At 45.6% G+C, this 71,287-nt stretch overlaps 2 protein-coding genes across 21 annotated transcripts; one reads left to right on the forward strand and one right to left on the reverse strand.

Annotated features, from left to right (window-relative positions):
- Window positions 1-1,657: 1,657 nt before the first annotated feature.
- ETV4 (ETS variant transcription factor 4) lies at window positions 1,658-16,298 on the forward strand. Of its 20 annotated transcripts, XM_031685491.2 has the most exons (14): window positions 1,658-1,885; window positions 2,404-2,515; window positions 2,693-2,786; window positions 3,005-3,052; window positions 9,669-9,722; window positions 10,952-11,078; window positions 11,559-11,720; window positions 11,949-12,217; window positions 13,784-13,930; window positions 14,059-14,133; window positions 14,289-14,357; window positions 14,551-14,723; window positions 14,995-15,096; window positions 15,409-16,298. In XM_031685491.2, the coding sequence occupies exons 2-14, from the start codon at window positions 2,456-2,458 to the stop codon at window positions 15,631-15,633; spliced, it is 1,605 nt and encodes a 534-aa protein (XP_031541351.2). In that variant the 5' UTR covers window positions 1,658-1,885; window positions 2,404-2,455; the 3' UTR covers window positions 15,634-16,298. The 20 variants fall into 20 exon arrangements, with proteins under 20 accessions (XP_031541351.2, XP_031541348.2, XP_031541354.2 ...); XM_031685488.2 differs by lacking the exon at window positions 13,784-13,930 and having other exon boundaries at window positions 2,372-2,515; XM_031685494.2 differs by lacking the exon at window positions 13,784-13,930.
- Window positions 16,299-19,491: 3,193 nt separating this feature from the next.
- Window positions 19,492-44,964, reverse strand: DHX8 (DEAH-box helicase 8). The gene is made up of 23 exons (XM_006217419.4): window positions 44,723-44,964; window positions 41,023-41,108; window positions 40,456-40,528; window positions 39,953-40,038; window positions 38,892-39,001; window positions 38,191-38,532; window positions 37,637-37,781; window positions 37,340-37,543; window positions 36,568-36,655; window positions 34,948-35,045; window positions 33,843-33,990; window positions 32,636-32,817; window positions 31,271-31,465; window positions 30,811-30,996; window positions 30,473-30,683; window positions 30,182-30,363; window positions 27,597-27,737; window positions 25,081-25,236; window positions 22,546-22,683; window positions 21,943-22,071; window positions 21,580-21,776; window positions 20,932-21,111; window positions 19,492-20,205 (listed from the first exon to the last, which is right to left on the reverse strand). The coding sequence occupies exons 1-23, from the start codon at window positions 44,868-44,870 to the stop codon at window positions 19,986-19,988; spliced, it is 3,645 nt and encodes a 1,214-aa protein (XP_006217481.2). The 5' UTR covers window positions 44,871-44,964; the 3' UTR covers window positions 19,492-19,985.
- Between the last annotated feature and the right edge of the window lie 26,323 nt (window positions 44,965-71,287).

A 71,287-nucleotide genomic window follows, 5' to 3' on the forward strand; every position in this document is an offset into this window, starting at 1 on the left:
CCTTGGGCAGGGTTCCCGCTAAGCTCGATTAGTTTTATCTTTATTGTATCTATTCACAGAACAAGTATTTCCTGGGACCCTCATAAGCTTGAAGCAGTCGAGGGGAAGACTTAAAGAGGCAAATGGGATCTTCTCCAGGCCCTGGAGCACTTTCCATACAAACAGATGATGGAGGGCAGAAAAAGACAACTGCAACAGAAATATAGGCAAGAATGTTGCAGGATCTTTAAGGAATAGACTCAAGCTATCTGGAAGGCTTCCTGCAGGAGAGGGGCAATTGACATGAGCTTTAAATATTTTGGCAAAGAAGAAAGGGAAGTTTATTTTCATTTGCCCAAGATGACCTGGAATGAGCTAGAGGTTTGGTGTTCTAGTCCTAGTGCCAACCCTGACCAGCTGAAAGAGCTTGTATGTATCATTTCCTTCTCTGAAGCTCCACTGCCTCATCTGTAAAGTACGGGTTGTTAGATTAGATGAATTTTGAGAGTAGGCGTGAGGTTTGATCAGTCTCTCCTGTTTATCACAAACAGGCAGGAAGCAATATCAGGCTCTCCTCAAAGGAGTGTGTAGACTAGATCCAGACAAAAAAAAAAAAAAAAGACCTGGGGGACTTCATGTCCTGTGTGCCCCCAAGGCTCCAGGTTCCCATCAAATGTCTATCTTGGTCACAGCTGCCTCCCTGGCACACAGCAAGCACTGTGTCTGGCACAATAAATGTTTATTGAATGAATTGGTATATAAATGAGGTGACAGACTACGAGCAGCTTTTGAGTAGAACTGAAAGCATTCCTGCCCGGGGATCATCAGATTCCTTGCGGCTTTTGCTACCTAATACCCTATGTTTGCTCTCAGAGGAAAGATGGCGGAGAGGGAACTGCATTTTCAGAGGTCCATGCTGGGCCTCTGGTTTCTGTTGCAATCAATAGAAAGTGGGTCACAGAACAGCTCTGCAAAGAACAGACCCTTGAGGAAAAGCCTGGATTCTGTGCCAACTTCCACTTATTGAGCGCCTACTGTGTATCAGTTGTTGTCACATAGCTTTAATTCATTGGACTGTGGCCTCAAAGGGCTGCAAAGGAGAACGTAAGTGATTGGGGGATGTAAACCTCAGCCGTGAGTGACCTCAGCCAAGCCACCGCCCCTCTCTGAGTTTTCATTTTCGGTCGCCGTAAAATGGAAACAATAGAACCCCTTGGCCAGCTTATGGAAATGAAATGAGCACGTGGAAGCAGAGCGCTTCATAAATGCTCGTTATTATTGCTCCTCTGGGCACATAAGTCGGCTCGCCTCCCCCCAGGGCGCACACGCAGACATGTTCACACTCCCACGTACATGCAGATGCACAGAGACGTGTGCAGACGCCAATTGGAGGGGTAGCCGAGCCTCAGCCCCAGGGCCACCGCCGCGTCCCGCAGAGAAGCCGTCGGCCGTCGGCTTCCCTCCTTTTCTCTCAGCTCTTTATGAATGAACTTCGGCCGCGGAGAGTTTATTTTTTTATGAATGGGAGCCCAAGCCGTGAATGAAGCCGGGAGCCAGCCCCTGCGTCCTGATTGGCCCCCGCGGATGGGAAACTCCGCCCCCACGGCTCGGCAGGACGAGTCTCCGGATTGGCGGGCGTGCCCGGCCCTGGGGTTTCATTCACAAAAGTCAATGAAACAAAGGGAACGGGGTAGGGGGTGAGAGAGCCGAGGCCGAGGCGAAGGAAATGCACCAATCAGCCGCTCCCCGGAGCTCACAACTGTCGGCGGCGCCCGGAAAACAAGCCGGTGCGCGGGGTACCTGGGGCCAGGGCCGCCTCGCTCCGGCCTAGCCCCGCGGCTCTCAGTGCGGCCTTGGGGCATGCTCGGGACCCCCCGAGGCTCCAGCACAGACGCCCGGGCCTCAGGTGAGGCTGCGGGAGGGAGTGGGAGGGGGTCTGTGATTCCCCGTCTCGCCCCCAACACGCACCACACTCTCACCGTCTCCTCCGCAGATTCCAGGGCAGAGGGTGGGAGGCGCTGGGATTCAGGGTTGGAGGTGGCGCTGGAGTTGTGCGCGTGCGAATGGTGCGCGCCTCGCCTGCTGCTCTAAGCGCGAGCGCACACGCACGCGCGCGCGCGCACACACACACACACACACACACACACACAATCTTATGTAACCGAGCCTGGGCAAAGCAGGGCTGCAGAAAGCAGCCAAAACGGCGAGCCAGGCTCCCAGGAGCAGGTGGGACCTCCTTTGGCGGGAGGGGAGTGGTGGCGGCGCCCAGCTCTGCAGGCGGAAACCTATCCATCGCCTGAGTGAGTCGGAGAAGTTTTGCCGTCGGACCCAGAGCCTTGGGACTGCCCCTCCCCGTCGCCCTTACCCGCCCCCACCTCGGTGCCTTTCCCAGACGGTGTGCGAACGCAGCTCCCCCGCCCCCAGGTCTCTGCCCCCACACGGGGCCGGGGCCGAACGGCCCGGAGGGAGCGGCCGGATGGAGCGGAGGATGAAAGGCGGATACTTGGACCAGCAAGTGCCCTACACCTTCTGCAGCGTGAGCGCCGCGCCAGCCTCCACGCCCGCCCCCCTCCCTGCACTCCGCCCCTACCCACCCCGCAGCCCCAACGGGGTCCAGGGCTGCCAGCCCCTGAGTCACCCCGGGACCCCAGCCCCGCCCCCCAGACCAGGCGGCCTCAGGGTGACTCGAGGGTATTCTTCCCCTTCCCCGCAGAAATCGCCCGGAAATGGGAGCTTGCGCGAAGCCCTGATGGTCCCGCAGGGGAAGCTCATGGACCCGGGCTCCCTGCCGCCCCCCGACTCCGAAGGTAAAGAGACTGAGAGACAAACTGCCACCCTCCCCACCTCACAAACCCCGAGGGCGGACCCTGGAGCCCCCGCCCTTTTCCCAAAAAGACTCGCCCTCCTAAAGACTGGTCATTCTCGGCCCCGACCCGCAAGGGCAAGTCACTGGGATCGCTAGGGCTCCCGCTCTCTCACCAGCACCTCCATCTCACCTTCTCCAATTCCATTATTCACCCCTCAGATCTCTTCCAGGATCTAAGTCACTTCCAGGAGACATGGCTCGCTGAAGGTGAGTAGTTTTCTGACCTGTCCTATTACTGCGGTGGAGATGCTCTCTCCCCCGAGTATTCCAGCCTAGCCCACTTCTTTTCTCCTGGCCTCAAGGGCCTCTCCAAGGTCCCCTCCCCACGTCCCCTGCCTCTCCACTCTTTCCAGGGCCCAGTGTGGATACTTACATAGATATTTATTTTCTCTGCCCTCAGCCAGACTTGTGTAACTAGGCCTGGGGATGAATCAGACCATTGTGTGGGGTATTTGCTTATTTGAATGGAACTTGGCTCCGGGCCTGTTTTCCTGGTTGAAATTTTCATTTGCAAAGTTTGTTTGGCACCAGCTGCCAGGCCAAGGTGTGTGTTGGGGTGTTGGGAGGGACAGGAGAATGAGGAGGAGTGATTAATTTGTTACCTGTCTTCAGGAGTTGCCAAAACATTGCTTTTTGGCCCCTCTGGTTTCTCTTCCTCCCAACCCCCAGCGCCAAACAATTTACTGTCTGAGCCAAAAGAGCAACAAAAGTTTAAATAATTCTTTTTTGCAGCACTTTGGCAAAGTGAGCCCAGGGCTTCTCCCCCAAATAGCCTTGATTGTAATTCTGATGGCAACTGATCCTCCCTCCTCCTTCCCTCCTGAATACCTTCCGCCCCAGGCAAATTGCCCCGCCAGTTTGCCGGGGTGGAGGGGAGTGTAGCTGTGAGCTGATTGGGGTGGGGTCAGTAGCTGGGCCTCTTCTGGGTAGGGAGATGTGATCTGGGGGTCTCTGAGTCATTGGTGTGTGTTTGGGTGGGGCCTGAGGGTGTCGTCGGTGGGCTGCAGTTAGGAGGTTTATGGTGTTCAGACAGTCTCTGAGAGGGAAGAGTTAACACTCCCATCTTAGGATTCCTTCATTATAACATTGAAAACCAAGAAACCACAGCACTAAGAACCCCTTCTCGAGGGCTTTTCTCTTCTTGGGATTTCCCCATCCCTTTACCTGAGGGGAGGTGAATCATCTTTGATGATTTTTAAAACTCAAATCCAGCTCCTCTGGAACCATCTCTAAAAGCTTGGGGTAGAAGGGAAGACCCCTGACTAGATGCTTGGAGTGAGACTAGATCTGTTTTGACAACTGTGGTATCCCCAAAATATGTATGTTAACAGAATGGCTACTTAGCATAGAGCAAATAACCAGGACATTTGCGGAATTCATGGCTGAATGGCCACGTGGGTGTTAGAGGCATCTGGGGGCTCTGGGAGGATTGTGCATGTCTTTCCGGACTCTGCAAGCCCTGCGTGCCCAGCTCTGAGTTACCACAAGAGCTGTTCCCTGTCCTCCCATCCTCCTCCTGAGGTTCCGGAGCTGGGCTGCAGGAGAGGTGTCAGTTTCCACCATCTCTTAAACACTTCCTTTCTCAATGCCTCATTTCTGTCTGGCTCTCCAGGCTCCTTGTCTGTCAGCAGCTGAGGGTCCCTGCACTCCTCAAGTGGGCAACTCCTGGGGCTGTGATCTAGGGGTAGGCTCAGAGGTTGGCATTTTGGAAGCAACTGGTCCATTTGTGCCTGGGTTTGAAATGGGGAGAGGAAAATGTTCTCATCTTCTCTCAACCTTGGAAGCCCCACCCCTTGGCGGTGGGGGTCTAGAAATTGTACTTGTGTCTATCTGCATGTGTCAGTGTGACAGCCAGTGTGTGTGTTTCCTGCTGCTGCCCTGGAAGTCCCTGTACATTTAAATCCAGTGGGTGGGGAGGTGGAGGTGGGGATCGCAAGACGGAGGGGGGCTGGCGCTGGGATCTCCTTGGTTCCCTCTGCTTCCTTCTGAGGGAGCAGCTCAGGTTCCCAGCTGGCGATGGATGGCCAGGCCTGAGGGGGGGATGCTGAGGCCGCTCGCTCCTTCTCACTCTCTCTGCGGAGACAGATGCAGCTGCCGGGGCCCTGTCCCCCTGCACCATCCCAGCATCACCCCAGCCTCCTCTCCTGCCTCTTCCCACCAGGTCAGTGACCCCAGAGGGAGCTTTGGGGTGGCAGGGAGGGACTGGCTCCTTTGGAACCTTGCCATTGTGGGGCGCGTAGGACTGGGGGCCGGAACCCAACCTCCCTATATCAGCTTGAAAGGGAAAAGCCCCGATTTGGAGAGAAGCAGTGGGTCCTTGAAGTGAGGGTGGGGCTGTGAAGAATTCGGGGGATACCAGGTTGGATCCTGGTGGAGGTGGTTGTGGGTTCAGAGTCTGGTGTCCGGGCATCATTGGAAGTGAGTGTGAGTGAAGCTCTGTAGAGACAGCTCAAACATCTTTGGGTCTGGGGTTTTTCTAGATGGAGAGGGTGGGGAAGAGGGGATGAAGTGAAAGCTAAGAGGGTGTGTCTGATTTTGAGGTGCCTGAAATCTGCTGAATTGCTGGAGAAAGAATCAGGCTACTGCAGGGAAACCCAGGCTCAGACAGGCTGAGCCCAGGCTGTGTCTGATTGTGGTAAAAAATGTGCTGTTTCTGGTCATGGGTTCCTTTTCGGGCTTGTCGGGAGTCCCCAGGAACCCTCAGAGACAATGACTTTGGTCTCTTCGGTGGTAAGGAACATTGACTCTGGGCCATGTGTGTCCTTTGTATAAAGTGGTGGTTCATAATGGGGTCTATGGATTCCCAAAAGCCTGTGAATTGGTTGCAGGGGTCCTTGAGCCCTCCGATATGTGTATAAAATGTTGGGGGTGTACCATACACAAAGGAATGTGAATTTTTCTAGGAAGAGAATGACCCATAGCTTTTACAAGATTCTCAAAGAGGTGGGTCTGCACCCCTTTTTATAAGAATGAGAACTCCCCCATTTTCCTCCAAGATCTGCAGTCCTCTTGCCCCTTCCTCCATCATATTTGAAAGCCCAAGAAGACAACCTGTGTGGGAAGGGTATGCATGGAGGATGTGTTTCACCCATGTGCTGCCGTGAAGTTAAAAGGCGTTAGGATGTGTGTGAATCCGTGTATGCGTGCGCTGGTGCCTCAGCGTGTCTGTGGGGAGAGATGGGGTTAATCCCCTCCCCTAGTCTTTCCTAGCTGCAGTGCCTCCTTCTATATCTTTCTGTCTCTCCCCTTCCAGAAGGCTCTTGGGGACAAATGTCTCCTCCATAGATAGAGAACTGGTTCCTTCCAGTATACTGCCAGGATGGGGGCGGGGTAAGTGTGAGAGATGAGGCCAGTGGTGACACAATGGAACAGAAGCTCCAGAGAATTCCATCCCCCCCGAGCCATGTCTCCCCTGGGACTCCTTAAGAGGCCCCTTCACTTCACCCTGTGATTGGATACGAAGGGGAGACGGTGATGGGGCATATAAGGTTAGGTGGGTGGTTAACCTGAGGTGGGCTTAGCTTTTTTCACCTCCCAGTTCTCTTGGAGCCCAGCTTGGGAGGCCCCCTAAACCCCTTCTTTGCTAGCGACCACTCCTGCCACTCCCCCACCACTGGAAGGAATGTTCTCTAAAATTCTTTCTTTCCAGGGGCATTATGCTGGCTTGGCAGTTTTCCCACCCCCTCCGTAATCATCTGCCATGACCCCAGGCAGATAAACTCCTCCTCAGTGCCAGGGTGGAGTTGGGGGCAGACCCTGGCACACTGGCTTGGCAGCCAAAACTCAGCCAAGCCAACAAATAAATAGAGTGTGGCTTATACTTAAGACCAAACATGGTAATTAGAAATTCTCCTGCTCTCCAGGAACTCGAGGCTCTGTGTTACTGTTCCTATTTCCATCCTTGACAATCTCTGAGCAACTGAGGCCCTGTCCTGCCCCTTTGGGAGAAGCCGGTGTTCTGGGCAGGGGCCAAGCAGGGACTGGGGTTCGTACCACAAACCATTCTTTCTCCTGGCCCAGGGAAGAAGATGGTGCCACCTCTCTTGAGGTGTGATCAGCGTGCCGGGGGTGGCCTCCTCTGGGACTTCTGGGTGAGGGTGGTTCTGGTCAAACCTTCAGGCTTGAGATGAGAGGAAAGCAAGATGACCCCAGGGCTCTCTAGCATCAGGTGAACTGGCCTGTGATGCCAGCAGGAGATGCCCTTAGCCCATTACCTCAACCCTTACCTCAATGCAAAGTGGCACTTAATGAAACCCCAGAGGGGGCTGAGATTGCATCAGCCTCCCCTTGCTCTGCACCTCCCCCGCCCTTGGGACCCTCCTTGCCTGGATAGCAGGGAGGGAAATATTGCTCATCCTGCCACTATCACCCCCATCTGCCACTTTGGGGGCATCACCTGTGGTTGGGCCAGAGGACACAGCAGGGATGAACTTGGGCCTTGCACCCCTGGGCAACTGATCAGGTTTATTACATCCTTCCCTTTATCCGGTTTTCCGAATCTACCTATTCTTAAGGGCTACCAGTGGTGTGTGTTAAAAATACAGACACCTGGCCCCTGCCCCAAGCCTATGGAATGGGACTCTCCTGGGGAGGGGACCAGGAATCTGCATTTTTGTTTTAACAATGCCCCAGGATTCTTGATTGCAGCCAGTCTGGGAATGGTTGCCTCTTGTGCCCTAGTTGTGCTCCTGCAAAGATGTGCTTGTGGGTTTTTTTGTTTTTGCCAAGGGATTTCATGCCCTACTGATCTATTTCATCACTTTAGAATTATTTTACATTGTCTTTTTTTCATAAGTTCTTTAGCTGCTGGTGGTTCCGGATTCTTAAACCCCTCATCCCAGTCCCTCTGTCAAGAAGTCGCCTATCTATAAATGTTGATTTAAAGCACTTGGCACCTCTGATATTTAAAAGAGGTTGGTAAAGAATTCACCTGCCAAGCAATTGATCACAGCCTAAAGCATCCCTTGTGAGATGTGCTTTCCCCAGAGGTCCTGCCACTAATGTTACCGGGTGGTGGAGAGAGGGGTTCCTCCAGGGCAGGGAAGGGCTGCTTGGTTAGGATCTCTTTAGTTCTGGCTCCCACCAGCCTGAGGATGGGGGTCATTGTATGTTTATTCACTTGGTGGACAAAGAATGCATTGAGTGTCTATGCTGAACTGGACCCTGTCTCAGGGGTGCTGGAGAGTCAGATGAACAAGATAGATAAAGACCCTGCCCTCGGTGAGTTTAACTTTCTGGTAGAGGAGATGGAAAATAAACACATGAGCATAAATTAATAAGTACAGGTAGCCATACATGCTAGGGAAAAGTAAACAGAGACCGGAGGGACCACTTTGGTTGGGGTGATCAGAGAAGGCCTGTGAGGTGACAAAGTGAGGTAAGACTGCAAAGGCCAGAAAAAATAGGCAAAGATGTGGAGAAGAGGAATCAGCTGAATAGGTTTGAGGACCCAAAAGGAGACCAGAGCTCTGAAGAGTAACAGGCGAAGAGAGGCAGGTCAGAGAGGTACGCGAGAACCAGAATACATGGAGCCTTGGAGGCCAAAAGGAGGAGTTTGGGGTTTGTGCTTTAAGCAAGGAAGAGAAGTGACTGGATTTCTGTTGTAAAAAGATCACTCTGACAGCTATGTGGAGAGTGGAATTAGGAAGTTCTGATAAGAGGTTGTGGCTGAAATCCAAGGAAGAAATGATAGAACCTTGGCCCAGGAGAAAAGCCATAGAGACTGGAGTGTGAACATGTATAGACTAGGAGGAGTGGAGGTGTTCTCCAGTCATCTCCTCGTGTCCCTCACCCTTACCATCCGTTCTCAACTCCCCAGTCATTTCATCCGTGAGTTTCCCCATTGTCCAGTCCGAGAGCAGCCTCCAGGGACCGAGAGACCCATCTCCTTGGGTCCAATTGCCTCACCTTCGAACCACTCTCTTCCCAAACTCTCAGGAAGTCCTTCTTGGTGCTACCCTTCCCCTTCCTGCTGTATCTATTCTTGAGAGAGGGGCAAAAGTGAGATCAGGAGAGGTACTCAGCCGTATCCCACCTGAAGGAGTTGGTGAGACCAGTATAAAAGCTAGAAATCAAAGCCCGGATATCCAGTTTGGAGGCTGTGGATGAGCTACTGTTCTATTTTAGTTTTTGTACCTAATCCCCAAACCCAGCTCCACCCACACTGGCACCCTGGGAGTGCATCTCAGACCTCCAGTCTTGGGAAGCTCTCCTCTCTCCCCTTAGCTGCACATCAAGGGGATGAGGCACCGTGACCAACCAGTGTCCCCAGGCTCCTCTCCCATTGTCATCCTCTAGTCACCTCTCATGAACTATTCTATTTCCTCCATTCCATCTCCTTTTCCAGGCTCTAGATTTCTAGGTTTCACCCAGGAGGTTATATAAAAGGCAGATTCCTAGGCCCAGCATAGAGTCAGAATCTTCCCATATGAGTCTATTTCACAGGACCTCACTTCTTACGGAGCCTGCCCATCCCAGATGCAACTCTGCTGTGAGCTTTGAGGGAGCTTTGTAAACTCTCAGGGGCAGGGCTGTTTTCACTTCAGGAAAATGGAGGGAAAAAAGACAAAGCATCAAGAAAGAAACTCTGGAATCTGCTCAGACAGGTTCTGAGAACTTGCAGCCTATCCTCCAGGGTATTAATGGGACCCAGAAATGGCGGGCGCTAGGACCTGGGGTGGAGTTGCCTTCAGTCCTAGGAAAGCTGTTTTCCCTTCGGGCTGGTGCTAATCTGCAGGGCTGCATTAATGATGTCTGTGGGGGAGCCAGTGGGGCTGCTATCCAGGACCCCCATCCCAGGTTCACCTTTGACCTCTCTCTGCAGCTCAGGTACCCGACAGTGATGAGCAGTTTGTTCCTGATTTCCATTCAGAAAACTGTGAGTAGTGGACCCTGGATAGAGGGAATGGGGAGTGGGGGAGGGCAGGAAATGAGTCATGGGGATAGGGAATCACAAAAGATCCACTTGTTCTCTCCTCTAGAAAAGAGTGAAGGGCAGGGCTCCCCGTTCTTGGGTTTGGACTCAAAGACAAAACAGTAACTGGGAGATGAAGACCTCAGTTCAAATCGGGGATTGCCCCATCCTAGCTGTGTGACCTTGGAGCAGAAGCTTCATCTCTCTGATCCTCCATTTCCTTTTTCTTTTTTTTTTTTTAATTGAAGTATAGTTGATTTTTTTCCCCCCTTATTTATGAAATGAAGGGCTTGGACCACTGCAACAGGGTCCATTCCTACCATTCTAAGTTAATTTTGTGCAACTGGGGGCGATTTTGTCCCACCCCCCAGAAACATGTGGCAATGTCTGTTGACATTTCAGATTGTCACAACTGAGGGTGGGGTGCTGTTGGTGTCTAGTGGGTATAGGCCAGGGATGCTGGTAACATCCTGTGATGCTCCGGACAGCTCCCATGACAAAGAATTATCTGTCCCAAATGTCACTAGTGCTACTGTTGAGAAACCCTGCTTTAATATCAGATACTTTGCTCTCAACTGCCTTCAGTGAAATGAAATAGGGCACAAATAATTCACATGAGAACAGTCAGTTGTAGGTTTTTGACTCGCCGACTTGGGACCAACTCTGCTGCTCATCCTGGTGGCTAGAGTTTTCAGACCCAGCAGGGGCCACAGGAAAGGCCAGTGTTCTTCACAGATAATTAGGAGCATGTGTATGATGCTAGTCAGCTGACATGTAAGTGGGCTAATGTCCAACCTTCACCAGAAAAAGAAAGATTCTTTATAGCTCCAAATACGAAAACATTTCTCTCCCTTGGAATTTTCCAGAGCATTCAGGAAAACCACAGGCCCTTGGTTGGAGGTGCTCACTGCTACAGAGGTGTTTTTGGACAGTTGAGGTTGCATTAAATGTTGAACTTTAGACAGTTTCTTTGGTTAATACTGGACATTAGCCTGATGTATAAAACTAGATATAAAGTAAATAGCCAAACTCTTCTTAAAAGTGTCTATGTTTCGCTGAAAGATGAGGCCCAGAGAAGGCGGGTGAGGCTACACCGGACACCCAGCTGGTCCTCAAAAAGCAGAAGGTGTCAGAAGCTCTTCCTGCTTCTGTGACACTCTCTGGCCTTGCTCTGCCTCCCCCGACCTCCACAGTAGCTTTCCACAGCCCCACCACCAGGATCAAGAAGGAGCCTCAGAGTCCCCGCGCAGACCCGGCCCTGTCCTGCAGCAGGAAGCCGCCCCTCCCCCACCACCATGGCGAGCAGTGCCTTTATTCCAGGTAAGCCCCAGCTCGGCCCTGGTGAAGAGTTGGGTGGAAATGGGGGGAGGCACCAGTGAGCAGCAGCAGCAGTTGAGATGCAAGTTAGACAACGGAAAGGGTTTCCGAGCTCCCCTAATGGCAGAATATGGTTCCGGATTTCCTGAGTTAGTTAGGATGAAAAATGCAGCAGGGGGTTCAAGGGATGTGTGTTAAGGCCAGGGCAGAGTATTTCCACTGGAGAAGCCACTCTCCCACCCAACCCAGTTGCTCTGGGCTGGGGAGAGGTGTTCTCAAGTTTACCCCCAACCCCTCCAGCTTCAGGATTATGAAAGGAGAAAGAGTTCATCTGGAGCCAAGTCTGGCTCACGCTGTTCCTTCCCCAGCACCCTCTACTCTTCTCCCATAATCCCTGTGACCTGACTTCCCAGGGAATGAAGGGTTCAGAGACGCTCCCCCAGCTTCTCTGCCCCCTCACCCCTGTCTTCCCCTCACCTCCAGTGCCTATGACCCCCCTAGACAAATCACCATCAAGTCCCCCGCCCCTGGTGCCCCTGGACAGTCGCCCCTGCAGCCCTTTCCCCGGGCAGAACAACGGAGTTTCCTGAGATCCTCTGGCACCTCCCAGCCCCACCCTGGCCATGCGTACCTCGGGGAGCATAGGTAAGGAGACAGAGACCCACCAAGCCTGTGGGTCCTGGCCTCACCAGTTTTCCCTCAATCCCTGAGTGTTCTCTATTGCCCTTAGAAACCTGGTGTGGGAGGAGGTGCGGAGGAAGGGATATTGACATCTCCCCCACCCCCACCCCCACCCCACTCTGGGAGTGGCAGGCTTCAGGAAGGCTTGCCTTAATATTCTCTTCTCTTCCTTCTCCATCCCACCACATCCAGTTCCGTCTTCCAGCAGCCCCTGGAGGTCTGCCATTCCTTCACACCCTCTCAGGGAGGGGGCCGGGAACCCCTCCCAGCCCCCTACCAACACCAGCTGTCGGAGCCCTGCCCACCCTACCCCCAACAGAGCTTCAAGCAGGAATACCTTGACCCCCTGTACGAACAGGCCGGCCAGCCGGCATTGGGCCAGGGTGGAGTCAATGGGCACAGGTACCCAGGGGCGGGGGTGGTGATCAAACAGGAGCAGACGGACTTCTCCTATGACTCAGGTAAGAGATGGAATGCGAAGGGGTTGAGGAGTTTTGGTGGGCTTGCGGGGGGCGGGCGGGGCAGGGAGGGTGGCATGTGATCAAATGGACAGTTCCATTAAAGCCACCATGTGTCCCCACAAGTTATTTTTTATCTTCCCATCCGTTTACCAGTTCATACATTCAACCCACCCACCTACCACTTCTTTTCATAGATTCAAAAGAACTGTCACTTTTCAATCAGCAAATTTATATTCAGATAAGAAATAGTGGGATGTAGGTCCTTGCCCTTAGGTAGACTGTGACTTGCCTGTGACTTGATAGGAAAGTTAAGGCATTTCTATTTCTATTTAGTGTGTATTTGGGGGCTTAATTACCTACTGAGACAAAAGTACTGTGCCAGGAGTATGAGTGGGTGCAGCTGGGGGACACAAAGATGTCATCAGTCCCTGTCCCCACAGGAGCTTAAAAATACAGAGATTTGAATAAGGAGAAACATAAACTTGAAACTAGCCAAGCTCAGTTCCCATATGGAATGCAGGGTTCAAGTGTGGTTTTCACATCCTGTTGAGCTTCCTGGTTGGATGACCCTTCATCCTGTCCAGAGCTGGGTACCGGAAGTAGGGACTCCGTTAAATTCTGGTTCCACTTGGCTGTTGACAGGATTGAGATGCTGTCAGCTGTGTTCAGAAGTGAGGTGCGGTCAGCTGTGTTCCTAAACAGCTATAGCTCAAAGCCCCAAGTGCCCAGGGAAAGGCTCAGAAAACTTTGGCTCCTATTACAGTATTACCAGCTCCAAATTAGAGTTTATCAGCAAATTTGCATTAGAAAAAATAAATTCAGATTAGAGTAGGCCCAGAATTGGCTAGAGCTTTTGAATTTCCCTTTTTCTGGTGCCCAGTCTTTTTGGTGCAGGGGGATGAGCCCCAAACCCCCAAGCTGCCCAAGTGAAAACCAGAAGGGAACGCAACACCTCTCCTTAAGACCGGGCCATAAGCCTGAGTGGTGCTGGCAGTGAAATGGAGGAAGGAGGGAGAAGCTCTTGCCGCTGACCTTCAAAGGATGTAGACCGGAGGAGATCGTGTTACATGCCCTTGAACTCCTGCCCCTCCCCCCTCGGCTTCCTCTGAATGGAGTCAGGAATTCCATTCACAAAATGGAGGCATGAATGAGCCCACCCTCCCGCCTCCTCCCGGAGGTGTCGGGTTTCACCAACTCATTCATAGGTGGGCGTGGAGGGGGTAGGGCGGAAAGGGGCTGGCCTGAACGGATGGCTTCTCAGCACACCCTCCTCCAGGTGGGGTGGGGAGGTGTCAGTCCTGTGAAGTAGGATGAGATAGATGGAATGCCTCTGCCGTCAGAACCTGAAAAACACGGTCTAGTGTGCCCACTGCCTCTTCCGAAGATAGATGCAGTGTGTGTTCTCTCTCTCCCTCCTTCCCTCACTCTCCCTCCCTCACACCCGCACTGGGCTGGAACCTGACCTGCTGACCGGATGGCAGCCCATTCCAAGGGAATCTTAGGCTGGGACACTGAACCCTTTCCCCGGAGGTTCAGCTCTACCTCCTCCTCCCCCTAAACTCACAGGAAACAGCTGCTCCCTGGCATCTTGGGCCTTATGGAACAGCTCTGCCCAGCTCCAGCTGCTGCCTCTCAGGCCCTCTGGCCCAGCCCTCAAGCTGATGGCTTTGAGTCTCATACTCCCGCTGGGTGAACCTCCCCTGGGATTTGGTGGTAGGCAGGCTGCGCAGGGGAAAGAACCAGGCTGGCTGGCAAGAAGTTCTTGAATGTGTGTAGGACTGCCACCCCTACCCCTATCCCAGCCATCTATAACATCACCCTTTTTTTTCTTCCCGTCCCAGATGTCCCTGGGTATGCCTCAATGTACCTTCACACAGAGGGTTTCTCCGGGCCCTCTTCAGGTGACGGGACCATGGGTAAGGCAGCCCCTTCCTTCCCCTGCCAAATGCTCCAAGTTGGAGGAGGAAGTCCTGCCATGGGGGAGGGGCTTCTGGCCAGGAGTCCCTCTGGACTCTGGGGCCTCATATCTGTGAACTCCTAGATCTGAGTAACCCCCAACTTCCTCCTCAAGGCTATGGCTATGAAAAATCTCTGCGTCCATTCCCAGATGATGTCTGCGTCGTCCCTGAGAAATTTGAAGGTCAGAGATGTGACTGTTCGTGAAAGGGTCAGGGTCTTATCCATGTCCTCTGACAGCGCCCCACCCCCACCCCCAGGAATCACATTACACTTAATGAGAAATGGCCTGGAGAGACCCCCGGGGAGAGGGGACGGGGTTGCTTGGGGAACCTGAAGGTACAAGCCCTACACCTCCTGTTTCCCGTATTCCCCAGGAGACATCAAGCAGGAAGGGGTGGGAGCCTTCCGAGAGGGACCGCCCTACCAGCGCCGGGGTGCCTTGCAGCTGTGGCAGTTTCTGGTGGCCCTGCTGGATGACCCGACGAACGCCCACTTTATTGCCTGGACTGGCCGGGGGATGGAGTTCAAACTAATTGAGCCTGAGGAGGTGGGCCTCTCAAATGTCCCCACCTTTCCTCCCAACAATTTTAGGGCCAGGAGATGAGAGAACCCAGGAACGGGTGGCACATACCTTTACCATCACTGTTGCTTTATTTAACCTGAATTCCTGCCAAACATGGATCTGTGGGCCAGTGCTTAGCTGCAGGGCCAGCTGATCATTTGCACCAAGAATCTCAAGTACTCTTTCTGACCTGCCCCCCCATATTTCCTCTGCTGAGCAGATATTGCCACCCCCAAACTCTGTCTCCTGTCCCCAGGTCGCCAGGCTCTGGGGGATCCAGAAGAACCGGCCAGCCATGAATTACGACAAACTGAGCCGCTCACTCCGGTACTACTACGAGAAAGGCATCATGCAGAAGGTCGGGGGCTCAGGGTCCAGGGGCAGGAGGGGTGGGGGCGGTGGCCATGGGAAGGTGATAGGGGCTGGGGGACATTCCTCAGCAAGTTTGTAGGAGAAAATAACTACCCAGTCAGAAAGGTCAAAGAAATTATGGGCAACCAAAGATTCACGATAAACAGTAACGGAAAAGCCTAGAGCATGGAGAGGTTGAGATGAGAGAACACAAAATTCTTAGAGGAACCAGCAGGAGAAATGGCCCCACGCATCTGCCTGGGCCTGGAGGGGGCTGCACTCCCAACCCGACACTGACTCAGGCCCTCTTTCCCAACAGGTGGCTGGCGAGCGTTACGTGTACAAGTTTGTGTGTGAGCCCGAGGCCCTCTTCTCTCTGGCCTTCCCGGACAATCAGCGTCCAGCTCTCAAGGCTGAGTTTGACCGGCCAGTCAGTGAGGAGGACACAGTCCCTTTGTCCCACTTGGACGAGAGCCCTGCCTACCTCCCAGAGCTGGCTGGCCCCGCCCAGCCCTTTGGCCCCAAGGGTGGCTACTCTTACTAGCCCCTGGCAGTTGCTCCCCTGCCAATGGCGGGTGCTGCCCTGTGTACATAGAGATGAATTTGGTGTTGGGGAAACGCCCACTCTGAAACCCACAGATGTCTTTGGAGCAGGTCCCCTCTGCCCCATCAGTCACCTTGGCCCAGACTCTGAGCTGCTCCCTAGGGTTGATGGGAAGGGAAAGTGGAGACACTGTGAGTACAAAGGTGGAGTCTCAGAAACTCCTCCAGGGACTTCACCTCTGGCCTCTTCCCAGGTCCTGCTTAAAGGCTCATCCCATTCCCCATCACAGAGAACAAGAGTTTACTCTGTTCTGGGGAGTCAGAGAAGGAGCTTCCCTACTTCATCCTGGTGGAGAGGCGGGCATTGAGCTCCCCAGATCTCCCACGGTGGGAAGAGAGCAGACTGGATCCTGCACTCTGCTCCAAGCTGTGGCCCTGGAGGGTCCTGCTTGTCAGTTCTTGGTGCTCTGCGTTCCCAGAGGCAGGAGGAGGCTGAAGTGAGGAACCTGGGGTGGGGGAGGGGTTGCTGGGTGGGGGCAGGGAGAGCTGGGCTCTGTTCTGGGGGCCCTCTGCCTCTCCTCTGCCTTTTCCTAGCCCCAGGCCTGGAATTTCACCTCCACCGCCACTACATCTGCTGGACCCTAATAAAGGCCCCTGCTTCTCCTATTAGTTCTCCTTTGTCCTCTTTGCTGCTATGGGAGAAGGACCTGGAGTTGGAAAGAACTCTGGCTGTAGGGGCAGATGACCAGAGTTTGGGGTCTGGCCCTGATACTTAACTTCCCATTTGGGTTTAGGAAAAAAAAAAATTGACCTCTGACTTTATCCCTACAAAGTGGGCTCAGTGACACCTGCTCTTTCCCCTTCCTAGGATTACTGTGTGAAGATTCCAAAATAATGGACAAAGGGTATTTTGTAATCTGGTCTGGGGCCCATTGGTCACCTGCAGCGTGCTTCCTGCAGCCATCTCCCTGCCCTGGTTGGGGGTTGTGGGGACAAGGAGGGCTCCTGAACTTTGAGGCCCTCCTGGGGCTTCCTCAGGCAGGGTTTGGCCTGTGGTTTGTGATCACAGTTGCTCCCATGACCATGCTACCCACATGTACCCTGTGTCTCCCCTACTGCCGTGGCTCCAGGTTGCTGTTTTTGCTGAAGTTGGGGACAAGAGTTTATATACAGGACATCTGGAGAATGAGAAGAAAGACACCTGGGGGAGTAGGCGGAGTGCAGGGAGGCTGAAGCAGCCCTTGAGCCCTGGGTCCTGGCTGGTGGAGGAAGAACATGTCAGATCTTCGCAGGAAAGGGGAGGGGAAACAGCATGGGTTCTCTTTGCCCAAATTTGGTGAAGACCAGAACCCTGGGCTGTGTTTCCAGGGTTGGGGAGGCCAGGATGAAAAAGTGGCACCTAGAGAGGAAATGTGACAGTAGATATGACAGAGGGGTAGCTGCAGGGGCAGGATGGGAGGTTCTAGACCAGCCCCTATGTAAACAGCTCCCCAGGAACCAGGCTCAGGTGAAAACAGGTGCTCTCCGTTAATTCGGAACCGCAGCTGTGCTGAGGCTGGGCAGGCCCAACCCTGTTCAAGCCTGAACCACCCGCAGCCTCCTCCCAGTATTGAAGCCAAGACCTCAGGAAGGGATGTCTCTTGACCCCTACCCACAAACAAAGAGCAACGTTATTTTTTTCCCTAGGAACAAAACAATATGCTGACTTATAATTTAGAGCAAGGAACAGAAAAGTCTAAGAAACAAGATTTTTAAAAATACATGATATAATTATACATGAAAGCCAGGCTATCGTGGTAGGAAGAGGTTAAAGGTCAAGTGGAAGCCCTGAGGTCCCCAGTATGCGCACATGACAGACAGGGACTTAGATGAGAGGCAGCCTCCTGGAAAAGGTCTCCCGGGGCTGGGACATGTGACCTCTGCCCTCCAAAGGGCTCATTAACAAGCCACTCCTCACAGCGCTCTATTCAAATCCTTACACTTGGAAGGCACTGCTTGGGGAGGAGATGGCTAACAGACAGCTAACGCAACCACTATCCCTGGAGAAAATTCTCTGGGCTGAAGGAGAGACAGCCAAAACAAATCGTGCTCCAGACTGATGAAAGTGAAGCCTGGACCAAGGCGCCTGACCCACAGTAGAGCTTACACATCCCCCGTGGGGACGGTCCTTTGACACAAATAAGCACGGACTCCTCAGCACATGTGCAGGGGCAGGAAACTCCTAAGCTAGGCTCCCACAGGGGTGGAGTCAACAGCATACTTTAGTGGCCAAGAAGACTCCAGCTCCCTGCATGAGACCCACATCCTCTCCTGGGCTGTCACTCAATCTCAGGAAATACTGGTTCAAGGAAGAGAAACAAGGGCCCCATTGTGTAGGAGCAGCAGGCGAGTCCTCCGTCCCAATCTTGGCCAGGAGCCCCCTTCTCCCTCCGTTCAGGCTCAGCAATACTGCCTACATGCCATGTCCTGATGGACAGTCAGAAGGTCAGGACTCCAGCCTTGCTGTCAGGGCAGAGAAGTGACCCCAGCCCTTGGGGGTGATGTTCAAGGAACACCCACAGAGCTGGGGTCCTTTTTGCTCACCTAACCCAGATTACCAGCCTACTGTCTCTCACTCTTGGCCTGTTAAACATCTTCTTCTCAACTTCAGCTTTAAACCCAAACCTTCCTCCTTGGGGGTGATGACCTCATAGGTTCCTAGGTCGTCGGTACTGGTCACCCAGCTGGGACAGATGGGCTGCCAAGCCCAGTTTGTTCCTAAACTGGAGAGACATGGACTGGAATTAAGATTGGGGAGCTGGGTACCCAGCCCCTGCTTCCCCTTGTTTCCTCCGTTGGCCCCTGCACTTTCCCAATAAGGCCTTAAAGGTTAGCACGTAAAGATCCCCTGCCCTTAATTGCTGACCTGGGCTTCCTGAGAGGCACACTCAGAATCGCAGGTGCTCACTCAGCTCTATAAAGGGGTAGGGACGTACAGTTAGCAGACTGCTGGACTGTTTCTGAATCATGTCTTTAGGGTGGTTGGTTTGCTGCACAAAGACAGCCTACACTCCTTACGACCTAGTACGTCATGTGGTCTCTTAGTGCCTGGGGTGCTGCTGTGGGGCAGCAGTTCTAGTACTTACCTCATTTCAGAACTTACTGGTGTGGGGAGGTGGGAGGCAGTGCGGGCCGTAACATAGGGTACACAGTTCTTTATAAGACTAACTTTCCAGAAGTTCCACTGCCCGGCCTGGCAGCATTTCTTCTTCCCAGTCCAGAGCCTCCTCAGGAAATGTGAGAGTGGCACCTGGAGGTGGCCATTCCCGAACCAAATGCTAGGAGAAAACGCCCAAGCACACGGGCAGGACACAGACGCTGGGCAGCACAGAGGCTCTGAGAGGTGTTACGCTGCTTTTCAGTTTGGGGTTGAGGAGGGAAGGCTTTGACCAAAAAGCCCTTTGTTAAAGACCTCAAGGGGATAAAAACAAAAACAAAAACAAAACAGAGTTGTGTCGTTCCTTGCATGTTTCAAAAGGAAATAGGACACACTTCATGCTGTTAGTGTGACAGGCCGGAGAGGCAGCCGGGGAGAGCCTTCTTCATTCCACACGCAGCATCTGCAACCACTCAGGTGCCCAGACCAGAGCGCCTGGGCAGAGGGTGTGGGTAATCACGGGCAGTCCACGGCGGGGCTGGGCCAGCGCCGGTGCTAAGCGGTAAGCCTGGAGGTCTGGCTGTGTGTCACCTCCCAGCCCAAAGAGGCCCCAGGTTCTGGTTTCAGGGGACTCTTCACCAAAGCCAGATACTATATCTCCCCACCCTGAGCCCATTCCAATATCCTAAGCTTTCAGCTAAAAGAAATAGCCACAGAAAACCATTTTTGTTTCCTTAAGAAAATAAATATTTCCAAGAGGTTATGCAAAAGTACAGGGGCTGGACAGGGGCAGGAAGGGGGCCAACAATTTCAGCAAGCTTCGTGGCTCCGTCCTCCAGAGAGTACCAGCTAGGGCATCCGGGCCCTGATCAAGTCCAGACGTCAGATGCTCTTGACTCCTCTTCCCCATCCTAGGGCTGCAGGAGTTGCCCCTTTCTTGGAGATGATGCAGTGTACCCCCATGTTGGCTGTGAGCCCTGGCTAGCCCCACCCCCACTGGCTTGGGGTGGTGGGGCCTGGAGGCTCTGGTCAAATCAGGCATAAATTCCTGTTTCTATTTCACCACCAGGGAAGAAACGGAGAGTCAAGTTTAGGAAATGCCCAGTTAAGATACTCAGTCACTGGACAGCTGTATCCTCAGAACCAGCTTTTCATCAATAAGAGCGAGGCCAAGCGCTGGCCCACTGCTGCAGGAGAAGCAAACAGACTCCTGCCTCTCAGCGCCGCCGGAAAGCTCGGGATATTCTCCAGGCGTTGGGTTCCTCGTAGCGGTTGTACAAGGGTTCAAGACGCTGCTGCTTCTTCTGCTTGCTTAGCTTGGTTGGGTCGGAGACCTTGAAGAAGGCTGGAGCAAACTCCACAAGCCACCGGGGGTCGATGGTGGTGACCTCACGCATGTACTCCTTCGTGGTCAGCACCAGCTCGTGGTACACCACCCTGAGCGGGGACAGAGACAGGGCTCAAGCCTCCGATACAGGCCCTGCTCCACAGTCACCCTGGTCCCTGGTGGGCCTCAGTGGAGCTTGCATTTTATCCTCTTACCTCTCCTGCCTGACCCATGGAGACTGCAGGTTCTGTTTATGACAGCCACAGCCCAATACTGAGGAGCCTGCACACCTCTCACCACAAGAAAGCTGCCGGATCCAATGAGTTAATTGACTTGGAGCCAATCACACCCCTTCTCTGGACCTCAGTTTCCTGCTCTGTGAAATGGGAGGGTTGTTTTCCAGGCTGTCTCCACAGACCTCTAGGGCCCTAAAGAGGACCTTGGCGGCTGCCACAAGGGGATGGGGGAAGCCAAGCTGCCAAGGATCTACATCTCCAACCCTCTTCTGCCACGGGGGCACAGTGGTTTCAAAACGGTTTTATGTTAGGGTGGGTAAGATTCCTTTTTTTTTTTTAATGCTGCTTGAAAAAAAATTTTTTTAACCACCTCACTAGATGACCTCTAAGATCCTTTCCAGCTCTTATCCCTATGACTTTCTCTCAAAAGGGCCTGATATTTTGTCTAATTCATGCTTCTGCTGCTCTAGAAATATAAGCAATGTTAGAAGAGGAAGTGCTGGGGGTGGGGGGTGGGTGAAGACAAAGACACAAAGGGCCAGGAGATTAACAAGTTCTCTCTGCCCAAAACGGCCTCCAGACCTGGGCCTGACCACCTACCATTCGGGCTGTCTGTTAAAGAGAGCACTGGAAGGATGGATGTAGACCACCTGCTGGTCGATCAGCGTCCGGTAACCCTCCTGCGGGTCTTTCTTGGCAGCGTTCCGGAAGAATCCACTGCAGATGGCCTTCTGCACTCGAACTGTGGACTTACCACAGGAGACCACATCCAGCTTGTGTCTATCAGGAGAATAAATCATGAAAGGACAAAGATGTGAGACTACTCTGCTTTCAGAGGTTCCATCAATACCCCCTTCCTGGGATCCCCAGAGTAGGCACCAGGGCCCTCCGTCCAGCCCTAAGTGTACTACGAGGGCAGCTCTACACAGTGGGCTAGATGGACGGACGCCGTAAGAGCCAGATGCTTTGCTTAAGTTATAATTCAACCCAACTGATAATGCTGCAGATGCTTGTAAACAAAGAGCATTTTCAACAACTAACAAATCATCCTCCGCTTAGGAACTTTCTGAAATGATTCTCAGCCACATCCTTACTGGGGGAGGAGCACAACAAAGATGGAAAAGCCAGAGAAAACGAGGTATGTGAGGAGTAGGAGTACAGGTGCTGACAGCTTCACGGGTACACAGAGACCAACTGACAGGCATTCAAGGAGGTACAACTCAAACATGAGAAGTCCCCAGACGTTACCTGTCCATTATGCCTAACATCTGCTTGCGAATGTCCTGGGCTCGGCGCAGAGAACGAGCCTGAATAAAGTTCTCATAGCACCACGGGTTGGAGAACTTATTGTTCTTCCAGGAGTTGTACACGGCCAGCAGGGTGAGGTGGTCCCCTTCAGTCTGGTGGAACTTGGCCTTCTTCTGATCTGCAAGGGCTTGTTTATCCTGCAAGCAGTGGAGAGAGAATCACTTTCCTCTAGTTCAGCGACTAACTAAACATCCAGCAGTTCCAGGGAGCCCTACATGGCCCCATCAAGTGTCCACATTAAGCACTGCAGTGGCAATAGGCTGATTTCACCCTACTTCATCTGACCCCTATCGGAACCCCTACCTTGGGCCTGTAGAAGACGTTCTGCACTGACAGCATGGACACAATGGTCAGCATTTCCTCACTGCAGCCCAGATGCACAGACATGATCAGCATTTTGCACAGCATCGGCTCCAGAGGGAACTCTGCCATCTAGAGGGAGAAGAAGAAACAACAATTGCCTCCCTGTGGAAGAGCCATGTGGAGTCACCACCTGAGACACTGGTCAGAGTGGGTAACAGACCACAGGAGGTTTACCCAGGCATGGTGATGTGGGATGTCTGGCTCTATCAGAAGAATGTTTTCTTTTATTTCCCAAATATACCTCAACAAAATGGATGTGACCAAGAATATAACTACTGTTGGGGTAGGTAGGAATTTTGCAGAAATCTTTTCAAATTAAGGCTAGACTCACTCATGTATCATGAAGTAAAACTGACTGCATAGAATTCTTTTTCCTGTGAAGAAATAGTTTTAAGTGATAGTGGAAAATCCAGGTTAAAAACAAGTATTTAGAATTCTACTCAAAGCTCATCCAGGGACTTGATTTTTTAACACAAAACAAAGAGTATGGAAGGCTAGCCAGGGAATCTTTCCCAAAGCACCAAAGTTAGGTCTGTTTCCTACCCTGCGGCCCAAGCGAGTAAGCAGGCCCTCGTCGTCCAGAGCCCCCAGTGTGTAGAGCTGCTCCATGGCTGTGATCAAGGTTTCCATTGGTGGGGCATCCATGAAGTCAAAGGACAGCAGATCATTGATGCCCATGGCCTAGAACACAAGGGAAGAAAGTGTGTGCTGGGAGGGTCAGCCTCACCACTGTTAACACAGAGGGAGACTACCTGTCACGTTCTCTCTTATTTCTTCAATTGCAAAGAGGAACCCACCAGCAAGATTAGCAGTAACCTCCAGGGCTGGCCACACAAAACTCAAGACTGTTAGAAAGCATATACTTTCTCAGGAAACTTTAAAAAACACTCCCTCAGAATAATAGTACACACAGCTCAACAACAAAAAGACAACAATTAACAAATGGCAGAGAATAGACATTTCTCTAGAGAAGATATAAAAATGGCCAATAAACACATGAAAAGATGTTCAACATAACTAGTAATTATGGAAATGCAAATCAAAACCACAGTGAGATATCATTCCATATCCCCTAGGATGGCAATAATTAAAAACAAAAACAAAAAAACAGAAAATAACAAGTGCTGGCAAGATACAGAGAAATAGGAAACCTCATACACTGCTGGTGGGAATGAAAATGAGGCAGCCACTGTGGAAAACAATTTGGTGATTCATCAATAAATTAAACATAGAATTATCAAATGACCCAGCAACTCTACTTCTAGATATATACCCAAAGGAACTGAAAGCAGGGATGCAAACAGACACTTGTACATTAATGTTCATAGCAGCATCATTCACGATAGCTAAAAAGTAAAAACCACCCAAATGTCCATCAGCAGATGAATGGATAAACAAAAAATACAACGAATCATATATATATATATAAACATATGTATATATATACACACACACACAGTGGAATATTATTCACACTTTAAAAGGAATGAAATTCGAACACATGTCACAACATGATGAACCTTGAAAACATTATGCTAAATAAGATAAGCCAGATCAAAAGGACAAATATTGTATGATTCCATTTATATGAAGTACCTAGAATAGGCAGTTTCATAGAGACAATGTAGAGTGGTCACCAGGGGCAGGAGATGGGGGAGAAGGAACTGTTTAGTTTAATGGGACAGAGTTTCTATTTGGGCTGATGAAGAAGTTCTGGAAATGGATGGTGGTGATGGCTGCACAACATTGTGAATGTACTTAATGCCACTGTATGTTTTTAAAAAGTCACAATGGTCATGTGTATTTTATCATAATTAAAAAAAAAGAAAGAAAGAAAGAAAATAACCAGCTTGTCCTGCCTCTCACATACAGAATTTCCACCATGCATCCAGGAAGTGTCTTGTACCATTAGGTGGCAGGGATATAAAGATGACTAAGATGGCCCTTCCTCTCAGAGTTCACAATAGTGACACACATGGATACAAAACCAGGACAGTGCAATTGCATGCCTGGCATCTGATACATTTGTTAGCTAATCTGATGAACAAAAGAAACAAATGAACGATGCACTATCCGAGTGTGTATAAAGGGTAATGCAGTAGGACCTAAGCTTTCTGTTTCTTTCCCATAAAGTGATGGTGACCATAAACACAGCAGGTGTTCAACAAATGCTTACTGTGTGAGTAAGAACTACAAGGAATTATGTTAGCAATCAGTAAGCACTGTGCCAAGTGCCTCTACCTGCATTATCTCATTTCTCCTCACAACAGACTACTAAGAGCCCCCCTTTCTGAGAGGAGAATACAGAGCAGAGGGCCGAGCAGATAAATTTGCCAAGGACACACAGCTCAGAGCAGGAGTTTGAGCCACAGATGCCTCTCTGTTCTCACTCCAGAGACTGGAGCAGGTTTTTTCTGAAGCTCTGTTTTAGCATCTCTCACAGGGAATGAATAATAAATTATAGCAGAGCACTCTGCACCAGTCAAGTGCCAGGGCTCCAGGGGAGCATCAGTGTGGGGGGCAGGGAGTGGGGATGCCATCATGAAGGAAATTACTCACGCGGCTCCTCCGCCAAAAGAGAATGAAGGTCCTCACTGGGGACGGAGAGAGGAAGAGCGCTGATTCAGAATGAAAACCAAGCCCCCAGGGGGCCAGTCTGAAACCTGTACTGACAGTCCCCTTGCAAAGTTTTTGGACTGGGGGTTTTGCTTCTGCTCTAAAAGAACAGAACTGGATCTGAAAGTTAAAGGGTTGAGGAAAGCGAGCTTGTCCAGTTTGGCACTGATAGGATTTTTCTAATATCCTGTTAGAAAATGCCCCTAACTAAAATCTGTTATAACCAAATATCCTGCTGGTTATGACAGCAAGAAAAACATGTCACAGCACACATGCCAATTCAGCCCCAAACCCTTGGTGGAGAAGCTGTTATCACAGCTATTTGTGTTCCATTCAAGGGACTGGTTCCATGAAGTTACTAAAGTATTTAACAAGGTTCATAAAACTGATGTTCATTTACTAAGGCCACAGGCTTGGACTGTTCCACTAACCCATTCTAACAAGACAGACAGTGATTTCTACCTTGAGCGAGAGCACTGTGCTTGCTAAGTTGGTCCTCTGGATTTCTGGCACGTTGGTGGTCAGCATTTCATCCCGGTAGGCACGTTCTGTGTACAACCTATAACACTTTCCTGGGCCTGTTCTCCCAGCTCTGCCAGCTCGCTGCTTTGCCTGAGCCTAGAAGGATGAGCAAGGAACGTAAAAGTAACGCATCTATTAAACATGGCTTAACAGCTTTATCCAGGAAATCTGTTAAAAGGTGGGGGTACTCAGCAACAGGTAAAATCTGAGATGGAGTTTACTTCACTTACTTTAGAACCATTTCCAAGACTACTAATGCTCTTATCATCTCCAACACTCAGCACATCAGGAAAGTTTGTTCAAGTGAGGCAAATACAAGCAAGTGAACAGAAGAAACATTGTATAGACCACAGAAATAAACCTTCAAAATAGTGAGGCACAACATAAATGAGAAAGCATAAAACAAAACGACAAAGCCCCAAGCCCACAGTGATGACCAAAAATGTAAGCGAACTAAATAAATATGTTAATTATACCAGTGAATGACTTTGCAGCTATTTTAAAAATCAGGTTTAAGACACTCAATGAATAGAAGGAAATGTACACTCACATAAGTGAAAAGGCAAGCTGCCAAACAATGGAATATTAATTTTGTAAGAAAAATTTTAAAATCTTAATGCATATATACAAACGGCCAGAAGTAAAAAACTAGAAAAAATAATCAAAAATTTAACTGGCTAACTGTGATGGTAGGTTTACAGATGAGTTCTATTTTCTTTCTCAAATATCCTATACTGAACATACATTACCTTAAAATGAATGAAATTAAATAGTTAATCAAAAATGCATACTTACTACACTACCAGAATCGCAACCTGAAACAAACATGAAACAAATGGGCAAGAAAAACATCAAAATGATGACAGTGGTGGTAGTAGGACTAAGTAATTTCCAAAATAATGTAATGTCACTTCTGTACTTAAAGGAGAGGGGCGTTAATTTTTGCAATTAAAAAAAAAAATGTAGTTTAGCCCTAAGGTTGCTAGGAAACAGTGAACAGCAAACTGAAGAGGCCCATTTTCTGACAAAACCATCTGTCTTATAAACAGTATCAGGATTTACAAACTCCTATGCTGGCTCCAAACCAACGGATGGAGTTTGAAAGGTCACTATCCACTCAAAGGCAGGCAGCAGTCACACACCGTGGCAGATCTCACAGCATTCTACAGATGTTTCACCAAATCAAGGAGGGCAGATGTAGCTACTTTCCCCATCACTGTGAGTTGCATGAAGAACTGGTACAGAGCACACACTCACTGGTGCCAGACCACCTAGGTTTAAATCCTGGCTCCACCAGCTATGTAACCTTGGGTAAGTCACTTAACCCTTCTCACTCTCAGTCTCATTTGTGAAATGAGAAGAATAATGACAAATGCCACAAAGGTTCAACGTGAGAATGTAATGAGTTCAGGTATGTAAAAGTACCTGAGACAGTGCCTGGCACTTAGTAAGTTCCCTGCAAGTGTTACCTATTATTACTTAAGTTTCAAAATGAAAACAGCCTTTTGGTTTTATAGATTATGAAAGTAATACACGCCTTTTATAGAATATTAAGATAATACATAAAAGTATAAGGAAAAAAATGGCTTCACCCATCAGCACAGTAATCAGCAGCACCACTGAGAAATAACCTTGGCTAACATTTTGACTATACGCTTTCAGTCACAGGCACATTCACGTAACTATGCACAAGTGCACATCATCTATTTTTAAATAAAACTGGCTTATACTACACACGCTATTTTGTAGTCCACATCTCTCAAATAACATATCACAGTTATACGCTTATGTCATTAAATATAGATACACACCACCATGTTAATGTCATATGACACTCTATGGCATGAATTTACTATATTTCATTAAACTACTTTCCTTTTGGAGCTCATTTAGAATTTTTCCAGGTTCCCTCTAACATAAACAATGCTTCTGTGAACATCCTTTTCCATTACCTTTAGATATATGTTCAATCATTTCTAACTTTCAGATATATTTCTAGAGGCAGAACTGTTAAAGAATGAAACTTATAAATTTTGGATACACTGTGGCCAAACTGCCCTCAAAAGGGATGATCAGGTTTTCATTTTCAAACATGATTTAGGCAGAAAATTATTCCATAATTACCAAAGAAACACATTATCACCTCATGAATTATTACTCTCGCCGATATGTGTGGCTAAGTGCAGTAATTTAAAAAAATATGTTCTTACCACCTACATTAGATAATCTAAGGTGCTAGGATTCAATTCCTTTTTTTCTTAAGTTCCAGTTTTATGGGGCATTTTAATGTTGAAATACTATTCTAAAGATTAAAAACAAACAACAAAAAATCTCCTTTATCTCAAGAAAGCACTCAGTGTCTTAAAACAGTGAAGTTCAAAACACAAAACCGTAACAAATATCAGAAAGGCCCTAACCAAGATTTTCAGAAAAGCTGTCTGTAGAAGCTGCCAAACCTGAGAAATAGGAGTCACCACAAGCTGGTCGATCCCCGTCTTGGAATTGTAAACTTTCTGCTTCACAAATCCAGGGTCCACCACATAGTAAATGCCATCAATAGTCAGTGATGTCTCCGCAATGTTAGTAGCAATCACAACCTACAGGCAAGAGGGACACAGATGGATTGAGCGTGAAATGAGACTTCTGAACTCAGACACCTGTTCAAAGGACTGGCAGATCTCTCCCCCTCTAGATGACTAGATAGCACTTAATCTCAGTTTGGCCTTCAATGGGCGGAAGGGGAGGTGCCTTCATCTAATGGGTTAGGTTGGGGAGTGGGTGGTAACTGAGAGAAGTGGAATAGGAAGAAGCAGTGGCCAATCAAAGCCAATTTCATTTGGTGCAAATGGCTAATATCTCATTTTCTAGATCCAGTGTTGATTACTACAATTTTAATTGTCTAGCACCCTGGGAAAGCAGAGAGTTCCTGGCATCACATGTGCCAGTGCAAAATGAGATTTTCCTTCCCCCACGGGGACATCTGGACTACAAAATGGGCTGTTTGTGTATGTGGAACATGAGGGAGACTTTTTTTTCCTGATCATAAAATGAGCCACAAGGTGGCAGAGGAATTTCACAGTTTGTGTGTATGCAGCAGGATGTGTGATCTAGAAGATTATTGGTCTCAGCTTGGCACTGCCACTGTTCTTCCACCCAGAGGTTCAAACAATAAAACACGACTGCTCAGAAAAATCACTGCTAGGAGCACCAGAAGATCTCGCATCATGCCAGCATTATACTGGCCCTGAAAGGCTTCTACTGCCACAGAGCTGCAGAAGCCCTCTTAGAGAAAAGTGCAACCATCAGGAACAAAACAGAACAGGAATCACCATCTTCCCCCGAAACCTGCTCCTCCTCATTTCCCTCTTCAGCACCACCTTCCATCTAGCTGCCTAAGCCAGAAACCTGGTAGTTACTCCTGACCACCCATCCCCGCCCTTCCCTCCTCCTCCAGGCACTCACTATGTCTTGACCATTCTAACTCTTAAATATTATTCAAATCCATCTGTCTTCCAGATGGTTACCGGACTTATCATGGTGATTATTTCAGAATGCATGCAAATGTCAAATCACTTTGTAGTGCCCCCTAAAACTAACATAATATTATATGTCAACTACATTTCAATAAAAAACCCCATCTGTCTTCCATTCCTAGGTATACACTCAAGAGAAATGAAAACATATGTCCACACAAAGACTTGTAAACAAATGTTCATAGCAGCATTATTCATATTCGCTAAAATGTGGAAACAATCCAAATGTCCATTAACTGATAAATGGATAAACAAAATGTGGTATATTCTTTTCTACAAGAGAATATTATTCGACAATAAACAGAAATGAAGTACTATGTGCTGCTACATGGATGAAACTTGAAAACATGCTAAACGAAAGAAGCTAGTCCACAAGGATCAAGTCCATTTATATGAAATGTCCAGAATAGGTGGATCTGTAGAGACAGAAAGTAGGTTAGTGGCGGGGAAGTGGGGTGGGGGGCAGAGGGATTATAGCTCAGTGGTAGAGCATGTGCTCAGTGTGCACGAGATCCTGTGCCTTTGTTAGAAGAAAAAAAAAGAAAGAAAGAAAGAAAGTACATTAGTGGTTCTGAGGGGCTGAGCAGAGGGGTTAATGGGGGGATGACTGCTAAAGGGTACAGCGTTTCTTCCAGGGGTGATAAAATTGTTCTAAAAACTAACTGTAGTGGTTAATGGTTAATGATTAATTACTGATAATGGTAATTAATGGCTACAGAATTCTGTAAATGTACTAAAGTGTACTGAATTGTATGCTTTAAAGGGACAATTGTATGGTATATAAATTATTTAAAAAAAATTTTTTTAATAGCAGTACTGGGGATTGAACCCAGGACCTCGTGCATGCTAAGCACGTTCTCTATCACCGAGCTATACCCATCCCCTTTTTAAGAAAATCTTTAAGTCAGTTATATTCCAGTAGAGTTATTATTTTTAAATCCATCTGTCTCCTTTCCCACTGTCTCATACACACAATCACACAGTCAATTCCAGCTACTGGAACTACGCAGCTCCCTAAGTGACCACACTCTCTCACTGCTAGGCTATCACAGGCTTTTCTGCTTCCTCAGAGTGCATGTCCTCCTGCCCTTCTTGCCTAGATGACACCCACGTGTTCTTCAGGACGAGCTTAGACCCATACTTCCTGTGAGTAGTTTGGGCTGGGTTACACACTGGGTTGGATGCTTCCCCCACCCGGGAATCCAGTAGCACTTTCACACTACATATTAAAGGCCAGTCTACTGCTGGATGTCCCACAGCAGACAGAAGCCTGTCCTCAGACTGCAGCCCTGGTGTTCACCCCAAAGTCTGGTAGATACTCAAAATATAGTTGCCACAAGTAGAAAAAGAGGAATAGGAGTCACATACAAGACCCTCAATCCTTAACAAACTGAATTGGTTGGACTACTTTCTAAAACATACTAAACAAGACTCACAGACACCTTAAGCAATCTCCATTAGGGCCAGCTGCAGACACCACATGGTTTCAGAGAACAAGGGTCTGTTACCTTTCTGCTGCCAGGTGGAGCTGGGTCAAAGATTCGGGTCTGCATCTCACTGGGAAGAGCAGAGTACACTGGGAGGATAATCAACTCTGGAACATCAGGTCCCAGGGACTTCATTCTTTCATACAGGATCTCACAAGCAGTATCAATCTCTTCCTGACCAGTCAGGAAGACCAGGATATCACCTAAGAAGAGAACAGGAGTATGAATTGACTTTCTAACTGTGTATGTGTTCTAAGCAAAGGCCATAGTACCACCAACAGATCTAAGAGGGAAAAATGTTCTTCCCCCTACCTGGTGGTTCTGTTAAATGGATCTGCATGACAGTGATCAAGCTGGCATCCAGATAATCTGTTTCAGGTTCCTTTGTGTACAGTATTTCCACTGGGTATGTTCGACCTGGGATGGTGAAGATGGGAGCTTCATAGAAGTACTGAGAAAATTTCACTGCATCCAAGGTGGCTGAGGTGACAATCAGCTTCATGTCCTGCCGTTTCTGAACCGTCTAAAGGGAAATGCAATGTGCCTTACTGAAAAAAGGACCACTCAAAAAGGCACAGGCACTCAAATCCAATTCTCAGAACTCAGTTCCCAACAGGTAAAAGAAGGGTCGCCAAAAAGCACCTGGTTACCTTTTTCAACAACCCAAAGAGCACATCGGTGTGAATCGTTCTCTCATGGGCCTCGTCCAACATGATGATCGCATACTGAGTGAGGTCGGGATCAATCAGGCACTCTCGGAGCAGCATCCCATCTGTCATGTACTTGATGACTGTTTCGGGGCTAGTGCAGTCCTCAAAGCGAATGGTGTACCCCACCTAAAGCAGAACAGAAGCCGAAAACCTTAAGACACAAACCTCTCCTTGCAATCTCCAGGCAAGATCGTGGCCCAGACTATCACCCATAATCTTAATAGATCAAATTTGACAAAGATGTACAGGGATTTCCTCACAGTAAAATCTGCCTTGGACTTGATCCTGAACAGACTGATAATGACAATGAGAACCTTCTCTCCCTCAGCGGAAACCTGAAGAGATCTGGGCCTTTACACTTTCTTCAGACATTTCCAGAAGAGCTTCGCCACCCACTTACCTCTTGGCCTAAGCAACAACCAAACTCTTCAGACACTCTCTTGGCCACCGACATGGCTGCTACTCTCCTGGGCTGGGTACATCCAATCTTGCCCCTGGAAGTATAGCCCGCCTCCGCCAGGTACTGAGTGATCTGCGTGGTCTTCCCAGATCCTGTCTCTCCAATGACAATCAGGATCTGATTGTCATGGACAGCCTGAAAGCAACCGAAGAGAAATACGGTCATTAAAATTTGCCACGCATCCCTCGGGAGTGAAATAACTGACTATGTTCTAACACTAAAAGAGAGAAGGGGGTCACAACAGTACACATATGTAAGATGACAATCGAGGTTCAAGTTATTTTTAATCATGCATAGAAAAAATATTAATGGTGATTTTCTATGGGCAATGCTCTTTCGATTTTAACTGTATGTATAACAAATTAAAAGCTTTAGAATTCATGAGTATTCTTTTTCTGACTGACTCAGATTAAGTTTTTTATTTTTAACTTACTGGTTTTCTTAAATTCATAAAAACACAAAGATAACTTTAAAAGTACAACTATCACCCAGATAGCCCTGATATTTTATATACGCATATATATGCTTTTTCAAGTATGACATGCACGTGATTAAAAAATTCAGTAGTAAATAAAAAAGATACAGTGTTCCTTTCTACTACCACTCCCAAATCTCCTGTACTTTACCCTCCAGAGTCATCTGATTTCTACACTGTTTATAACAGCAAAAGACTGCCATCAACCATCAACATACATGTCTATTAACACACAGAGCACATCCACATAATAGAGCATTAGAAAAAAGAAAAAAAAATAGGTACCAATGCTGAGCTGTATCACTAAAGCAAGATGCAGAATGGTGTATATAATATGCTGCCATCTAGAAACACACACAGCACATGTGAAACACATAATGTCTCTGTGTGTACATATATACTTGTACTTGCTTGTATATGTACATCATTGAAAGAATTTGCTGAAAACTAGTAAACTCAGTTACCTCAGAAAGGTTCAGTGGTCTTAAATCAGATCTCCAGAAAATGGAATCTGAAGCAGACTTGCCTCAATGGGAAGTCAAGCATCTCCACTTTTTTTAATTGACTAGAGTTGTTAGTCTGTGCAACACAATACTCTGCCCACTTGTACCTGCTCTAAGGGTCCCCAGTTCAAACAGATTTATTTTCCTATAGGAAAAAAATGAGTAGACTAATATATATATTTTTAAGTACTTAGAAATGTCCTGGGTTTTTTTCCTATCCCCTATGGAAAAGCCACTTCAAATGTGCTAATTTCAATTACAACATGTCATCCTCCTTTTAGAAAAGACTTCAAGTCCCCCACCAGTACATCATGAAGGGCTTCTCACCTGGACCAGCTGCTCCTTCAGTTTGTAGATGGGCAGGCTCTCTCTCTGCTCAATGATTGACATCTGGGTCTTTTTTCCATAAGAAGCTTTGTTGCCCCCAAAGGCATGCTTCTTCCACTCAGGAATGTCATTGGGCATCATCCCAATACCCCTCATGTTGGCAGCAATCTGCCTGCCTTCCGCTGCAAAGGGCAACAGGGGGCTTAATTACCATCCTCATATCACCTCACTGCCCCCTCCCCGACACTCAACAAATCACATTTCTCCAGCACATCACTCCTCTCTGCTACCTCCTTGTTTAAGGCATCATCTTTCTCCTCTGAACTATTACAAAAGCCTCCTAATTCATTCCACATGTCTTCTCTTGCCCCATCCAATCCATTCTGCAAGACCCCATCAATAATCCTTCAGAAATGCAACTCTCATCTCACCACTCCCCTGAGCAGAGCTCTGCAGCACTTTCCAGTGAACCTTAGAACTGAGCCCCGATTCCTAATTTCAGCTACAAAATCCTGGCAGCCAGATCTCACTCCGTCACTCAATTCTATTCCAGCCACACAAGTCTTCTTTCCCATCTCACAGCCTCAGCACAAGCTCAGCCTGGAATATAGTCCCCCACTCCCGTTGCCATCCCTTTTGACAGACTAAGTCCTCTTTATCTTTCAGGTCTCATCCTTCCCAGGGAAGTGAGCCACCATAGCCAACTACTCTCCCTGTACGTCTTCATATAGCACTGGCCATGATTTAGTCAATTCATTATTTGGTAATTATTTGATTAATATCCATCTTCCCCACTAAACTATAAGCTTCCTAAGAGCAGGGATCATGTCTGTTTTCTTTACATCTAAATCCCCAATTACCCAACACGAGTAATAAGTACTTGTGCTCACGGTATCCAACAGTTAATATTTACTACACAAAGAATTATATGAAAAGAGAAGTTGCAAAGTATTATCTTTAGAATGAAAATTTTAAAGTTATCCAGAAGAAAACTCAGCCAGTCTAATGATGTGACCACAGTTACCAAAACATTAAAAAACAAAACAAACAAACAAAAAACATGCTCTAACTGAAGGGAAAAACCCAATCACCAAAGCCAAGGCTAAACCTTCAGTCTGTACTGGTACTGCCCTCTCCCTGTGTATAAGAAGGTTCAGATTTTTGGGGGCGGGGGGAGTCCACGCCACAACCCTTCCAAGAGTCCTACCATCAGGCAGAGGATCAACCCAATGTTTATTGAGTCCCATGGGAATAGAATCCATCTCGGCTTCCCGCTGGGCCTGCTTGAGCTCCCTCCTTTCTTTGGCCAAGGCACTCTGCATCATCGCTGCTTGAGAGAGGGAGCCGTCTGGGTTCTAGTGCGACAGAGGACAAAGCAACATCAGAATGTGATCTCAGCAGGCATTAAATATCTGGGAAATAAAATGCAAATGTTAAGCCACTCAAATCTAAAAAATGAGACCCTCCTAGAAGAAAGTTCATATCAACATACCAGACTAAGAAATGGATAAACAGTAGCACGTTCAGAGAAAATGAACAAGGACAATGATCAATCACTGTAGGAATTGGGGATTTTGGCTTGAAGATAAGAACCACTTCCAAGAGAGAGGACATATGAGAAAAGGATGAGGATAAGAATTCTTCCGTACAGTCCCAAGAACTAAAATTAAGACCAATGTAGATCCCTCAGTAAAACATATTCAGCTCTGCCTAAAGAAGAATGAACTACTGATAAGATCACTCTGAAGATAGAATGGGTCTCCTTAAGAACTGATGAATTCTGTCACCAACAATGTCAAGCAGACATGAGAAGTCCACATGGGAGCAACACTATAGAAGGACACATGGGTGGATTATAAGCATCAACTGGCTAGGAGATCTTCAAACCTTTCCAAAACTAAAATTTTATCATAACTTTGCCATAAATTCTCCTCACAGCTATGCTCTCCAAAACAACAAGTGCTATACTTTCTATCTGGGGCCCCAGTGGTCAAGTGAACCCTTCAAAATTGCCTTTGAGTCTGCAAGGTAATGATTGAAGCGGTAAGGCCTGGGCAAAGGCCGTGATGGTAGCAAGCACTCATATTCATCACTGCTTCCTCCCAAAATACACTAAAATGAGAGCAAAAGAATTAAAAAGGCAAAAGCAACAAAGCCAAGTCAATCTCCCTCTAAAACAAAAATATTCTAGACCCTGACCAACAGTCAGTACTCCCTCCTGTGGTGAGCTGAGTAAACAGCTCTGAAAAACTTTTCTTTTAGGAAAAGAAGTTCACTTGACAAGTCTGGGTTCGAGTCCCAGCGTTCCTCACCTTAACGATTTTGATAGGGCTCATGTCCATGCTCTGCTTGGTGTGCCCTCTCAGGAATGGAGGCTCTTCCTCAACCAGCTCGATCTCAAGGTCCTCATCTAAACAATTAGCCAAAAACGAAAGAGAGGAATGATCTATCGCTTTATCGAAACAATTACTCTCCACAGGCATCAAGGATCTTTGTCAAATATAGCTCCCAAGGTCAAAACTCTAATACAGGTGACTGTTTCCCCCAGCCCTCAGTCATCTCTAGGGCATTTGTGCTCCAGCCCAAGAACTGAGTTGAGCTTCTTTCAAAATAAGTTAAGCTTCTGGAAAAATGCTGTCTGATGTTCTAAATGGTACTAAGGCATTTGCCATCCGATTTCATATGGAGTAACATTGGGGGGGGGTAGTTAGGTTTTTGATTTTGTTTTTTAATGGAGGTACTGAGGATTGAACCCAGGACCTTGTGCATGCTAGACACATGCTCTACCACTGAGCTATACTCTCCTCCCCATATGGAATAACTCTTGACCCACAACAGGCTGTGGAAAAAAAAAATTTAGTTGGACAGCTAGACAATACCAAATGTTGGCAAGGATGTGGAGCAAGAGGAACTCACTTACACTTACGAGAGATGTGTAAATTGGTACACAAGCTTTAATGTGGTAAAGTTGAACAAGCACATTTCCTACTACCCAGCAATTCTCCTCTTGTATATTTAAAGAAAAGAAGATTGTCTTGCACATGTGCACTAAGGGACAAATACGGGAATTTCATTATAGTACTATATGCAAAGGTAAACAAAAACTCAGAAATCAGCTCATATGCCCATCAAAAGCAAGCAAAATTGATAAATTATGGTACATTTATATACAGAAACACTCTCCAGCAGTGAAAACTAACGTAATATAACTATAAAAATCAACATAAATAAATATCAAAAGAATGGTAGTGAATCAAAAAGAAAGAGAAGTTCAAAAACAGACAAGCTAAATAATACAATGTTTAGGGACAGATACACAGTAGATGGCAAAACACTTAAGAAAAACAGGAAATAATTAACACATACTTTAGGATGGTGGTTACCATCCTAAGTGGTTACCCAGAAGAGGTATGGAGGTAGATCTAGTCAGAGCATGGAACCTAAGGGCTTCAGAGGTGCTGGTAAAGTTCTACTTAACTGGGCGGTAGCTATGCAGGTGTTCATTGTTATTGTTATATAAGCTATATGCACTTTATTAGAGAATTCATTTCACAATTTTTAAAAATTGTCATTGGGCTGAGTTAAAAATTGTTTCCAGGGCAACTCAGAAGTAATCTAAGTGGATTCAGAGTTTACAGAACAATTACTAAGACTATGAGACCAAAGTCACTCCCCAAAATACAGTGATAACTTTTTAGATCCTAAAACCTGATTATAAGCAGTAAGTGTAACAACATATAAACATTTATCAGAAAAATGAGTGTTTTCACTTCCATCATAAACAGACCCTTGTTCTTTGAGAGATGAAAGAGACCCAAGAAGCAAATGAGTTTAACCACTGAGTCAAACTACAAACAAACCCCAATGCAATGGCTCAACTTGCCAACTGTCATCTGGATCCACTATCCTGCTCCAGCTAAATGGCTAGTTACCTTCTTCATCATCTACTTTAGGAAGAATGCCTGTCTCTTCATCAAAGTCTGGAAACTCTTCTTTGGAAAGGACATTTGCAGCAATCATCTAGCCAAAGGACAGAAGAAAGCTTTGTCACCTGCTAGGATCAAAACTCTTTCTTTGTAAGAGAGTTAATACAGAGGCTTCATGTAGGAAACCACTTTTTCCTCCTCTGACCCAGGACTGCAGGGCTTCAAACATCATTATATCCCATCCCTACGACAACATGGCGCCCAAAAGCATGGCTCAAGGGTCTCATGCCCAGACGTGTTATCTGCTTCTTTCCTTGATTCCACAGCACTCTGCACATTCCTTATCATGTAATAATGTAAACTTTCAAAGATACTTGTTTCAGTCTGTCCCCTCCACTGGACTTTGAGCTCCTCAAAGGTAGGAACCATGACAGACTCATCTCTGTAGCATCTGCACAGTGGCCTGGCACACTGGGGTTTTGCTGTTCACTGACAAATGATGAAAACAAGAACGAACGTTTACACAGCACTTAACCACACGGAGGCACTAACTAAAGAGCTTCACTTCTATCAACTCATTTAATCCCCACAATGCCACCATGGCCTGTTTTACAGAGGAGGTAGCTGAGGCACAAAGAGGTAGCAGAAGCTGGCTCAGGGTCATACAGCTGCTAAGAGGCCAGAAGTCACCGCAGGCCATCGTGCTCCAGGGCCCGCACTCCTAACCACCATGCTACATGCTGAACGACTATGTGGCCATAAAAGCAAGTGGCCCAACCTGCTTGATCTCCCATTTCTCAGGGTCAGAGATGCGGGTAAGGCGCTTGCGTTCCAGTGAGTCATCCTCTACTTCCGGGGCACTGACAAGGGAGAGGTGGGTGGGTCTGTCCGGATTCCTCATAGAGGTCTCCTCATTGGTCTCCCCGACAAGATTCCGCCGTCGATTTGGATTTAGATCTTCGCCAGTCTCTTGGTCCACATCCTAAGGCACAAAAACAAGGGAGACAGCCCACTTGCTGCCCTCTTATGTGTCCTTGGCCATCTGATGTGGAAACCAGCTGGATATCTCACCTACCTTCATGCTCAGACTGGTCTTGGTCCCGGTGAAGGACAGCACTTTGACCTTGACCCTCTGGCCTTTGCTCACCACATCAGCCACATTGGCCACACGGCCTTCCCGTCGGAGCTCAGAGATGTGCACCAGGCCTTCCCACCGCTTCCTAAGGGAGAGTCAGAAACATCTGGAACATGCCTAAAATACCTTTTCCTCAACCAAGTTCCACCCTTGTTGGAACTGAATAAAAGGAAAAGGTCTTAAACTCAAGAGGAAAGTTTCAATAAGGTGGTCAAATGATAAAATAGTATTATCACCTCTAAAAGAAAAGACATTGGGGTAGAGGACAACAAATTCTCATCTATCTCAACAAGGAAAAGGGCAGATCTCCCAAAGGCAGAGGAGGAATAAATGGCTCTATGACATTTCAAATAAAAAGTCAATTTCCAACAACCTGATATGGCTGATTTGACTTAAGTGTCATTAATTACAATAACTTTATAGAAAGTGAAAATCCCCAGTGATAAAAGAAATTCTGCTCTTCACTGGTGTGGAAGAAGAGCACCAGCCATTACCTGAGTCCCTCCAGCTGCACAAAGCATCCAAACTGCATGATGCTGGTAACTTTCCCATTGTAAATGTCCCCGATGGCGGGCTCTTCCGGGGGAGGGCGGTCCACATGCTTATCCCGCCATCTGTCCAGATTCCTCTCCCCATACTTGTCTCGGTCCTTCCGGTCTCTGGGGGGACTCTGACTTCTGCTTCTGGACCTGTACCTGGACTTGCCCTTATTCCTCTCCCGGGTCCGGGAACGTGACCGAGAGCGGGACCGATGTCTCCGCTTGTGATCTCTAGCACGCTCGCGCTCTCGCTCACGCTCTCGGCTCCGGCTCCGCTTCTTCTTCTTTGTCTTGTCCCTAACAAATCAACAAACACCTGTTTGAAAAAGTAACCAGCCCAGTTTCATCTTTGCCTCCCCAAGCACCCAGCACAGTGCCATGCATGTGGTCGGGACCCACTAATGGTAAACTGATTTAGTTTCAATAACTATGACATCCCTGCAGGCCAATAACGGAGGAGGCCACAAACACACTCAGCTTCTTTCAACCCAGATTTCTCTTTTGAACATCTTAGCATTTGATGCATAAGTACTCTTTATCTAATGAAAATAGATTCAACCATATGGTACATGGCCAGTCTAGATTCTGTAAATTTGCTCAGAATTCAACTATCACCACATCCTAAACTTCCAAAAGACAGGACACTAAGGACAAACCGGTGCTCAACGTCTCTGTGCTTCTCCTGGCCTGCTGCGCTGGGCATTAAGGCCTCTAGTTCTTTCAGGACATCCACGGCGACTTTCACATCATCCTCATCCAGCATGGTCTACAGGGGCAGAAGCCAGCAAAGTTAGGAGGAGAGAAGACAACAAAAGTCACTCAAGAATCTGTACTTCAGGTACATCTACAAATCTGACAGCTCCTACATTACTGACTACTTATATGAAGAAGGTAGAAGGGGACAGAGTTTTGAGATAGAGGAAGAAAGAATGAGCAAAGGCTCTTAGAAGTCATTTCTACACTTCACAAATTTCCTCTGTCCTTAATACAAGCCCATGGAAGTCGATTAGAATTCCTCCCATGAAACCACGCAAGTGATGATTATAAACAGTAAACAGACGTCAAAAATCTTAAAAAGCAATTCTCCCTTTACACTCCCTTCCCTCTTTCATCCATAGTTCTTTTCTTTATTTCATCTATAGTTCTTATCACTGTCAGCTATAACATACACTTACTCATGTACTGCCTGTCCCCTCCTCACTAGAGGAGTTTACATGTTTACTTTCTGCCCCTGCCCCAATACTAGGATGTAATCTCCAAAAAGGCAGACACTCTAGTCTGTTTTGTTCACTACTGTACCGTGGTAGTTAGAACAGTACGTGGCACATAGTAGGTACTCCATAAATACTTACTAAAATGAAATTTAAAAATCAAAACACTTCAAAAATAAGACCTATGATATGTAATAGAGGGGGAAAAAATCTAATTTTGCACATCAGGCATCTGTTCCAGATCCTTAAATTATTTCATACCTGTTTCATACCCTTAATCACTGCTTCCCACAATTCCAAACTCATTTCCCTCAAATATCAATCTCTGAACCCTTTAACACTATTCTATACATAGCATATGCTCAAGAAGTGACCAAACACTTTCACTTTGACAAATCTGTTACAGTGAAGACAAACTTAAAATTGGTAACTAATGAAACAAAGAAAAAGAATGAGGAGGGGGGAACACGCGGCTACAGCAGATGTTCTCAGGACGGCATCAGTACCCGGACAGAAGGGTTGTCTGGTTGGCAAAGGACTGGGAAGAGTTCCTTCAGCTTTTCTTTTTCAGTTTTGGGTTTAACAACTGCATCTTGTTTCATTAAAGAGCATGAAGTATAAAAAAAAGAGAGAGAGAGAGAGATTTAATATTCTTAATGGTTAATAAAAGACCCTCAACACTAGATTTACATAAACTAAAAACAGAACGTTTTTCTACATATTACTCGTATACATGACTATAAACGTAATTCAAATTTCTAAAAAAAAAATCTAAACCCTGATTATGAAACGCTCAACAAAGTATCAAGGCATATGGTTGGGGGATGTGCATTAGTAGTCTTTTGATTGGTTATGTTTTATAATTTTAATTTTGTTTTAAGTCAACTTGAACATTTTACTAGAACATTTACTTGCTCAGCAGCTGCTGCAAGGGAAAGAAACGCAATTTACAGGATGCTCATAATCTAAACCATTATGGAGACGAACCTCAGCTAGAGGCTCTGCTCACCTTTGCTAGTGGAAGGCTTTGCTGGAGGCCGCATGGTTTGTATGAGACGCAGCAAGTTACTAATGAGAGAATCCTTTGAAAAGAAACAGAACAAAAATCATTAACTTCTGGATCAGTGCTTAAAAACATTAAGAAAAGGGGTGTCCTTTAGAAAAGGGTGATTGTGCACCTGAATTGAGCTAACTTACAAACAAAGCATAGAGTGCCAATCTAATGTGGCATGAACCTAGCAAAGTAGCTGCAGAGAAAGCTGACACTTAAAGACTTTTTGTGGGGAAAAGTAATTTAGTTCCCTTTAACTATTTTATTTCCCATGGAACTACCTCCTAAACCTAGATTCTTGTTTTTAACTTCCTGATTCACAGAACAAGAATGTAAACACCCATAAAGACTTAGTAACAGAAATCCTGCCCCATTTTCCTAGAAAGGTGTCACAGGAAATTCAATTACACCACCACTGCTTAGTGTCATGAAAACATCATACACTTAATGGTTTATTTGATTGGTATCAACATTTAAATCCAAAAGTGACATTAAAATAAAACAGCGGTCTCCAGATACACATACCGTGAATTCTGCACCATTTTTGACCAGAGAAGCCTTGAAAGTATCAAAGGTGATATTCTTCTCAGCAAGACTGATTACAAATTCAGCTGCAAATGAGAAAGGGGATTAAAGCAAGAAAAATGGGAGACTTGAGCAAGAAATAAGTTTCAAGTATGCTAAAAAGAAAATCGGCTAGGCTATTCAACAGTCATAGAAACTGAAGACCACCAGCGAGTAAGGGTAAAGAAAGAATTCAGACTACCAAGTTTACCCATGTATGTTCTAGTTAATTTTTCATAAATGAAGAGAAGATATCACCACAAAATGGCTCACCAGGACCTTGAGCGCATCTAAGGGAGGAAGACCTCCTTATCCTAGATCCCTGTACTCTCTTCTAGCTGTGCACACTGCCATAGAGATTCTCGGGTAACCACGTCCAAGAGCATGAGCCCATGTGAGTATGCACATGTGCACACACACACGCAACAGGACGCTTTCAACAGTTTCTGACACAGACATAGAAAACAAACTTATGGTTATGGGGTGGGGAAGCGGGTGGGAAGGGATAAATTGGGAGTTCGAGATCTGCAGATACTAACTACTATAAAATAGGTAAACAACAAGTTTATACTGTATAGCACAGGGAACTATATTCACTATCTTATAGCCACTTACAGTTAAAAAGAATATGAAAACAAATATATGTATGTTCCTATATGACTAAAGTATCGAGCTGTACACCAGATATTGACACAATATTGTAAACTGACTACACTTCAATGAAAATATATTAAAAGACAAAACAAAAGTTTCTGAAAGGACACATCTGATCTATACATGACAGCCAGGCAGCTGCTGGACAGTACAATCTCCAAGTTGGTGAGTCACTCGCCCCCTCACCCCCAAATTTTTCTCTATAAACCTGCCTAGTTCTTGACATTTCTAATATTAGGACTATTTATTAAGAGACTTTCAGGAGAAAAGTGCATTTTATGATAGGCTGAGACAACAAGTCTCACACTGTAAGGTCCTATAAGAAAATTTTAATGATTTCATTTGGATTTTAATCCCAACAAATAATAACAACATGGAGGATCTGGGTAACTAACTTATAAACTAGTGCTACCATACCATTTCCATGCTGAAATTCGGCTTTACCTTTTTTATGACATTAAGTGAAAGCCAGATGCCATCAAGCTTTTTAAAATAACAAGTTAATAACAAAAATGCCAATGGTTAAGACTTTTCGAACATCTACTACATGCCAGGCACTATGCTAAGTGCTTCACATGGGCTATCCTCCTAGTGCTCACAACAACTCTCAGAAGCAGGTACCATTTTGGTCCCTGTTTCACAGATGAGGAGGCTGAGGGTTTGAGATGCTGACCTAACCAGTAATAATAGGTAGAGCCAGGACTGGAACCCAGAAATCTGACTTCAGAGCCCAGATTCTTTACAGGAATGCAGAGAGAACAGGTCACATGGTGCTAGTCGTACAATGCTCAAAAGAGCCAATCCTAAAGCAGGCAGCAGCATGTTCACACTGCAGCCGTCATTAATAAGGGTTTTTAAATTTTCAGAATTATATAAGGGCATCATTAAATTCATCGAACTATCAAAAATGGGTCAAAATCAAAAGAATCAAGTCAGCAAATAAAACCCAAAAGAAGTAAATATATACCTTTTTGTTATTAAAACCAACTCTGGCAACTTAGTTTCAACAAAACAATACTGTCTATCTATCATGCTTTTCAAATGTTAGTATTTTTAATGTTACTGGTTTTGAAATTCTGTGTTTAACAGTGTGATATTGTGATTTATCAGAAGAAATATATATTTGGTCTTCATCCCCAGCATGGAGCTCCTAAAACCCTTGGAATTTCCTAAGAGCAGAGAGTAAGTTACTTTTTTATGTTCCTGAGACAACTTTAGGAAAGCCCCTAGGTAACTAGAGGATGAGTGCTGGTTGCCAGGGAAACCAGCCAGGACATTGGGAACTTTCAGCCCCACTCTGACCTGGGGGAGGGGAGAGGAGTTGGAGACAGTTCAGTCATTCATGGCCAATTATTTAACCAACTGGGCCTACCTAATGAGGCCTCGATAAACACCCAAAAGGAGAGCTTTCTGGCTGGTAAACACATGGAGATTTGGAGAGAGTGGGGACCTCAAGAAAGCATGGAAGCGCCTCTCTCCTTGCCACACACTTTCCATTCAGCTGTTCCTGAGTTCTATCCTTGTATAATAAACCAGTTAGTAAAATGTTTCTCTGAGTTCTGTGAGCTGCTCTAGTAAATTAATCAAACCCAAGGAGTGGGTGGTTGGAACCTCCAATCTGTAGCCGGTGACAACCAGGACTTGGAATTGGCCTGTGAAGTTGGGGGCGGGGTAGTTTTGGTCTCCACAACTTTGTTTCCCCTAAAAGGGGCCAAAGCATTAGTACACTGTAGTTTAAAAGAGAGAGAGAAACAACGTAAGCTCACTGACCAAAGGAATCTATCCTGTTCTCTACCGTACTCCTAATCCCCTAGCACAATAAACATTTGCTGAATAAACATATTACCCAGATAGATAGCAAATTGACAACAATATCACCTCATTATCATGTAAAAGAGACTGAGGAAAATGACACAGGAGAGGCACACTTTGATGATAGGCAACAGAAAAGTGAGCTAAAATACACAGGGCATCTTCCCAGGGGCTATATGGTCACACTGTGAAGAACACAGTGTCGTTCCCGTTTCACAGATGAGAAAAACAACTGCAGAGAAACTAAGTATCCTACCAAAGGTCACACATCTAACCTCCCTGACTCCGCTTTGTTATGTGTCCCTTCCATTCCATCTCTCCAATTGATGATTTCATTTGATCTTCATTTAGGAAAAAAAAAAGTCAAATTGGAACCCTCTCCCTCATCTTCCTACCACCAACCATGAAATCCACCTGCATCTACAACCACATTCTGGCCTCCTTCCTGTTAAAATGGACGAAGCATCCCTCCACTCACACTCTCGACCCCATCCATCCCTTTACCTTCATAAGGACCCACCCCACCTGCCTGTGGCCTTAGCTGTAGGACCCTAGTCTTTTCCATTTCCTAGGTGTGGGTTCTCTTCGTGTACAGTTTGTCCCAAAACATCTAATAACTGGTGTTTGAGAGACAGTATTAAACTTGAATGGTTAAGAGCACAGTTAAAGGCATGGACTACAAAATACTTGAATTCCAGACCAGGCTCACTGACATCTGATATGTGATCCTGAGCCTTGTTTTCTTAATTTAGAAACAGATAACACTATCTCACAGGATAGGATGAAGACCAAATACGACAAAGTAAAACACTGAGCATAATATCTGGCATGTTGTGAGAACCCAGTAAGTGTCTGCCATTAACATTAACATCCTCCTCCTCCTCCTCCTTCTCATTCTCATCAAGTGGCTGCTGTTGTTGTTAACGCTGTTTAATTATCTGGGGCTGGAAGAAAACAAAAGAAGCAGGCGACGCTGGCCGCTTGAGGTCTCACTGACAGCTCTGGGAAATGGTTCCCAACAGGTCGGCCTGGAGGGTTCTCTAGAGTAGGCCACGGCCGCAGGTTCCCTGGCCCAAGTAGCTGTGACAGAGAGACAGGTTCACACCGACCCGCACATTCGGCCCATCAATCCCCTTTCTCCTTCCACTTCCCTCCACCCCAAAACCGGAGGCCGCAGGGACCTCCCCCGGCTCACCCAGATCCTTGTCGTTGATCCCCAAGTGATTGTCCAGCTCGGTGCAAACCTTCGACACTAAAGACAGATACTCGAGTTTGGCGAGTTCTTCCGCGGGGCCCAGCTCTGCCCCGGTTACGGCTCCCGCCATGGCCACAGCCACCGCCATGGCTACGGCTTCCCCCGGCCCCTTCACGACGGGCCTTCGGAGCTAGTTCTTCCCCGCTCCAGTTTCCACTTCCGGGTCGGCGCGCATCTCTTTTGTTTACGGTAAAGTGAACCCTCCGGGAACTTCTCTTGACGTAACCGGATGGATCATAGAGATCAGACAGGAAGTGCTTAGGGAAGGGACGGCTGAGTGGGTTACTCTGCACGCCGGCAGGCGCCCTCTACAGGCCAGCGAGCTTCTTGGCCCGCTCTCAGGCCCAGAAACTTTCACTCTCTGCGCGCTCCCGCCCTAGGTCGGCAGAGGGCAACCGTGGCCTGCGCAAGGGGCGCCGGGCGAGGTCGCGACCTCTCCCAGTCCCTCCTCTTGCTGCGCCTGCGCTTTAGAAGCCTTGAAAAAGGAACCCGAATTCGTCTGGAAAAGGCAAGATTGATTTTACAGCAGATCCCCATATCCCTGGGGCTTTGCTTCTCCTTGGGTCATGACTGTCTCAAGCTACTCTGTTACAAACCAGCCGGCAATGGAGTCTAGTTCTGTCATTAACTTATTTTTCAGATGAAGGAACTGATACTTCCACTATCTAGCTGAGTGACTTTGAGCAAATTAATCTCTTGGGCCTTAGTTTTCTCATCTGTAAACTAGGGTAATGTTGCTCTAACTGGGTTTAGGTGATGACCAAATGAGATAACTATGCAAAGAGCCTGACGCATAGTAAACACACTACAAATGGCAGTTACCATAATCCCAAAGCCGAGAAAATAGCCACCGTAAAGTTCGTCTGTCAAGCATAGATCCTCTCAGTCTGAGACCCCAGACAGCCACCTGGCTCCTCTTTAGTGAAAACCACTTCTCACCTCCACCCCAACTCCCGATTTTCCCAATGCCGATACCCTGAGGCCTCATAACTTGTTCCCCCAAAGGTTGGCTGTGCTGTGAACACAAAATCAATAGCTCAGGCCTCCCAGCTTCTGTTTCAGGTTCCCTTTCCCTTTGTGGCAACCCTAAGCTGAGGTGAGGATTTTCCCATACCACACTACTCTGTGTGATGCATAAGGAGGAGGCACCCCAGAGTGGCCCTCCAATCAAAAGGGAGGAAATCCAACCCCTTTATTTTTAGCTTCAGCCCACATTACACTGCTGCACCTTTGGACTCTGTTCCTCCAACAACTCACCATGGACTAAATGGCAGAAAACCCAGAGCAGTAGTCCTCACTGTTTCCGAGCTCTCCATGGTTCCAGGTTCCTAAGGAATCTACCGTGCCTTCTGCGCTCTTTCCACTCCTCCTCTTTCTCTTCCTCCTTCCACTCTCCCCTCCCCGTGAACGGAATGGAAAATCCTGCACTGGATTCAGGGAGCTCAACTTGCCAGCTTGGAGTTAGGATAAGAAGGGCTTATTCCCTCTGACTTCCTTTATTTTGCTTCTTTGTCTTTAAAGTATTTATATCTAAAGCGCTCTCCTTCGGTATTTAACTGGAAGGGGGAAAAAGCATGGCGTGTGTTTTGTTTTAAAAGCTCTTTGGGAAAAAGGACTATAGAACCATAACATATAGTAGTGGTAGCAGTACTATAAGAACTTTTTGAATTATTTGGGAATTACTGAGTACACATCTCAATAATAAATATTAACAGCAAAACTTATTAAATTTTATTTACATATGCCAGGAGTGCACATTTTCACTCATTTTACTTTTTTGTTTGTTTTATGAGGGGGAGGTGATTAGGTTTATTTATTTATTTCTATTTAAAGGAGGTACTAGGGATTGAACCCAGGCCCCTATGCATGCTAAGCATGTGCTCTACCACTTGAGTTATACCCTCCCCCGAGTGCACATTTTCAGAAGTGAGAGTTTTTTTATGTGATACACTTATTTCCTGTAATTCCAAGGAATATTTCTGAAGGCAAAGGAAAACAAATAAATCCATAGCTACTGATAAATGGATAGTCCAAACACAGACGCACACGGAATCCTTCCCTTCTCTCCCCCAATGAAAGACACTGACCCAAATACAGTTCAAAAGAGGATTTATTCTTACAAGGATCTATTGTACAGCACAGGGATTATAGCCAATATTTTACAATAACTATAAATGGAGTATAACCCTTAAAAATTGTGAACCCCTATGTTGTACACCTGAAACTTATATAGTAATGTCTATCAATAAAAAATAAACTAAAATAAAATTTTTAAGTGAATTCATTCTGATTGCCCTTTAAAAAATATTTTTAATATTATAGCATATATAATGAATTGCTCATTATTATTGCTATTCTTGGACAACCTCCACATAACCCCTTTAACACAGCTATTGATAGTTTCCAGTAAATAATTTAGTGTCACAAAACAATATTTAAAATATTAAAACAAATAGCTTGTGCTTAGTTGCTACCACCTTCCATGATGGAAAAGAAATGACTTCCCACCACCCTCCTGTAGTAAGAAGGTCTTTGCTTTTATGCTTATTTGTAGACTGATGTTTATGTTCAACCCTAACCACAATTCCCACATTATTTCTGCTCTGTCCCAGAGACTGGTCTCAGCTGCTGGCCTTTGGGGAAGATCCTGGGGGTTGGGGGAAAGTAGGAGGCAGAAAAGAAAGCACTGAATGTCTCGGCAACCCCAGATTGGATGGAGGAGGGCAGAAATAATCTAAGCATGTGTAGCTGAAAGGTGGCATCCTCAGGAAACTGGGTCTGCTTGTCACCAGAACAAAATGGTGTTCCTGTAGGTAAGACAGCCTTGGCTTTTTCTTTTTGGGTAAAACCGGGCCCTCAGGGGAAATACCTCTGTTCTAGAAAGTAAAATCGGAATGATTTGCTTCTAAGCATGTAACTGCCACTCAAGTGCTATTGTTATCAATGCAGGGAGACTTCAGGGGGCAAAAATGGCAGCTGTTTCACTGTTCCCCTGGGGCCTTGACCCAACAAGAGAGCCTAGGGACCAACCTAAATACATCGATGACAATGGCCTGAGCCCATTCACCTGAGGCCCTCGCTGAGAGGGACAGGACCTCAGAGAGACTGAAGTAGTGAAACATCCCTTATCTTTCACTCTTTGACTTTCCCCCCTAAATTTTTCTCCAGATTTGAGTCAATTCATCAAACCAAGTATTGAATATCTACATTGGGCCCAGGCACTGTGGTAGGTTCCAGAAAGGATCAGTGGGGGTCAGAAAGGTGGTGGAAAACCATCTAAGAGAGAACTGGAATACTCTTAATGCCGCCCTCATGGCTGGTGGCAGAGCTGTGTTTATTACTCTGGTCTGTCTGCTGCCTAAACAGGAGGGCAGGTGATTGAAAGACAAAAAACAAAGCAGGTCTGCTCCCTGTCAGCTGAGGGCGGCTGAGGGGAGGAGAGGGGGCAGAGCGGGGCCAGGGCCATCTCACTGGGCATTTCCTCCTGTTGCAATCCATTATTTACCTGCCTTGTCTTCCAGTGCCCAAGCACAACCTCAATTTTGCCCCAAATGTCCCTGACCGAAAATTCCCTCTCTTCTTAGGCCATCAACCTGCCATCATTAATAATGGATGCTTGAGCTCTAAATTCCCTAAAGTTTTATAGTATTAGGCAAAAAGCATTCCTTCTCAACAGGTTTTTTCTTTTTCATCACAGTCAAGGTTCCTCCTCTCTTTCTCACTTTAAAGGCTTTAAAAATGTCAGGGAGAAGCGTGGGTATAGCTCAGTGGTAGAGTGCATGCTTAGCTTGCGCGAGGTCCTGGGTTCAATCCCCAGTACCTCCATTAAAAAAAAAAACTTTTAAATGTCAGTGAAAAAAGGAAAAATCAGAACTTGCCAAGAAAATTTACTCCCCCATCGCTACCTCCTCACCCTCTGTGGGAATGGTAAGAAATTTTCACATATTTATTTATGAGTTAATCATCCTTTAAGTGACCGTGCTTCTGGATCCAGTTGATATTTTGTAGACTTAGTTTAGGTTGGTTTTCCTTAAAAAGACATTTTTGTAGATCAATATATTACAAGTCTAGGTGACAAAGTAACAAGCTACACGGAGCTGCTTTTTTCTCTAGTGATATTTAGCCCCAACCTCTGGGAACAGGGTATTTTTGTAGCCTCTGGTTTCTGTTTGAGGTCGTTCTTTAGGAACTCAGGAAAGATGCAAAAAAACAAGGTGAACTAAAGAAGTGTGTTGATAGGAAAAGGGGAGAGAAGGAGGAGCTGGTGTTCTGTTTGCAAACCAAGCACGTAAACAGCTGTCCGGTTAACTCGGAGCCAAAGATCTGTGTTCATCTGCACGCTTGCCCCTAACTCCAAAGAAACTGCTCCTCCAGAAGCTCCGTTTCTTTACCCAAGAAAAGGATGAGTTTCCAGCGTGCCCTCCATTGCAAATCTGAGAGCACCTGGCCGAGCGAGCCACGTGGGACCTCTCCGGGGCTCTCCAGCCCCTGAGCCTCAAAAGAGCTTTGGTGGTAGCAATAGCTGCTGCCCTGGTGCCGAAATAGCTGCCTGTCCGTCTAGGGATTATAGTCATTATGGTGATTTATGCCTCCAGAGTGAAAATTAGCAATCTGGTGAGGTAACGATAAATGAATGCATCTCTTCCTAGAGTTCACTCCACCCAGCTGAGCCACCAAATAAAACCAGCATATGGGGCAATTAAAGAGCTGCGCTCCTGCTTTCAAGGCCCAGCAGAAAGAGACAGAGGTCAGGGGCCTGGGTTCCCCTGCCTGGTTCAGTAATGATCGCAAGTCCAACAAGCATCCGCTTGCCTCTCCAGAGGGCTCCATAGTCTGTGTCCTCCCACTGACACCAGCATGTGGTCTCACTCTTCAGACAAAGTCATTTGTTCCACACAGGGACACTTTACCCTCTTTTATTGCAAATTGGCTGAGGGCGATGACAGGGGGAAATGAGGATAAACCTTTATCACACGAGTATGCGTGTGGCAAAGACATTTTTTTCTTCTTTGTCATCTATTTGCTTTTACGTGACCCAGAAAGACTTTGATCTTCCCTCTCACGGCTCCCCCTCAAATGGCAGCATGAGTGGAATTTACCCCCAAATTTTTTAAAGGCACCGAGATTCAGTACTTTTTTTTATTCTTATTTTTTATCGAAAGTGTAATCAATTTATAATGTTAGTTTCATGTGTATAGCAAAGAGTTCCAGTTATACATATACTGGAGATCCAGCATTGATTGATCATCCTCACTACTGAGCATGTGCAGATATCCCAGTCCTGTTTTATCCCCTGTGGACTTAGACCTAATGGGACTTCCTGTGTGACAAGGATTGATTGGGGTCACGCTGTCAACTACGTGCACGTTTGGATTTAAATGCAGTCTTACCTAGAGATCATCATTCTAAGTGAAGTAAGCCAGAAAGAGAAAGAAAAATACCATATAATATCATTCATATGTGGACTGTAAAGAAAAAAAGGAAAAAGGACACATACAAAACAGAAACAAACTTGCAGACATAGTAAACAATCTTACAGTTACGAGGAAAAGGGGTAGGAGGGGATAAATTTAGGAGTTTGAGATTTACAAATGTTAGCCACTATATATAAAAATCGATTTTAAAAAAGTTTCTGCTGTATAGCACAGGGAACTATGTTCAATATCTTATAATAACCTTTAATGAAAACAAATATATGTATGTACATGCATGACTGGGACTTTGTGCTGTACACCAGAAATTGACACATTATAACTAATGGTACTAAGAAGTTTGAAAATAATTAGAAAGAATAAATAAATAAATGCAGTCTTCAGTCTCTTGGACTTATGAAGTTTGGGAGTTGGAAGGGATTTAAGGGATAATTTAATCAAATCCATGCCTTAGATTTCATATTATTTGAAATTGTTCTCCTCCCCCGACCTCAATGTCTGAAATTCCTCTCTCTAACCCAGTGTATTCTTTCTACCACTGGACCTCCTCTTAATTTTCATGGTGTCTATAAATCTTTCATCTGTCCTTTCTTCCAATCTGTCAGCATTCTTTTAATTTCACTCAGAATCCCTTAACCATTTGGAAACAGGCTTACAAATGTCAAGGAATCCATCGCTCCATTGGTTTTTTACTGTCCCTATTTTGCCAGCCCCGAGTGGCTCCTGTGGCCCCGTTTCTCCCCTCCCACACTGCTGGGTATCGCTGGAGAAAGTTCCAAGGTCACATTGGTTCAACCCCGTATAAATTCACAATCTTGAACCTCACCTGGGCGCCCCTTAGACTCTTCTTGGTGGTAGTTTTCCATACAATGTGACTCAAGATGTCTCCACTCTCCTGGAGTCCCAACCGTACCCCCACCACAATCATTTACATTAAGACTTCATCTCCTACTTACAAGATGGAGACCATTCAAGACTTCCATCCCATCCCCACCCTCACCTCCATCTCAGAATTAGTCCATACCTTTACCTGATGTTTCTTTCTGTCTCCAGGAACATATCCCTTCTCCTCTTCAAAGCTCATGGCTCCACCATTTCTTCGTCTCATTCTCTCCATTGACAACCCCTCTTATCTCTTGCATGCTCGTCCCTTTTCTCTCTCCTTGCTTCTTATCCTCTTCCTACAAACATGTCCAAGTCCCCACCAACCGCAAAATAGGAAATCTTTTCTCTGTCTGCTCTTCCTCTCCCTTGGCTCCTGATACAGCGATGCAGCCAGAGTTCTGCAGCCAGTAAACTCTACTCAGAGCTCTCCACCCACCCCATCCTCCTGCCTGCCTCCTTCTCCAACTTATTCCCTCAACCCCCGGCCATTTGCTTCTACCCTCATGATGGTATTCATTTATGTATTCATCCCTTCAACAGGTATTTATGGAGAACGCACTATGTGCCAGTATCCTCTCTCAAGGTTTACCAGTTACGTGCTAATCCAGTGGTTATCCAATTATGCTGCACATTGGAATCATCTAGGATCGCTTTTTCTTTTTGGGGCAGGGGATAGGTAATTAGGTTTATTTATTTATTTAATTTTAGAGGAGGTTCTGGGGATTGAACCCAGGACCTCGTACATGCCAAGTATGCTCTCTACTGCTAAGCTATACTCATCCCAACTTTTAATCTTTCTTTTTTTTGTTTGTTTTTTATTTTATTCAGGGGATCTTTTTAAAATACTGATCTCTGGGTCTCAGTCCACATATTCTGAGTTAACTGGCCTGGGTGTGACCTGGGCATCAGGATTTTGTGACGCTTCCCCAGGTGACTCTAATGGGTAGCAAACTTTGAGAATCACTTCTCTAATCCCCTAATGCAAGGTTTCTCAAACTCAGAACTATTGACCTTTTTGGCAGGGATCATTCTTTGCTGGAGGAGGGGGCGGTTCCTATGCAGGGCAAATTGTTTTAGCAACATCCGTGGCCTCTACCTACTAGATGCCAATAGCATCCTCGTCCCCCTGTCAGGACAGCCCAAAATGTCTCCAGAGATTGCCAGATGTCCTCTGAGGAGCAAAATCAGCACCATTTGAGGGCCACTGCCCTAATGGCTTCAGTTCTCATCCTCCTTGACATGTTGGTAGCATGGTGAAACCGCTCCTTCAGAAGACTCTCTTTAATTTGACTTTCATGACAACGCACTCTCTGATTCATTACGCGAGGACATAGTGACATTCAAAACATGTTTGTACACTGGACCTAGAAGTTGCTCCATGTCTTTTGCTCACCTCTTATTGGCTACTTATCTACAAGGCAGATGAGAAATGTAAGCTTCCTTGTGGGCAGTCACGTGTCTAGCCAAAGACAGGGATTCTAGTCCTATAGTAGTTTCAGGTCATGTCTTTTTCCCATTTTCCCCTCTTCCCTGCTGGAAGTACACATGCAATAGTGTTGAGTCATCTTAGACCATGTTAATAAGGTCATGTCCCTAGGGTTAGGAGAGCAAAAAAGTAGAAGGATCGAACCCCAACCTCCCAGAGCCACTATGCCAGCCCTAGACTGCTTACTCCTGGATTTATTACATGGGAGAGAAAGAAAGACACTTTTGTCTTGTTTGGCTGTCGCTGAACCCATGTCCTAATCAATACAGATCCAGTTAAGATCAGCTATCACTTCTGGCAACTCTCAGATCTCAGTCTCCAGCCCCTGCAACTCTCAAACTCTGATCCCATATTTCAGTTATGGATTGGAAGCTCCAGCTAGATATTCAACTAGAATCTTAAGCTTAGTATATTTAAAACCAAAATCATCATTCTTCTTCACACACTAACTCTTCCCGCCATTTTCCCTAATGCTGCTTAAAAAGAATCCTATTCTCCAAGTCATCCAAGTTCCAAATCTGTGATGCCTGCTTCCCTGTGAGCCCTCTGTTCAATTACTAGCTCCCCCGTACATCTACTTGTCTCATCCACTTCCACAAAACCAAACCACCTGCTAGTCTCCCCTCCTCAGTATGCCATCTGCTTCCAGAACTATTGCAGATTCTGTACTTACCTCTGCTGAAAGCCTGTATCCAGCATGCCCTTTCCTCCAAGGCACCTCTGAGTCATTCCACCGAAATCCATCCCAAAGCCTTGCACGTGGTAGACGAAAATGTTTTCCAAATTGCAGAGATCAAGCGGTTTGCCCAAAGCCACATGGCTAGTTATAGATGCTCTATTATATGATGGAGATGGCACATTCAAATGATAAACTATACTTCCTGCTTTTTTATTGGGCTGACAACTGCCATGAGGACATGGACTTCTTCAAAAAAGGTAGTGATTTAAGAAATTCTAAACCACCATTTAAATAAGTGTTCTGGTATTCTGAGCCTTTGGCATACCCTGCAGTATAATTATACCCATGTGTCTGTGTAACACAAGATAAAATATAAGCATTTTATGTATTTTCATAGGCTAAAATACGAATCTTCATCCAAACATGCTCTAGCCTGCCTGATTTCTTACGGGCCAGAAAGCATTTAGAACACAGATATTCTTCAAACTGAGCTTGCTCAAACCAAATGGGGAATCATTGTGGGATCTTCTTGGCCAATTTTAAACAAATCAGAGGGTATCATGGTTGACATTTGAGCCATGTGGCCTGCTCTTACATTGAATGTCTGTAGCCAACTTTGTTTATGTGCTCATGATATTTTTAAAGATTTTTTTTGAGCCATAAGAAAAAGAAAGAGAATCAGTGTATATTGAGTACCCACTTAGGCACTTGGCTAGATACTTTAATCACTATCATCACAACCCCAGGAGGTAGGTAAGAACGGCAAGACACTGGGGGGGAAGTGAGCAGACAGGCAGCAGGGCCATTTGGCCAGGCCTCAGATGATGGGGCCTCCAATTTCTGCTGCTTTTGGAAGCACATTTGAGCAGGGGTGGTTTAAGCCTTGAGCTATAGCCTCCAATTCTTTCTAAGAACCATATTGGCCTCAGTTGCTTTGGGCAGGCCTGGTCATTCACAGATACCTGTAAATTCCAACTGGGTTTGTGATCAAGAAACCATCTCCTTAGCCACTTAGTAGATGATGGTGAGATATTACCACCTGTGCCCACCCTTGTGAGAAAAGCAGGCCTTTCTCTCTCCAGAGCCCATGGAAGCATGTTCTTTGGGTGTCATTCAGCTATTTCTGTAAATATAAAAGACAGACTGATTAACTGCACACACTCTTGTATATTATAAGTTGCATGTATAGTGATATATATTAATATATTTGTTTATTATAGTTTTCAATTTTTGGTTTATGAAAAAAAGATTCCTTGTAATTTTCTAAATTTTACCTTTCCTTTTATTAGTTCTAAACCTAGTTTTACATAAAACAGAAAGATTTCACATTCAGTTATGTTCTTTTATGCCAACACTAGTGCTTTTTGTCTTTTCCTTAGTTCTGTAATAGTACTCTTCAGATTGGTTTGCATTGTTTAATATTCACACAGTTTCATTTACCATTTTTAAAGGTACTATTTAATTAAATACTGAATTCCAGAATTTAGGTCTTGCCTAGGAAATAAGTTGAAGTTCAAAAGTAACTGCTTTACATACTTTTTGGTAAGTGGAAGTAAATACTGCATGTCACCAAATTTCTTTGTAGTAATACATTAATGGTTTTCTGGTTTGTCTCATTATTTTTCAGCCACCACTACTAGCTAAATCTAAGGGCAAGATGAAAGTGTCAAAATGTGAGAGCTGCATACCTCACTGTGGCACTGGACATATTATTAGTCCCATTTTACTACATATGAGAAAACTGAGGCTCAGAGAGATGAAATAACTGTATAAGCAGTTTATCTGTCAGGCTCACAGAGAATTTTCCAATCTCTGGGAAGGATCTGTCTCTGCTACAAGACCCCTCCTGCCCTGCCCCTTGCCAAAGCTGACTGGTCTAGGACCAGACACATAACCGAAACTAGGCCAATCAGACTCCTTCTCCAGAATTTTTGACAGTGGAATTGAGGGAAGAGACTGGCCGTCTCAAAATGGTAAAGTTATGATCCATGAGACACAAGAGCTACCAGAAGCCATCATTCCCTGTCTGGGGAGAAAGCTGATCTGAAAGAATAAAGCCAACACACAGGGAGAAAAAAAAAATCCTGAGAGAAAAGAAGGTCCTGGAGGCATTTAAGTCCCAGACTTCAATTATCCCTGATTCTAGATGTCCTAGGATCCTTCTGCTAAGCCTGGTCAAGTCATCTACACAGCTAGTACCTGGCAGAGCAGAGGCCTGGATGGGAGGGTCTGACTCCTGAGCCCATGCTCTTTTGGCCACAGATCAAGTTCACATGAACAATGACAATGTGAGAATGAACAGCACAAAGGCACCAAACCCAGCCCTTCAACCTCACGTGATTCACACACATATTCAGCCTCCATCTCCCACAGCATGTGGGAAGCTGGTGTTCCCACTGATATAGATTTCAAGATGACACGTGCACCTCAGGGCATGGGTTCCAAAGGAAATGCTACACTCCCAGCTATGTGTCTAGCTGGACTTGGGTGCAATGGTGAATAATCAGCCCTGTGAAGCCACACCCAGGCAAACTCGTATAGACTTGGAAAGATGGGAAGGGAAAACAGAGGAAGTGGAAAATCTGGGGAAAAAAAAAAAAAGGCAAAGGTAACAGGCCTCTACATGGTTATATGGTTTGCTGCTTCCAAAGTACTTTCCCACACGTTATCTTGTTTTGAGTCTGAAGGCAACCCGAGAGAGATAGAGACTGGGTACAGCGTTACCAATATTTTATAGAAAGGAAAACTGAGAAAAGACACCTACCATAGTGCCAGGGGCACAGTCGGTGCTCAATACATTCATTCATTTATTACATGTGCTACAGATGCTCAGTGACCATTTGTTGAATTAATAAATGTATCTCAGAGGCAAGAAGTGACTTGCTCAGGGGCAAAGGAATCACTTAAACTTGGATCCTCTCACTCTGCTAACTCCATCATGAATTCACATATTGCAAGTTCAGAGACCTTAAATTCCCACTGCTTGAGAGAGGTGCTTTTCATGCCTGCCAGCCCTGTGGAAATTTCTTAAGTCAATGCTTACCGGCCCTAGAAACAATTAGATCTTCTCACATTGAAAGGTCTTGCTATTCAAGCAATCTGTCTCAGCAATCTATTGCCTCGGGCACAAAAAAATATGGAGGATGATTTATGGATCAGACACACAGCCCCAATTCCTTTTTGCAGCTCTCAATGGCAGGTGAAGCTAATTGAAGGAGGCAGGAAACATTCCATTGCCTAAATCCTGGAGATGAAAACCCTGCCCTTCCATGAGTAGACAATCCCAGCAGTAGAAAATGTGATTTCTCCTGCAGAGCGCATGAAGATGATTGAGGCCTGTCATCGCTTTATTCCCTTGTCACCAGAAGAATATCACATCAGAAATCACATGCAGAAATTAGATCGAAATTTAAATGGAGGCAGAGGCCTTGCTGTCAGTTGGGGAATCTCCTCCAGCTGAAGTTACAGAAGCACTTCCTGCAGCCCCTGGGAGGCATTTGTCACTGACTCCCCAGGCACCTGACAGATGCTTCGGTTCCCTGAACCAGCAGAATCAGCTGGGTGTGAATCTCTAAGTCAGATCTGCCTTGGACAGTCAGAGTTCCTGGCTAGATTCCAACCAGACCCAATCCTGAGGAAATAAATAGAATAATCCCCATGGGAAGCTGATTTGTTCCTTAGGACAGACTCCTCCAGGTCAGCCACGATCAACCTGGGATCCCCTTGGGCTTTGAGGAAAATGAGAACTCAGACTCATCCCAGGTCTCAGGGTGGCTCTGGGCATTTGATCACTGAAACCAGCAATCCACCAGAGCAACTGAGCAGTAGGGACTAAATGCTCTAGTGGTACAGCTACCTTTTGGTGGATCACCTCAAACCTCAAGTGAAGAAAACGGATTGTAAATTGCATTGGTCCCCTTAGGTTGGTGAGCGGTCTCCAGAGAATTTATTGATACTCACCAAAGTCATCAAGAGACTGACTTAGAAATCAGAAAGCTAGATTAACCCTTTATAATGAGGATGAAACTTCCCCGCAATGGGAGTACCCTAGCCTGAAGTTATGTGGGTACCTGAAATTAATACCACCTGGAACCTTCCTCAGCTGGATGATCCTGACTTACTGGATGGTGATCTCTTCAAGAAGGAAACAGTTGTCTTAAATTTTTATCTTTCAGTAACTGGCAATACCTATCCAGTTTGTACACCTTGTTTGTAGGAACTTATCCTATAAACATGTGCACATGAGTGTGCAAAAGTATATGTTCAAATGCAGGAGAATGTTCATTGCTGCACTGCTTGTAATAGTGAAAAACTTCAAACAACACTCATGCCCATTACCAAGGAAATGACTGAATAAACAATGGTACACCTATACAGGGAAAATAAGGCAGCCATGAAGTGACAGAGAAATATGAAGAATATTCCTTTTTTGTGTGGGGGGAGGTAATTAGGTTTATTTATTAATTTATTTTTAAAATGGAGGTACTGGGGATTGAACCCAGGACCTCGTGCCTGCTAAACACGCACTCTACCACTGAGCTATACCCTCCTCCTCACTGTTCTTTTTTAAAGAATAGGTGATACAATAAATTTATTTTTAGAACCAGAAAAAAAGCTAAAAGAATAGATGATATAGGTGGATATAAACATACTTGAAAACAGATGCTTTTCTACATATTTAATCCAGAATGAAGCACAAGAAATGGGAGTGAGAACTAAGGAGGAACAATTTTCTCTTTATTTCATACAGTTTAAAATTTTTATACTAGAGCATCTATTATCTTTAAATATTTTTTAAAACTTTTTTAAAAATTCTATTCCCTAATCTTTCCTCAAAATGTCAGCCCAGCATCTGTCCCATCTGACTATTATCTGGACCATTAATTACCCAGTAAGCTTGCCAGTTGAACTTGATAGGCCTCAGGGAATTGTGACTCCAAGGCCCCTTGCCTGCCCACAGTTGTAAAAGGGGAATGTTTAATCATTTGACCCCATTAGAGGTGGATGAGTCATGTGGTTGTACAATCATTTCTGCCTAGAAACAGCAATGAACAGAAAGCTGGGGCAGTTAAGGGAGACGAATTCACATTTTTAATGCTCCTTCTGACCATCCTAAAACATACTATCTAAAGAAAGGCGGTGGGGTGCAAAATGGGGAGTTGTTTAATGAGTACAGGGTTTGTTTTGCAAGATGAAAAGATTTCTGTGGATGGATGAACGAAGGTGATGATTGCACAATGGTGTGAATGTGCCTAATGCCACTGAACTGTGCACTTAAAAATGGTTAAGCTGGTAAATTGTTATGTACATGTACCACAATTTAAAAAAAAAAGAATGTGGGGGTGGGGGTATAGCTCAGTGGCAGAGCTAAGCATGCACAAAGTCTTACGTTTAATCCCCACTACCTCCATGAAATAATTAATTAATTATATTAAATAAATAAAAATTTTAAAAGAATGAATGCAAGCAGCTACCCTTCCATTCAGCCTCATCGACTAAATCCCACTTTGCACATCCATTAAATCAGTTTTTAAAGTATCTGATAACAAAAAAATTAAAACAAAACAAGCACCCTATTCCTTTTTTTGAATACACTCTATCTGAAAGCAGAATCAGAGACACCATTGGGATTTTGGCAAATTAGGGCCACTCCCTCCTCAAAACAATACAAAAAGTCTTTCATATATTACCCATCTCTAAAGAGATCTTTTCTCTCTTAATAGGGTACTGTTTTAAAAGGAAAGATTTTTGGTAGGACATCAGGAAGGGAGCCATTTGTAACCCTCTTGTAAAGGACCAGGACCAATGAAAATTAATTGCAAGCCCTTAGGAGTGACAGTTGAATAATGCATCAAATCACAGAAAATAAAGCAGTGGCCCTTCCAGAGGGGCCGAGCACAGACATCCCAGCAGCTTCTCCTGAGGCATGTGGACCTCCTACAGGTAATTATCTCCGTGTTTTCTCATCAGTCACTCGTTAACATCCAACTGTCTGACCAAGTCACATAGGAGAAGCCTGACTCTAGCCCACTCAGAAAAACCAGGGACGTGTGGCAAGTTCTGCACGTATAAGAAGTTTACTGATTGCAGGAAAGTATCTGATGAGCAAAAGGGATAGGCTGGCACTCAGCCCTTTTTCTGATTGCCCGTTTGAATCTGAGCAGACTACAAGTCTGGAAAAAATGCTCTGTCTTCATAGATTCTGGAAAAATTCTAAGTAGGAAACATTTTGAAAAAATTTTTGAGCCAAGAACAGGCCTAGGACCACATCCTCTTTCTCACCTAGGAGCCGGCTGCATCCTTTGCTGCTCACTTTGCTCCTAATTTAACGGCTTGATGCCTCAATTTTGTCATCTGTAAAATGGTCTAACAGTAGTGCCTACCCGCACATAGTTGTTGTTAGGACTGAGTGAGTTAACATCGGTAAAGTGATTAGCACAGAACTTGGCACAAGGCACCCAACCCATGTTAGAGACAACACCACCATCACCATTATCACCTTCATTATTTTGGGTATTTCCACCTGTGTCCTGGCCTCAGTCACAGCTCTTTGACAATCCCACTCTCTCTCAGTCATTATCATTGATCTGGAAATATTTTCCTTGGCTCCTGTTTTTGTCCTCGCCACAGATTTTCTCCATCTATTACCCACTTTGCTTTAATAGCAAGAGCCTGACAAGGTCATTTTCACAATCCCCCTATCTTATTAGTGATCAGTGAACTGAATGGCACACACGCTAGAGGTAATTATGGCTCTACTTATAAATAGCTGACCTTGGAAAGCTATATTTGAGAGGCAGAAGTAAGGTGATCAGCCATTTCAGATTGCCTGGAACTGAAGGGATTTCCAGGATGTGGGACTTTCAGCACCAAATCCAAAAAATCCTAGGCAAACCAGGGCAAGGTGGTCACCACAGGCAGAAAAGCATAATGTAGGCTCTGGAGTTTGGATTCAAATTCTGATCCTGCTACTTCCTTAGCTGTGTAACCTTGAACAAGTCACTTAACCTCTCTGAGCCTCGGTTTTCTCATCTGTAGAATGGAGATAATCAAAGTACCTACATAAGACTGTCTTGAGGATTAAAAAAAAAGATTGTCGTGAGGATTAAATGAGTTAATGAAATAAATAACTCAGGATAGTATCCAGCATATAGTATGATACATGTAATACTATGATAATATGATGTATGTCATAGTATGATGTATGTCACCTACTATTAGAAATTCAAAGTTGTATAATATCAAAGCATAATCCAAATACACAATGAAATCTCTGTTGACCAGACACAATCTAACCCGGATCTTAAACTGAATTTTGCCTGCTTCAGTACTTCCCGTCCAACTGAAAGGTACAAAATCAGAACAAGCCAATGTTTTGTTCTCCCCAAATGTAAAGTCCAGGCTTAGTCTTCCATGTTGAATTGGTTTTGGCCCAAATCACCTACATACATTTACTGTATACGTCCATCATTGCTAGCCTGGAGTCATCATTGCTAATGTTGATCCTGAATCAAGAACTATCCAAGTACCTTTACTACATTATTCTAGAGATACCAGGATCAGAACAAAGTAGCCCTCCTTTAACCAGAAAACTCCATTATTCAGAACCTCCTCTACTCTCAAACACTAGTTTTCCAAGGTACAGTACCACACCATTTTATATGAGGGATTTGAGCATCTCAGATTTTGGTATCCTTGGTAGGTCCTGGAACCACCCTCCCCCACCCCCAGGATACTGAGGGATGACTATATGCCTGTACTAGGGAAGCTAGTCCTAATGATACGTTTATATCACAAAGGTAAGACAGTTGTTCAGGGTTGAACTGTGTCCCTCCAAAAGATATTGTAGTTAGGATTCTACACCCAATTACAATGGGTGGGTATTTCCCTCACACCACCAAGCAATTCTCTGACACCAGCTGGGCGTCCTACAATTGAACTCAATTCTGATATTATCTGGAGACAGCATCAGACCCCATAGGTTAAGGGTTCAGTTCTACAAGACTTCCCTCCACCCCGCTTGCAAGTCCATGTTGTCACCTGTGCTTCTGACCAACCAGCTATGGATTGGAGGTTTCAACATCCCCTTCCTTGGGTTTGATGAATTTGCGAGGATGACTCTTAGAACTCTTAGAAATATATTAGTTACTAGATTACAGATTTATCATAAAAGAATATAACTCAGAAACAGCCAGATGGAAGAGATGCAAGGTATGTGAGAAAGAGAAATGCTCTTCCATGCTCTCTGAGCACACCACCCTCCCTGAATCTTCATGCATTTACCAACCAGAAAGCTCTCCAAACCCAGTCCTTTTCAGTTTTTACAGAGGCTTCATGCTTCACTACATAGACATGAGTGATTAAGTCATTGGCCATTGGTGACTGAACTCAAACTCTAGCCCCTCTCCCCTCTCCTGAGGTTGGAGTGGAGGAAAGTTCCAGCCCTCTGATCACCTGGTTGGTTTTTCTGGCAGCCAACTTCCATCCTTAAGTGCTGTCCAAAAGTCATCTCATTAATGTAACTCCATACTGGATATCACTAGCAGGAAGAAAAGTTAATGCATGCTGGACCCTAAATCCAAGGTGGTATCAGGGAAGGCTTCCTGGAGGAGGTAGACCTTGAATAGTAAGTAAGAAGAAGATGACTATGTCCCATGGAGATGAGAAAAGGGATAATCCAGGGGCAGGAACAGAACAGGCAGATGCATGAAACAAGATGAAAAGAGTAGGAATTCTAAGCAGTTTGAATTTGCTGAGTCATGGCTTATCTTAAGGGAAGCGGTGGGACAGATGCTTGAAAAGGTAGATTGGGAGGTGATCGTCCAGGGCACTGAATGCCAAGCAAACAATAAAAAATTAGTAAATCAGAACCCTCAGTAAAATGGATGTTTGCTTGTTTGTTTCTACACTTTTTAAAAAGATGCAAAATTTTAAGTAATATTAATCCATTGGACAGAATTTCTCTATTGAGGCACAACATATGTGCAAGTGCCTAGCATAGTGCCTGGCACACAGTAGTTGATCAATAAAGATTTAAGCTAAATTTTTTAAATGTTAGTCAAGGAAACCCTACAATCCATGCTTCAGTGCAGGAAATGATTCTGGAATGATGGAAACAGTCCTACCAGGACCCCAATCTATCTGTGCCTCAGAATTTTTCTCCTTCTTTCTGAAGAGGGGATTGTCTTTAATTCAGACATATCTGTCTGTGGAAAACATGATCCCCTGTTGATTCACTAAACAAATGCTTATCTAGAACCCTTTATGTGTCAGATAGTCTGTCAGGCACTGATGACAGACATTGAAAAACAAGACAGATATGTCCCTGCTCTCCTGGAGGTTTTAATCTATCCAGAGAGACAGACAACAAACAAGCAAACAGATAAATAAACATGATGATATTTGATAGCAATAGGGCTATGGGAAATATAAAGCAGGGTGAATAATTCAATGTTCATTTAAATAAGATATATGAGCATCTGGGACAGGACAGGTACTGTGCTGGGTGCTGGAGGTAAATCAATGAGCAAAGCCTGACTGACAGATCCCTGCCCACTGGACCTTACATTCTGGCTGCTAGAAGTGATAAAGGGTGTGGGGGTAGAGGGAGGGACCCTATTTTAAGAAGCAGTGATCAAGGGAAGCCTCTCTGAGGAAGAGATGAGCCAAAGGGGAAGTCTCTCCAAGAACCTGGAGGGAAGAACAGCAGATGCAAAGGTCCTGAGGCAGGACAGTGACTTCCGGGAACAGAAGGGAGGCCAGTGGAGCTGAAGCAAAGCAGGAGGGAACTAACACTCTGTGGAAAAATCCACAGGTTCCCAAATTTCCTAACTGTAGTTGGGCAGGGGAGTCCTGGGACTCTGGGCCTCGGAGTAGGGGTAGGAGATGGGAAAGTTTGCATTTCTTTCCTCCACTCTCCCATTTTTCCTGTGCCTGGAACAGAGTCCTAAAAGGGACGTGTCCAGCTTTCTTTCTAATCCAGAACTCCTAAGGATGTGAGAATGCAGGTGAGGAAACACTGGTGTGCCACCACTCACCTGGCCAAGAGCCTGTCACTCCTCTCCAAACTTTGGAGGCTTCCTCTGCCGTGTTCATTTCCACTTCCTGGAGGAGGTAGAAGCACCTTGGGCCATGGGCCATAATGGTTATAACTAGATTCCCACCACCACTCCACCACCCCCACCCCCAAATCCAAGAGCCAGACACCTCTCACTTCTTTGCTTTGTTAGAGCTTAGAACTTATCTCTGCCCCAAATGTGGGAAAATGTGAGATAAGCTGTGTCTGGATCTGCTTGGGTTTGTTGTGCTTTTTTCCTCCACCTAGGGAATCCCCCACCCCCATCCCCAAACAGCCTAGGCAACCCCACTTTCATTCTTGTGTGTTTCCCACCTCTAGGTGTGAGGCTGTCAGGCCCAACAGCTGGCAGAAAAAGCCATCTCTACAAGGGCAGCCTCTCTGCAAAGGTGTAACATGATGCTTTGGGAGGCAATTTACACCGGAAGTAGATGCTGGATGTTATTCTTAATTTGCAGCTCACTGGCATTTCACACAATGACAAAACTCACTGGTCCTCACCATAAGGGGTCAGGTCACTAATGCCTCTTGCATCTCTCTCTCCCTCTCTGTCTCTCACACACCATGTGATTTGCCACCTTTTCCTTTTACTTCAGAGGGAAAAAGAGGATTTCAGAGGCACAAACCCATAGCTGGCACCAGGGACAGGGCGGGTCAGGACCTTCATTTCAACAGTCCTGACGCTTAGTGTGGCGTAAGAATAACCACCCTCCCTCGCCCCAGGGCTCAGCACTTCCTCTGCTCCCCAACCACTTCTGGGAAGATGTTCCTTCACCTACCTGAGAGCTGAGAAACTGGCTTTGTTTGTGAAGCTGTAAGAGCACCCATCCAGCACGGCTCAAGAGGTGCCAAGGTGAGAATTTGGAAGAACTCCAGTCCTAAATTAAGTTAGACTGTGGCCTCTTTGGAAATGGCAGTTTTCTAGAAGCTAGTGGAATCCATATTGTCTGTCTGATGAACAGTCTTGGAAGAGTCTTCTAGGTAGAGAAACAGTGAAGCCAAGGAAGCAGAGATCACCAGTTCCTGGTCCGGGAAGAGATAGTAGGGTCACTAAGGAGTGGCTTAGAAAGGTTTCACCTGTTCCTGTAACCAGCCAGCCCTGCTTCTGGCTTTGATGTGGACTGTTGATTGATATTGACTATTTTCCAATTTTTTCAAAAGGACAAGCCCCCCACTGCCACCTTCCATGTAGTTGCCCTGTAAGCCTTCCTAGATAGCAATTTTGAAGCCACGCTGGCATACAAAATAATAATAATAATAATTCAAAAACCACTCAAGACCCTTTGCTTTCCACACTCTCAACTTCAAAATACTGTGCATTTATAGAACACATCACAATTTCTACACCACTCTCCCCATAAATTATTGATTTGAATTTCTTGACGAACCCTTGGGGTAACAGGTAGAACCCTTTTTACTGTGGAGGAAACTGATGCTCAAAGAGGTTAAGTAACTTGTCCAAGGTCACCCTGCCAATATACAGGGAGTGGTGAACTAGGGACCCAGATCCAAGGCTTCAGATTCCTAGTTCAAAAGACTTAACAGTGTGTCCCTCTGCTCCACGGAACCTCAGATCCACTTAAATCTTGGTGATTGGCAAACGGAGACCCCGTGTGCTTAGGCAGGCTGGGGAAGAAGTGTAACAGGCGTTCCCACCAGAGGCAGCAGACCGTGTGCTCACTGACAGCCTCGTTACAATGATTAAATCGTCCTGTGTTGGTGACAGATTGGAAGATTGGGAGGCAGGTGGACTATGAACCCGAAAGCACCTCTGGAACAGCTCAGCCAATGTGAGCCATCCATCACCAGAAGCTGGCAGGGCCCAGGGACTCCTTCAGTGCCTCCAGGGACAAGACAGCCGGGGGTCCTGATGAGCCAGATGTTAGCTAGCCACTGCCATTTGCATCTAAAATTCTTCATTTCTTGGCATGAATTGATGGAGGAGGCATAAAGGGGTGGTATAATGGCATTGGCACTTTTCATTCCTTTCTGACCCCCATTTAGGGCAGCCTCAAGGGGGAAGTTCCCCAAAGGTTAAATGACTCCAGGTGATGAGCAGGAATACAACTAGACAACGGGGCCAAGAGGTATCAGAGGTCTGTGGAGGGCGATTTGACAGAATCTATCAGACTTTTAAGCAAATAAATTTATTCTACAGATATATTCTCTCATGGGCCAAAAGCAGCATTCACAAAGACATTCACTGTAGCATTTGTTCATATATTGAATATTATAAATAAATAAATATTAAGCATTGCAGATATAGCAGGACACATGTCAAAGCAGCTGCCCTCATGCGCTTTCTTTTTTTTTTAATGAAGTATAGTTGATTTACAATGTTGTGTTAGTTTCAGGTATACAGCAAAGTGATTCAGTTATATGTGTGTGTGTGTGTGTGTGTATTCTTTTTCAGATTCTTTTCCATGATAGATTATTACAAGATGTTGAATATAATTCCCTGTGCTATACAGTAGGTCCTTTCTCATGAGCTTTCATTCCAGAGAGGAACGATTTATTCATTCATCCAATAAATCTTTACTGAACCCCCACTGTATGCTAGCATTGTTCCGGGATAGGGTTGCCAAATAAAATACAGGTTGCCCAGTTAAATTTGAATTTCAAATAAACACAGTAGTTTTTTAGTGTAACTATGTCCCCAGTGTTCTGCCCTCTTGGGCATCACTATGGGACATACTTATATTAAAAAATTATTCACTGTTCATCTGAAATTGAAATTTAACTGGAAAGCTTGTATTCAATATGCTAACTCCGGTAACCTTTTCTAAGAACGTTGTTTATAGGAGCAAAAGTTCATAAACAACCTAAGTGTCCATCAACAGGGGACTTGTTAAGTAAGTTATAGAAAATTCAAACAATGGGAAATCACTACCGAAAAATAAAAATAAAAATAAGGTAGATCTATATGATGATTTGGAATTATTTCCAAGATGCGTAGTCAGGTTAAAAGAGGAAGGCTCAAAATAGTGTACAAGTTATCTGGGAAAGAAAAAGAAACATGGAGATTTGTACATATATGTTCCTCAAAGCACAGACTCTCTTGGGAAGGTACCCAGAGATGGGTAACTGCTTGCTTCTGCAGAAGGAGAACAAGAAAACTAGGGGGAAACAAGGGTACCCCTCTGTACCTTTTGAATTTTGAGATAAATCCATGTATTACTTATTTTTAAACAACTTCTTTATCTGTGTGTGTGTTTTAAGATATCTTAGCTGGTAAGGCTGTTAGATTCTTGGAAAGAGTCTCCATAGCCTCCCTGAGGGTCTTTGACAGTCAGGATTTCAGGATGGTCCCGGAGGCAGGAGAAAGGACAGAATGACCTTGGAGCATCATTCAAGTTCAACATCAAGAACCATGGCACAATTAAAAAAAAAAAAGGAAAAAGAACCTTGGCACACACATGCAGGACAGGATACACAGGATACATAATTTTTAGGGCCAAGTACAACATGGTGAACCCTTGTTCATTAATTATCAAGAATTTCAAAAACGGTAACAGCAGAGCATTAAATCAAGTATGGGTTCCTTTTAAACACAGGCCCAGGCTCCACTGCACGGGTCACCCACCCATGGAGCCGGCCCTGCACGCACTTGGTGGCCGGTCAGGCAGAAAGGGGCGGTTTTGCTGCAAGGCAACACCCGCCCTGCAATGCAGAGAAAACCCGCAGCTGCTGGTCGTTTCCTCGAATAAGGACACCCGGGAACATAATTCCTCACTCAGCCATTTTCCACACTCCCCACTGCTCCAGTCACGAGCTCAAAGGAGAAGCCAAAGCAATAAAATAAACATAAATCAAAGCCAACCGTGTTAATAAAAGGGATCCAAGGTTCAGTGTGGCAGGCAGGACATTAGAATTCAGACAGCTTTAGGATCTTCCTGGACAAATGACACAAATTGCTGTCAGAGGTGTCCCAAAGTTCACACAAAATATGCCTCCTGGCTCATTTAACTCCCATTTCCCAGCGGTAAATTATTAACTGAACAAGCTCGAGCTGGTACAGCTGTTGCCCCAACACAGGCCTGACGTTCACACAAAAAACCACTCAATAATTTGTACTGAGAGTGACCCAGCACTAAATCCATCTCCCCCTGAGCAGCGGCACTGGCTGCAGGGGAAGAATCCTCTGTACAGTCTCCTGCCCCTTTTTGGAACCAGGTGCAAAGTCCCCATCGAGGGGCCACAGGTGGCCCTGCCGCCCCAGAGCAGCACCTCATAACTCAGCGGTTAGCCACCTTGTAAGGCCAAGGACACTAGAGAGGCCTGAGGACGCCTCCCCAGTGGGTAAGAAGGAAAGGGGAGGAGGTAGAGAGAGGAAAGAAAGAAACTGCGTAAGAAGGGAGTACAGGCTGAAGAGGGAGGGGATGGAACGAGGAAGAGGGAAGAAACACAAGCTACGAGACAAAGTATATGGTTCCGGAGCAGGTGCCATCTCCTCAGCGCCCTCATCTCAGCTTCCAGAAGTCCTCCCGGTCCCTGAGGCTCAGCTCAAAGGACACTTCCTCCAGGGAGCTGTCACTGATTGCATAGAACCACATTGCTACAAAAAGAAATAACAATAGCTAACATTGATGGAGACTGTACCATGTGCCACCTGCATCATCTCATTTAGTGGCCCCAACCCTTTGAAGTGGATGCTTTTGCTGCCCCAATTTTTCAAATAAGGAAACCAAGGTACGAGCTCTCACTCTCTCGTCCTAGGAGACGGCCTGCACCCTGTCTATGGAGGGTGTATCTACTTTTACTTTAACCTGAGCACCCAACCCCACACCTCCTGCCCTTTCTCTCACCTTCTGAAACAGCCTACACTCTATGTAGTATGTATCTCTCTAAATAAATCTATCTTTACTCAAAAAAAAAATGAAAAGAAAAGAAACCAAGGTACAGAGAGGTTTAGTAATCTGGCCAAGGTCACACAGGTGGCAAATGGTGCAGCTAGAACCAGACAGTCTGACTCCAGAGCCTTCACTTTTAACCATTCAGTGCCACCATTTCATTCTTTGGCCTCGCTGTGTGCCCTCAAGTGGCTCAGACTGCTTGTGGTTCAGCCTTCACTCTTCACGCCCACCTCCGAGACCCTGTCTTACTCATACCCCTGGTCCTCCAGGAACCCAGTACAATGTCTAGCACATAGTAAGGACTCAATAAATATCAATTCCATTCCTTTTTCTTCTCAGACACATGCACAAAAAGTACTGTGTCTCAGCTACAGACTGGGAGAAAATATTTACAAATCACATACCCAGCATAGGATTTGTCTCCGGAATGCATAATGAACTCCCATAACTGAACAATAAGAAAATAGGCAACTCAGTTAAAAAATGAGCATAAGGGGTGAATAATACTTCACCAATGAGGATGTAAGGATGGCAAATAAGCACATGAAAAGATGTTTGTATCATTAGTCATTAGGGAAATGTAAAGTTAACCAAGATGAGGTATCACTATACACCTACTAGAATAACGAAAATAAAAACTACCGACAATACCAAATTCTGGCAAAGATGTAGGACTGAACTCTCATAGATTGCTGGTAAGGATGCGAAATGGAACAGCCACTCTGGAAAACAGCTTGGCAGTTTCTTATAAGGTTTAACATACATACATTTACCCTATGACCCAGCAGTGCCACTCCTGGGCATTTACTCTGGAGAAATGAATATTTATGTCTACACAAAAACATGTACGTATATATTTATAGCATCTCTATTCATAATAGCCAAAAACTGGAGATAATTTGAATGTCTTTTAATGGTTGGTTGGATGGATAAATAAATTGTAGTCCATCCATACACTGGAATATTACTCAGCAATAAAAAGAAATAAACTTGTGGTCACACAAACTGGATGAATCTCAAAGGCATTTATGCTGAGTGAAAGAATCCAGCTTCAGAAAGTTATATGTCTTATGATGTCATTTATATGACATTGTCAAATAATAAAATTATAAAGATGGAGAACAGAATAGTGGTTGCCAAGGGTTAGGTATGGGGATGGGTGGAATAAAGGGATAGCACAGGGAGCTTTTTGAAGTGATGGATTAATCCTGTATCCTAATTATGGTAGTGGTTGTATAAATCTATATATGTGTCAAAATTCATAGAACTACTCACTAGGACCGCTGTCATCAAAAAGACAAAAAAATTAAGTGTTGGTGAGGATGTGGAGAAATTAGAACCCTCATACATTGTTGGTGGGAACGTACAAGGGTGCAGCCACTTTGGAAAACAGTATGGGACTCCCTGAAAAAGTTAAACATAGAATTATCATATAATCCAGTAATTCCACTCTTAGATATATGTCCAAGAGAATGAAAACATATGCCCACATTAAAATTTGTACACAAATGCTCATAGCAGCATTATTCATAATAGCCAAAAAAGTGGAAACAACTAAAATGTCTATCAACTGATGAATGGATACACAGAATGTGGTACATCCATAGGATGGAGTATTATTCAGCCTTTAAAAGGAATAATGTACTGATACATGCTACAACACAGATAAATCCTGGAAACATTATGTAAGTGAAATAAACCTGATACGAAAGGCCACATATTGTGTAATTCCATTTATATGAAATATAGAATACACAATTACACAGAAACAGAGGGTAAATTCACATTTGCCAGGGGTTCTGGGGAGGGATTCGTGAGGAATAACTACCAATGGGTTTGGGGTTTCTTTGGGAAACAATGAAAATGTTCTGGAATTCGTGGTGATGGTTGTACAGCTTTGCAAATACAGAAAAGCCACTTAATTGTGCACTTTAAAAGACTGAATTTTATGGTATGTGAGTTATATCGACAAAAAAAAATCATAGAACTCTACACTCACAGGAAAAAGAAATAAATTCAAAAAATCCAATTTAATACAATTAAGTATTATGCCTGGAGGGCAGGAACCAGCTTCTCACCTGCTGTGTGTCACCTAAGGTGCCTCACACACAAAATACTTCAGACAGTGGCCACCAAACTTGGCTACACATTGGAACCACCTGGGGGAAGGGGATTCTTTAAAAACTTGTGATGCCTGGCAAACACCCTCAGACATTCCGATTTAATTGGTCTGGGGTGCAATCTGGGTAATGAGAGTCTTTAAAGCTTCATACATGTTTCTCATATGCAGCAAAATTTGAGAACCACTGGCGCAGGAAGTGGTTGATGAACAACCATTCCTGGGAGACAAACGCCAGCCCTCCTCCCCTCCTCCACCTCAGAGCAGTCAGATCAGATTTGTCCTTGGCAAGGAGAGCAGCTACAATCATTCCTGCTGTTCACCACGCCGGACAGAAACAAATCAGAACATTCTTTCCAGTTCCTTGAGGGCCACTGCTCTCTCTCCAAACATGTGGTTGATGAGAACGTCAGCAATGCTGAAGGAGGATCTGTTCTGCAACGCTCTGCTCCTCCATCCTCCTTAGGCTCTCTCTGGACACCCCCATTTGTAGCTGCGGGTGGGGATGTGGAGGAGGAGGGAGGAAGCTACTTAATAAACACATTCTCAGTAGGGTGTAACAGGCTTTCTGAGTTACCCTTTCCAGGGACATTCATATTTTCAAAGAAGACTTCCTACAAATGCCTGGATCTCCAAGGATGGAATTTCAGGTGCTAGGAAGGGTGATTTTGAGGGACAGAGTCTCTTCCCTTGACTTTTCAAGCACGTGTCTAGACTGGACCTGATTGTTTGGCCTGCCTGTTCTCTTAGAGCAGAGAATGAGATCCTAGCTAACAGCTTTCCATTCACTTAATGACTGTGGTTTGAATTGAAATTTCATTCAGTTGTGATTAGGTATTGTCTGGGGCTTTATCGATTTTCTAAGCCAAGCAATCTCACACTTAATTGAAAGCTCTCTTGTATTAGCCACTGTTGGTTCGTGCAGGTGAGTCTTTTTCCCTGTCTTAGTCATTAAGACTTGGTTGCAGATTACAAA

Source organism: Vicugna pacos, chromosome 16, assembly GCF_048564905.1.
Source record: "Vicugna pacos chromosome 16, VicPac4, whole genome shotgun sequence".
NCBI lineage: Eukaryota > Metazoa > Chordata > Mammalia > Artiodactyla > Camelidae > Vicugna > Vicugna pacos.

Bases quoted from the DNA above. Each gene is read 5' to 3' on its own strand.
- ETV4 (XM_031685491.2), top strand. From the start codon at position 2,456: ATGGAGCGGAGGATGAAAGGCGGATACTTGGACCAGCAAGTGCCCTAC. The intron at 11,079-11,558 runs GTAAGCCCCAGC...CCTCACCTCCAG, and splicing joins GAGCAGTGCCTTTATTCCAG to TGCCTATGACCCCCCTAGAC. The intron at 15,097-15,408 runs GTCGGGGGCTCA...CTTTCCCAACAG, and splicing joins AGAAAGGCATCATGCAGAAG to GTGGCTGGCGAGCGTTACGT.
- DHX8 (XM_006217419.4), bottom strand. From the start codon at position 44,870: ATGGCGGTGGCTGTGGCCATGGCGGGAGCCGTAACCGGGGCAGAGCTG. The intron at 30,997-31,270 runs GTAAGTGGGTGG...GTTCTGCTTTAG, and splicing joins GTTGTTGCTTAGGCCAAGAG to GTGGGGTACACCATTCGCTT. The intron at 21,112-21,579 runs GTAACGTCTGGG...TTCTCCTGATAG, and splicing joins ATGTTAGGCATAATGGACAG to ACACAAGCTGGATGTGGTCT.